This window comes from Puccinia triticina, chromosome 2A, assembly GCF_026914185.1.
Source record: "Puccinia triticina chromosome 2A, complete sequence".
Lineage (NCBI taxonomy): Eukaryota > Fungi > Basidiomycota > Pucciniomycetes > Pucciniales > Pucciniaceae > Puccinia > Puccinia triticina.
The window spans coordinates 2,688,396-2,759,842 of NC_070559.1; the positions used below are offsets into that span (position 1 = coordinate 2,688,396).

Genomic DNA, 71,447 nt, shown 5'->3' on the forward strand with positions numbered 1-71,447 from the left:
TGAAGGTGGGGATCTTTCAAGGTGCTATTTATGTGGTGTAGTTGGGAGAGCAAGGCTCCCCACGTGATCAGATGTGCCCCAGGTTGCATGTTTGACCCCCTCCGCGAGTAGTGGTGCATGCTGGCGAGCCGGGCCACTCATTTTTTGATGCCCAATGGAGTGTGGAGCCATCCAGCGGATGGTCCTTCAATCATCCACTGAACGCTCCCTGGTCCGTACATGGGATGGTTTGTCCGAACCATCCAATACGAGGGAAGTACAATGTCTGTCCAAGGGATGGACTCCCCCGTGCAAGAGCCGGACAGCCAAAGGTGCAACCATTGGTCCAACCAATGGATGTCCTGGATGGCCCGTGGTGTATGTATTTATATCATAACCAATATGTTATGTAAATAGGGACTGATTCATAACCGGGGATAAATGAGTGATACCTGTCTTGGGGTATTTCACGTGTACAGCAATATTACAATGTATTGTAATCTTACTGTTTGCCCGTAACTTAACTCTTATAACAACAGTACATTATGGTAACTATATTTAACTATGGTTATCTGTAATGTGATGTATAACAAGAGTACATTCTTAAGCTTGTATCTAATGATATACATATGTAATAAAGGTGTAAGAGGAATGTACTATATGTAATGTGAACAATTGCAGGTACTTGGTACGTGTAAGGTACTGTGACATGTACTCTGTGGCTGACACTTCCTCCCTCCAAAAAAGGCTGATCAAAGAATTAAAGATTTCTTTCATCAACTCTGTATTGTCTAAGGACTTTTTCAGAGTCTGGAATTTGGTCAGTAGTGAGCAATTCATCTTCTTTAGAACCACTGTATCTAACTAGATATTGTTTAATGTCCACATTGTTTTTTCTAATTTTTCTGTGTTGTAATACCTTCTTTATTTTCACAACTTCTTTCTCCAGTCTTGGAATTACAACCTTGATGTTGTCTTTCCTTAAAGGGAAACTTTCATTGTTACTAGGCATGTAAGGTTTGATTAAACTAACAGGAAAGGTAGGGTGTTTTCTTTCTAATTCACCTGTCAGTATGACTTCAACAGCATTCTTTCTGTGTAAAGCTTTAATAACAAATGGTCCTACAAATGAGTCTCTCAATTTCTTAGGGCCAGTGAGGTTGGTAAAGTTAAATGTAGAAATAAGAACTTCTTCTCCAACTTTAAACTGGTGAGGTTTATGAGTCTTGTCCCATCTAGTTTTATTGTATTCAAAGGACTTTTTAATACATTCTGTGGCGTAATTAGCTGTCTTAGTCATCATTTGATGGAAGTCTGCTGCATTAGGATGTATTGTTACAGATTTAGATAAAACCAAGTCTTTGGGGAACCATGGAATCCATCCTCTTTCCAATTCAAAAGGTGGAATATTTTTAGAGCTATGTTTGCTGGAATTGTAGGCAAACTCAAGGGCTGGTAAGAGTGAGCACCAATCATGAGTGTAGTTATCCTTGTCCTTAAATTCCAATCCATAGGCACAATATCTTCTGATCATGTCTTCAAGAGTTTGAATCATCCTTTCAGCTAATCCATCAGTCTGTGGGTGGTAAGCTGTTGAGAACTTTAATTGTGTACCACATAGATCATAAAGTCCTCTCCAGAATTTTGAGGTAAAATTTGGATCTCTGTCTGTAATAATGTATCTTGGGCATCCTACATCAGCAATTATCTTTTGCCAAAACAACATAGCTATATCAAAAGCTGTATTCTCTTTATGACATGGAAGAAATTTGGTTCTTTTGGAAAATCTGTCTACTACCACCACCAGGGAAGCTTTGGGGGCACTCCCCAAGGAGTGCCACAGCTGAATTTGGTGCTAGTTTTTGTCTGAAATGAGGTGGAATTCCTTACTATCTGATGTTTGAATTGTTTCATTACTTGGCAATAACAATAGGCTGATCTAATTTGGATTGATATGTAACTATTCAATGTGAACTATCATTCAACTACATTGAATTCATATTGAAGTCAAGTTCATTAAAATCCTAACCCATGTTTTACATTTCCAAATCAACTCTTGCATCCCCAAATTCTTTTTACTGTGGTGTGAAATCCCTTTGCAGATAGATATCACATCTTCAAAGGAACTGTGAATTAAAAACCTCTCTGTTATCAGCTAAAAGCATTTATGTACCAGCTATTTTCACCTTAGAGTATTACAATTCCGCTATAAATTGGTGTCAAGTAGCAGAATTGAACCATTTCTGTGCTGTAGCTACGCGCAAAGGGCACAAACAAGCGCCTTTTACGCTGCGCTACAGCACTATTTAGCATATTTTTAGACTTTTTTTCCGCTGCAAGGACTGTTTCAGAGCATAAAATAGCTTAGCAGGGGTGGCAGAATGGTAAAACTGCAAAGGAAAGGTTTTGGTTAGCACTGCCACCCTAATGCTAAATTACCCTGTATTTACCCACCATTTTTACAAGACAGCTACAGAGTGGTGCAGTAACTGCTAGCCTCATGAATGTGAAAAAAATTGGTTGTTTCAATACAGTAAAATAGCTGCCTTTATCTGTGTAGTGTAACACTTGCTGTTAACATGCTCAGGTGGTATTGGTATTAGTAACAACAACTTTTAAGCCTGGGACCGTATTTCAAAGGGGTAAATTTTTTCAGTCTGACTTTACTATCAACACATTAACCACTGAGTAACACAATACAGAGGGTTAAATGGCCTCCTCTTTCCAATAAATTTTCCAATATCTGCCCCTCTGCGCCGCCAGATATTGTAAATAATGTAAAAAAATAAAGCTACCTGAGGTGTGATATTGTAGCACACTTCTGTTATGTTAGTGGTAGTGGTAAAAAGCAAAACATTGTTACAATATTGGTATGTTACTGATATCCATACTGTATATATACAGTATGGATATGTACGTACCTACCCGCCATTGCATGTGACATGACAGCTTCTTTGGCCCCATTGTTATATTTTGAAATTTGAGATGTGACATCAATCCAAAACATGTGGGTGAAATGAATTCTTCACATACTTTATCAAAAGTAGTTTATATAAATGATTCCCTCAAAGTGATAGGAGTTTCCTAGAAATTCACCAAAAAATGGCTAGAATAGTATGTAAAAGGGGTGGAAGAACAGTTGAATTCAAGACTGGCTTTGCTGTTCCACAGTTCATCTGAGGTCACAACCCCTTCACGTAGATCAGCTGCTCAGTTGTTTTCTTGTTTTTGTTTTTGCAATTTCCATATGCATATGCACATGGAACTGTTTTACATTTCGCCAATTTCACCCTATTGTACGCGCGTACGCGCCGCGTACAATGGGATGACAACTGGAAGGAAATTATTCCTTTAATGTGATGGGAGTTTCCTTGAATTTACCTCAGAAAATGGCTAGAATATCATGTAAAAGGGGCAGAAAACTGGTTGAAGTCAAGACTGGCTTTTATTTGCCAGATTTTGTATAGAGGAACCAACAAAGTTACACAAATCAGCCACTCATTTGTGTTGTTGTTCATGTTTTTGAAAATTCCAGATGCATATGCATATGAATCTGTTTTGCATTTTGCCAATTTCACCCTATTGTTTGCGCGTACGATAGGGTGACAACTGGAGGGCTAGGACACCACAGCAACACACCAGGATTAATTGAGGTAAGAAAAGCAAAACCCAGCAGCAAAAATGGGTAGTTTAAGTTACAATACACTATGATAACCGCTGTTATCTGTGTGTTGTAACACTTGCTGTTACTACACTCAGGGGTTATTGGTATCAGTAAAAAATGGTTCAAATCCTGGGGCCGTATTGTAACAGGCCAGAATATCTAATGTGTTACCGGCATTGCTAGTAACGTAACACATTAACCGCTGGATAACAAGATAAAGAGGGGCAAATTGCCACCTCTTACTAAGGAACTTTACAACATCTTCCCCTCTTTACCAGCAGATATTGTAATGGACGTCAAATAACAAGTTTCTTCAAGTTGCAATATTTTAATGCACTTTTGTTACAGCTAACGGTAAAATTAAGAAACAAAAAAAATGTTACAATATTAGCATGTTACCAATAACCGTACTGTACCTACCCACCATGTCCAGAAGTCATCACCCATTTTTTCTCTGCAGCTCCAGAGGAAAAAAATCTTTGAACCACTTCTTTATTGCTCTGGGTAGCAGCAGGAAATCAAAATTTAGTCAGAATTACACTGGACTTGTATATGATATTGTGATGAGTGTCTACCATTAAAATGAAACTTGCTTAAACTTTCTACCAACAATGTTCTCTAAGCTACACTACACTAAAGGGCTACTTAGTGTTGGCAGATCTGCACCAACTGTTGCCCTTTTTTTCTGCAGTGTTAGCGGCCACTACCCCTGCTATGCTACAGCACTTTTAGCCGCAAAAAATGCCAAAATGACTCTAAAAAGTGCTGTAGTGCATGATTGCGGGAATTTTTTAGTAGCTTGCCTGCCTAGGGTTAGCAAAAAATTAGATCAATTCTTCTACACTACACTGATTTTTAGTGGAACTGCGCTACACCACCATAATGGATGCATTGTTCCACTTGAGTTATAAAGTGGTTACAGACTGTTTTGTTCCAGTTTATTTCCAATGGAGTTGCAGATGACTTCTAGCCAAGTTTTGGATACTTTATGTATAGTTACATATCATTTCATGTTTGATTATACATATGTTGTAATAGATATTGTGCCAAGTTATGAAAATAATTCATGGTGAGGCACTCTCTGGGGAGTGCCCCCAAAGCAAGGGTGGGCCGTTACGTTACCCGTAATTGGGAACGTAACTGTAACGTAACTTTTAAAGTTACGTTACCCAGTAGTTACAGATACCTTGATTTTAGTTACAATATCTGCCGCAGAAAAAGGGCGGTTTATTTTCTAGTTACTTTACCCAGAAGCTTTCAACAAAATGGGTTACGTTACAGTTTTGCCCAAATTTGGGTAACTTTGCCGTAACTTTCCAAGAGAAATGACTATTTGTGGGTTTTTTTGTTCAATATGAGTACGTATTGCGCTCAAGTTGATGTAAAACAGCCACTGATGCCAGTTTCTGCCCAGGGTGTCAGGTCAAAATAGGTGCACAGTGAGGATTGAACCCGCAACCTGCATGTTGCAAAACATACAAGTGGCAAGCACTAACCATTATCACCACCTGCAAATGGGTGTGGTTTTCTCCGCAGCCACACCCAGTGGTTTTCCAACTGAACTCGCGCGGCCCCCGGGAACCATCATTCGGGGTAAACATATGTAACTCGCCCGGGCCGGTCATCTGGCTGGTCACATGACGACCAGCCAAGTTGTACAGCTTGATGAACGGCGAGCCGCGGGTCATCAGGACGCACCGATGACCGGACAGCTGGGCGGTCATCAAGGTATACATGCCTCGATGACTGGTCAGACGGCTGGTCGTCAAGGCAGACAGCTCGATGACTGGAGCCGGCCGGTCATCAAGACGGTAGACACTCGATGACCGGCCATCTAATCGGTCATTAAGGCACAGATACAACTCGATCACCGGCCAGCTGGCTGGTCATCGAGGTGTCCTTGATGTCAAGGTACATGTACCTTGATGACCAGCCATCTGAGCAGTCATTGAGGTATACACCTCAATGACCGGCCAACTGGCTGGCCATCAACATATGTACCTCGATGACCAGCCAGCCGGCTGGTCTTCGAGGTATGAATGTACCTTGATGAACCGACCCGAGCTGGCCGGTCATCAAGGTGTATGCCTTAATGGCCGGTTGGCTCCGGTCATCAATGATCAAGGCCTTGATGACCGGCCGGCTCCGGTCATCAATGATCCAGCCTTGATGACAGGGATGATCAAGGTGTATGCCTTGACGACCGGCCTGCTCCGGTCATCAAGGTGCCTGTATACCTCGACGACCAGCCAGCTGACCGGTCATCGAGGTACAATTTTGATGGCCAGCCAGTTGGCCGGTCATTGAGGTGTATACCTTGATGACTGGTCAGACGGCTGGCCATCGAGGTATACATGTACCTCGATGACCGGAGCCAGCCGGTCATCAAGGACACTTCAATGACCAGCCAGCTGGCCGGTCTGAGGTGATCGAGGTGTATCCTTGATGACCGGTCATTGATCAGTGTCTGCCTTCTTGATGACCGGCCGGCTCCGGTCATCGAGCTGTCTGCCTTGATGACCAGCCGTCTGACCAGTCATTGAGGCATGTATAGCTCGATGACCGGCCAGCTGTCCGGTCATCGGTGTGTCCTGATGACCCGCGGCTGTCCGGTCATCGGTGTGTCCTGATGACCCGCGGCTCGCCGGTCATCAAGTTGCACAACTTGGCTGGTCGTCATTTGACCAGCCAGATGAACGGCCCGGGTGAGTTATGTGTATCATCACCCCGAATGATGGTTTCCGGGGGCCGCACGAGTTTTCCGGGGGCCGCGCGAGTTCCGAGGGAAAACCACTGGCTGTGGCTGCGGAGAAAACCACACCCATTTGCAGGTGGTGTATGCTAAATTCATTATTCAAATGAACCATTCTTTGAGAATATTGAACAAAAAATGTCCACCCCAAAAAAGTTACGTTATCCAAAACCACAAAACTCAAAAATAAAAAAAGTTACTTTACGTTACGTTACTCAAAAAAAATGTTACGTTACCCAAATGGCTAATTTGGATAACTAAAAAAAAGTTACGGTATCCAATTAGCCCTCCGTAACGTACTGTAACGTAACTGCCCACCCTTGCCCAAAGCTGCCCTGGTGCACTAGTACTGAATTATAGTTATCTTGTCCTGCAGGTGGTAATCCTGTAACAAAATCCATATTAATTACATCTTTCAGTAGGTTCTTCAATTTCCTGTAATAGTCTATATCTTTTTCCTTTAGCTTTGTTGGCTTTTTGGCACCTTTCACAAGATTCACAGTAATCCTTGGTTTCATTCTTAAAGTTTGGCCACAATGCAATGTGCTTCACTCTCTCTGTAGTGCAGTCTACAGAGAAATGCCCAGCAGTGATATTATCATGGCATTCTCTAAGGAATAAATTGATATGTTCTCTTTGCACCAGGACCACTACACTAGTATGTTTGGTTCTATGGTAAAGTAAGCCATCAAGAAGGGAAAATCTGTCTTCTTTAAATGCTGTAGCCCAGGGTTCTTCTAATTAGTTAATTAACTCCATATTGTTATACTTACTTTGTAGGATTTCCTTAATGGTAGAGGTATTCTTATTGGTATCATAGGATTTTCTGATTTCATCCCAGAATTCCTCTTCCATTTCACATACGTGTAATCCAAGGATATCATAATTTTCTGAAGGAGCATCATATTTAGGATTATCTTCATCATTCTCCTGAGAAAATAAGGCCATGATTTTTGCAGCAATTTCTCCATCTCACGCTGGGTTCTCTCTCTGGTAAATTTTCTCAAGACCATCTGCTAAGACCATCCACATTTTTATGGAGTTTTCCAGCTCTGTGGATGATAGTCATGCTTCCTCTCCAGATTTGAATAGCAATTTGCCATCTAAGCATATGTCTATTGGGAGTTTTCATACCTAAGAGACTTTTAAGGGCTATAGAATCAGTAATGACTTCAAAGTCACATCCTTCCAAGTAGTAATATAATTTCTCTAGTGCCCATATTAGACAAAAACATTCTAGCTGGCTAGCTCCATATCTTTTTTCACTGTCTTTCAAGGTGCGGGAAATGTAGCATATGAATCCTTCTCTGGGGACTTCAAAATCCTGTATCTGGTGTAATGCACCGCCTAATCCTTCCATGCTGGCATCTAAATATAATCTGTAAGGTTTATGAGGATCAGGCATGAACAGTATTGGTGCTGATGTACGTTTTTCTCTCATTACATCAAATGCTTCCACTCTAGTAGTTGTCATTTCAAAGGCAGTATTGGGACTACTAAGTTGATAAAGTGGGCCACTTATTTTTGCAAAATCCTTAATGTGTTGTCTATAGTAACTTGCAAAAACTAAGAATGACTGTACTTCCTTGAGGTTAGTTGGCATAGGTTTGAGCAAAACAGCTGCTACTTTATTCATGTCTATAGCCATACTGAGTCCTGATACTATATGTCCTAGAGCTTTAAGTTCTTGAAATCCAAACCGGCATTTACTCATTGAAATTTTCATATTCATTTACTCTTTCCAAGACTATGGTCAACTTCTTGAGGTGTTCTTCCCAGTCTTGGCTGAATATGATAATGTCATCAATGTAAATTATAAGCCATCCTTCACGTAATTCTCTGTGGAATTCAGTATCCATCATTCTCTGGAAGTGAGATGGTGCATTTTTAATTCCAAAAGGCATTCTGAGATATTCATAAATACCCATATGTAGTATAATGCATAACAAATGTCTACTGTCTTCATGAATTACATTTTGATGGAATCCTTTTAGTGCATCCATGCAGGTACTAAATTTTGCATTCTCGAGTTGCGTGATTGCTTCACTGATCTTGGGCATAGGATATCTGAGGAATAGTGTAGGTATTGAGGGCTCTAAAATCACCAACCATCCTGGACTTACCATTAAGAGTATGGGTGTGTAAATTGAGATCTGGGAGGCTCCCAGACTCGACGGGAAGTGCTCCAGTGACCTATGTGGTTTTGGGTCTACATTTCTTGGTTGAAGTGTTCCCGGAGCTGGTATGTGCATTGTGAAATAATTTGATGAAGGGGCAAGCACAAGCAGTGAGAAATGTTTGTGTGTGGCCTGAAAACGGGCAATGGCGGAGAGGCCACCGCGGACGCGCCGGCTCGCTGCTCGCAGAGCACGTCGGATAAAGTCTTGCAGGGTCAAGACCACATAAAAGCCCGCCCAGTCTGCAATTGGCAAAGAAGGATGCTGCTGACCATCTGAACCTCAGCACACACATACATAAATATCCTGGTGGCTCAGGCGCAATTCGCAACCCGACCGAGTCGAACATCAAACCAAACAATACAGAAAACCCACCCTCCAATTCGGTGCCCGACTTGCCTTTTTTCCACAGAGGCCTCATAGCAAGCCCTCACCATCCGTTCTCATCCGGAGCATCACTCTCATCCGTCGGACATGGCCCAAGCCGCTCATCGCGATCAGCAACCCAAGACCCCTGCAAAAGCATCAGCCCCGAAGCCGAAACCTGGAAAACTATCTCAGCAGCACAAATCGCCACCCCGGAAGATCCGCAAGCCGATCTTTGATGATGTCGAGGAACAGATACACTCGGAAGCGCTGTACGAGGACGACGATGGCAAGCACATTTATCTCACCAGGGGATGCTTGTTGGGCGAGGGCGGCTTTGCGCGAGTCTACGCGATGAAGGACGAGACAACCAACAAGATGGGCGCGCTCAAAGTCGTCAACAAGGACCAACTCAAGAGCAGCAAGAACAAGAGCAAACTGTATGCCGAAATCAAGCTCCATCGGTCCATGGACCACCCCCATATCGTCAAATTCCATTCTTGTTTCGAGGATAGTCAGAATGTATATCTGCAGATGGAACTATGTGAACACGGGGTACGTCAGTTGTGCATGACCTTGCAGAAAAACAAAAACGCCGCGATGTTCTTGTTATTTTGACCCTGACTGATTTATTTACCTATTCTTGGGTTCAATTTTTTTTTTTTTTTTTTTTTTTTCATCATAGTCACTGCTCGATCTGCTGAGGTTAAGGAAACGATACAGTGAGCCAGAGGCCAGGTTGTTATTGTACCAGCTGATCTCCGCATGTGCATACATGCATGAGTCCTCCGTGATCCATCGCGATTTAAAACCGGGGAACTTATTCTTTGCTACTGAAAGCTCCTCACTATACGGACAAGATGGGAAGGATGGCGCAGATGCCGAGCGTGGCTTGTGTGTCAAGGTTGGTGATTTCGGACTGGCTGCACTCGTCAAATTCAAGGGCGATCGACGCAAGACGATATGTGGAACTCCAAATTACATCGCCCCTGAGATTCTTTTCGATCAGACCAATGGCCATTCTTTCGAAGTTGATATTTGGAGTGTTGGGGTTATACTGTATGTCTAGTCTTCCCGCTCACTATTTCCTACCTGGCGTTAGAACACCAAACAAAAAGACTTAGTTTCAATGCAGCATCGCTTATACTAAACATAATTTCTTGCTTCTAGCTACGCTCTACTGATTGGTAAACCGCCATTTCAGACCAAGGATGTCAATCAAATTTATCGAAACATCAAAGCCAATGCATACTCATTTCCCAGTCCCTCCCTTATCTCCCCTTCTGCCACTGATCTGATTTCCCTCATCCTCAATCAAAAACCTGAGGAGCGACCTTCACTGGGCGCGATAGTTTTACACCCGTGGTTTTCGGACGGGCCGTTTCCATTTATGATTCCAATGAGCGCGCTCGATATCTGTCCTGATTTCTCGAAACTCAGCAAATTCCAATCGGATCGATTCCGCAGCGATTACATCCGTAAGCTTGGACTGGACGCCGCCCTACAAGAAGAATCGATCAGTATGGCCAATCTAAGCCGTAATCAACGCACCCTGGGGGGAGCTGGGGAGACTACTGATGACCGACATTTGAATGAAATTGTCGAGGAAGATGAAGATGAAGGAGTCCGGGCAGTCTCGAAGAAGATGTCGAAGATCGCATTGAAATCTGAGGCTCAAGAGGTTTTATCTAAGGGTAAGAGGGCGCTGGCAGCATCGGCTAATAGCGAAAGGCCACCCCAGAAGAGAGTGGTCTCTGCTGGCTCGGTTGGTGTGACGTTGAATGACCCGATCAAAGCATCCAAAGAACGCAGAAGAGTGGAGCGCGAAGCACAAAGCGCCGTTAATCCTGGCAGTCCGATCTCCGAATTGTTGAAGAGTGCCAGGAAACCTCTTTACGTCTCCCCTCATGCCAACATGCAGCAACCATTAATGTCGATGAAAGGACAAGGTGTCAACCAACTCTTCCAGAAGATGGTCGAGGAAAAAGAGAACAAGCGCGCTGGAAAAGAACCTGAAAGACCGATGTCGAACGCCGAGGCCGGTCAAGACACGGGAGGAGAGAACGAGATGGATGAACGGAATGGGCTTGGCCAGAGTACAAGGGCCGAGCGGAAGGCGAAGAGACAAGTAGTCCCCCAAAGAATTAAGGACGAGAACGACCCTGGGAAACAGAAGGCACGCATAGCTAGCGGAATGTTGGACTACGCGTCTGGCTGGTCGGGCGCCCAACGTAATCAATATCTGGACGACGGGGAGGATGCTGATGAGTTGGATCTGGAAGAGCAAGAAAAACCAACACAATCCCTCGCAAAACCTTCAACCCAACGCTCCAAATCAGGTACTAAGGCTTCATCTGAGAAACAGCCTGAATCCCTCAGATCTACTGCAGGCCAACCGGGTAAGGCCTTACTAACTTTCTATCTATGTCCATCGGAAGTAAGTCTTTCCTAAATAAATACTAACCGTCTTTTCGAAAAATGTAAATAGGACGACTTGCCCAGAAAGCGCCTGCAACGACCTCCTCAACCAGCGAGCAGAACTTAGGCCGGAGTGGCGTGACGAGGAAGCCGAAACTGACGGCCTCTCAAAACCCGACGTTAGCATTGTACGATGCGTGCCATCAAACACTGATGGCTGCGCTCGGAGCGACGACACCGGAGGCCTTGATGAGGCTGCCCTTCTACGACGGTCCGCCCGAAGATGATCCTCAAGACCAAGCACAGGCTCCCGGTGTCTTCATCCAATCTTGGGTCGATTATACCCACAAATATGGCACCGCTTATGCTATGACTGACGGCTCCTCCGGCCTCTACTTCAACGACGGCACCACGATGGTCATGTCCGCTGATCGAAAGTACGTCTCCTTCCTGAATATCAATCCAAATCAAAACAAGAACTGCCCAAAAGATCTGACCGACCAATCTCTCGATATTCCCCTGTGGCCCATTGAAAAATGCCCTAGTCACTTTGATTATATTTTCAATCGTACAGGGATGGTATATCAGCGAAAGAATTACACCTTGAAGCCAAAGAACTATCCGATCGAGTTAGAACGAAAGACGTATCTACTCGAATATTTTGAGGATTATATGTTTACGACGTTGAAGAGAAACGTTAAATGGGCCTATCGGGATTTGAATCGGACCAAACACTTGGACTTCGTCGTTAAGTATTATCGTATGAATAATGCAATTGTCTTTAAAATGAGTAACGATCTCATCCAAGTTGAGTTTTTGTTTCTTTTCTGGGTGCCCATATCGTTTCTGCATCAAGTGTGTATTTGATTAGATAGAAACCAAGACTGACGATGATGCTTTATTTGTCGTGACAGATCAATTTTTGGGATCATCAAAAGCTACTGCTGACAGACAATGCGCGGAAGATCACGTTGATTGAGCCCGACCTGAATCTGAAAACGTATTACATTGGCGAGTTGTTCAAAGAGGCCTACGAGCTAGGCTTGTTCAAGCCGAGCACTGGCAATCAGAAGAAGAATAAGTACAAACTGAACAGCAATCACGACGGGCAGCACGATGATGATGATGAGGAGCAGATGGACGAGCAGGATAATGAGGGCGAGGATGATGATGAGGATCAAGGCAAGGATCCAGAGTGGATCGCCCAGAAGAAAAAAGTCGCCTTCGTCTTGTCCAAGTTAGAGTGTCAGTCTTTCTTCCTCGTCCTTCCTATCTTATCTCCTTCGTTACTAACATCCTCTCTTCCTCGCCAACAGATGCTCGAAGCGTTTTGAAATCTCTAGTCGATAGGGGCTCGAAAGACAAAGACTCAAAGAAGTCTAGCAAGACATCCGCTTGAACCACCTTGTCTTTCTGAAGAAAAATCTACAAGTAGTTTTTACTCACTAGAATCCTAGACGAACAGTTTACGAGCATCAGATATATATAATACGTGTACATTACATGCACAGAGAACGCGGAAGACGAGGATGGAGAGGTTGTCAATCAAGTCCTCTTTATCCACGCATCCTGCTCCCGGTTTCTGTGTACGACCATCATCCCTCATCCGTGTATAAGTTTTTCTACTCTCCAGTTCCTCGCCCTTCTTCTTCTATCTCTTGGACCTACAACCACCATCATCCTCATAACCATCGCTGTCCCGCTTTGTCTCTTCGCGTCTTTAGTTCCACTTTCATGGAGTCGACACATCTCAAAAACTCAGATTAGTCTGGGTCCTACATATTCCTTACTCTGGATCGTCGATCTCCCTCTTTGAATACTCTTTTCCACCGCCCCTCCCTCTCTCTGCCTCCTCTTCCATCGTCGTCCGCTTTCTCCTCCGCCCTCGACGTTTTTTTTTTCTCTCCTTACCTGGTCAGCCTGGTCTTCGTATTTCCTTCTTCTCTTCTTCTCTTCTCTCTCTCTTCCGTCCACACATCTCTTCTGCTTTGTTGTTGGTTGTCTACCTTTTTTCTCACGTCGATTTTCCAAATATCAAGATCTATTTTCATCTTCGTAATTTAATGTTCAAGTATCCTTCTTTTGTTCCCCCCCCCCCCTCCCTTTTTTGAATGTCCATTACTCGACAAATTTTGAAAGCTGCATTCGATATTTTGTTTTGTTTTGGAGCCAGATAGATATGTAGATGGATGCTGGGCTGTAGAGGCTATGTTTGCTTCGGTAGTGGGGGACAAATGAGAGTTTCCGACAGGTTTGTGATGCCCTCCATTTCTCCACTTCCGTTTAAAAAAATACATTTTCAATTTCTGACTTGGAAGGCTAGAAAATAATGCCACAAGTTTGGCAGCACAGCACATCTGACACCAGTTGACTCTTTACGAGGGGAAAGCCTTTGTAAGCTTGTGTTGCTCGCGTAACTGTTCATCTTGCCAGCAGCAGTGTTATGTTGTGTTTATTTATGTGCACAGCAAGAGCTTGCCACCACTCCACCACTGAAGTTATAACGGCTTGAGAATGCTCGGTTGGAGATATTCTTTGTTGTTATGTATCTCTGGCCGGCCATTGGCTGCTGCGGTGCCATTTATTTATGTGAATAGCTGCCCAGACAAGATGTGGCACTCCCCAACCAGAAAAACCTTTAACTTCCACCCAGGGGGCCTCAATCAAACGCAAGCTTTTCCAGCATCAGGAGCATCGCCGGAACTCTATCGCAATCTTCCAAGGGCCCACTTCGACTACACACTTCTGTGCCATGGCAGTGTCCAAGAACCGGTTGCACTTCCCTTTCTTCCGAAGAAATCAGTGGAAAAACAAGATATTTATTTACCTGCCGTTGCCTGGGTTGTCTGCCCGAAAGGGGAAGGGTCTTCATATATGAGCTGTCCCTTTTCCTCCCTTTTCGTACTCTAGCCCGCCTCCCATACAATTGCCAAGGTATAGCCAGTCCAGGAGTGGCCTTGAGTAAACTTTGGGCTCATACTTTTTTTTTACCCACATCTCGAAAGCATCGAGGAGGGGTGTATAGATACATATATATTTTCTGTAATTATTCAGCTCCATAGCTCCACACGCAATCCATCAAATCTCTTTTGTAAATAAATGTATCCGATGGTGTCTGCTTCCTTGGGCGTTTCCAGCATCTGTAAGTAGGACCTCCAGAAACCTCTCCTCGGCTGCGTATCTCCACTCTCTGAGACGTGAAGCAGCAGAATTGACTGACATGAACAACCTCAACAGTGCTTTCTCTGCTCTGCTCGGCTACTCTGGCGCGTCCCGAGGCTACACAGAATTACATGGAGCGCATCGACCCTACGCCGCTGAAACTCGTCGTTGGTGGTCAGTCCGATTATCCCAACTCTTGTAGTGACAACGGAGATGACTGATGCGATATCGTGCCGACTGGGGGTGTTTTTGGATCAGGCTATTCGGGGAAAATCGTTTCGCTCGAATTCGATCCATCCAAGAAGACCTTCCAGAGCCTCTCGGCCACCCCAGCCGAGTCGAGTGGGAAAAGCCCGTCGTTTATCGGCTTCAGTCCCGACGGACGATGCATGTTTGCCACCAACGAAGTCTTAGATTTCCGGGGATTGGCCCAGACCGGAAGCGTCACCTCCTTCAAAATCGAACCAGACAACTCCTTCCGTCCTATCTCAACCGCTTTGACGGCTGCTGATCCTGCTGCCCTGGCCGTATCTCCCGACGGCAAGAACCTAGTCGCCGCTGAATAGTTAAGCTCGCTTTCTCTCTCTTTGCAGCCACTCAAAGGACAAGATATGTGATATGTACATCGGATTGAGAATTTCGTGCTGATCGAGCTCGGTTTGGTCTACATAGTACCGCCGGATCCTGGTCGAGACATGCATTGAACAATGACTGTGGCTTCGAATCAGAGAATCCTACTCAAGTCATGAAATATCACGGATCAGGTCCTAATCCACAGCGACAAGACCATTGTACGCCCCCCTCCTTCCCTTTTCTCCGTCTGTCAAATCAGCTGCACATTGATGCTTCTATTCCGCTGCTCCGTCAAAAAAAACACAACCCGTGTAGCTTACATCCACCAAGTTTCATACAATGTGAGTGCGTGTCTGGGCCAGCACTGACATGAATACACTGAAATTGACTGTCGATTTGGTTCTGAGCGATTACGTAGCGTGCGGGCGATTTGCTATTTGCCGTTGACCTCGGCGGCGATGCCGTCTATGTCCATCGAGTGGACCCAGGTACTGGCAGGATTGGAGAGGAGGTGGCGCATGAAATCAAGCTTCCTGCAGGTCCGTTGTCCATGCATAGATGCGACGCAGACATGATGTTCACAATACTCTGAGTGGATTCTGCGCTGTAGGGACCGGACCCAGACATCTTTCGATGGTCGAACAACGGGGAGAATATGACATATATTTGATCAGCGAACTGAGCAACAAGCTGTTCACGATCCGGCTCACGGACGAGCACAACGAGCTGAAGACGACGATCCGACAGACGCTGAGCACCGTCCCGGGCCCGGTGAGCGACGCGAGCACGTATGCGGCGGGCGAGGTGATGGTGAGCCGGGACGGCCGCTATGTGTACGGCTCGAACCGACAGACAGACTTCAGCAAGCCGGGCACGGACAACTCGATCGTCGTCTTCGCACGGAATGTCCACTCCGGCTTGCTCGAGAATCCGCCGAGATGCTTCCCGCTCCCCGCCCCCGCCGGCAAAACGCCCCGCCATTTCTCCTTCTCCAACGACCCCCGTCAGGCCTTCCTCGTCGTCGGCTCCCAACAGGCTAATACCCTCTCCATCTTCCGCCGTCATTCTCATTCAGGCGCCCTGGAGTTTCTCGCATCCACTCCTGTCGAATCGCCTGCTGTGCAACTCTTTCTTCCCAATCATCACAAGCCTTACAGTCATAAGGATTGACTCCATTGCTTTCTATCATCTCTGCCTTTCTCTCTTTCTCTCTCTATCTCTCTCTGTTGTTCTTGGAAAATATGGCATTAATTTCTTTGACACTCTGCTTCTCTATAGTCTTGGTGAAATCAGATCTATTTATTTATTACATTTTTGCTCTCGAAAATCCAGCAGAACCATGTGACAATTCAAGCGTGGACTTAGCCTCTTAATCAAACCAAGTCTGCTACTTATTTTACCAACCGATCATCAGCAAATATCACCAACAAAAAATGATTCTGATAGTCTTTTGAGCAATGGATAACACCAAGCTGGCAACACTTGCGGGGCCTACGTTGGCTGTCTCTCTCTTTTGACCCACTCTCCTTTTGCTGTACTTTTGACACCCTTCTCAGGCATCCAGCGTGATGTGTCTCAGGCATACTTATTCTTTGACGTCCTCTAAGACTACCATCCGATTTGTTACAATTTTCTACAAACAAGCACTGCTTTCATGGTTCCGATTTCGCTGTGCCGAGCACAGCTTTTGCCGGCCCCACCGGGGCGGCTGTTGGTCCATTTCCAACTTTGAAATGTGGGGTCCCCTCTGCGGCTGCCATGTTTGGTGAATAAATCAATACCGGGTCGCTGGGCAGGGTGCCTTCTTGGGCGAGCTGTGGTGTGCCATCTTGCCGAAGATTCCTGTCCGCCACAGCGAATCTGTACCGCATTTAGTCTCCGCCAAAAATCGCTTTGCATTCGAGCCCGCCCTCCCCGTTAAACCGCGCCTAATCACTGAATGTGGGTTGGTAGACTCAGCCACTTAAATTTTTGTTTATCTCATGTCACCAATCAGCGATTAGTCAGGCTTGGTCTCATCCCTGCATGATAGTTATCACCACCATGATGATCCACAGTGCATTGCCGCCAAACTTAGGCTTTATCTTCGTTTTTTAACCCTCGGTTATGAGAAAGTAGCAGTTCGAGTAAGTAAATTAACTCGTCCTTGTCTTCAAGAGAGACAAATCTTGCATTTTTTCGGTCCCCGGGTTTGGTATGTTGGTTTTGTTATACGAGTGCTGAATGTGAAATGAATTGTAAACAACAAGAATGTCATGAGCAGGTCGAAGCCCTTTTCTGGTTCCTGAGGGCCGAGAATCCGTGAAGCGGATCGATTGAGATGATCTGTGTCAGAAGAGATTGAATTGGATAGCTGAAGAGAAAAAGAGACATACATAGAGTAAGCAGGAGAAAAAAACAAAGTTTCAAAAGGAAGTGTGAGTGTGAAGATAAGGGGAGGGAGCTTGCCTTTCTTGGATCGTAGAGGTAGAATAGGCACGACGTTCGACCTTGTTTAGTTTGCGTGCAGTCTTAGCGTTTGTATGAGTACGTTGGCCATTAACGGGAAAGCCGAGTGCATGTCGTTTTCCTTTGTAAGAGCCGATAGCACGATGGTGGGCGATGTTCGCTCTGACCTCGCGACGGAGATCACTTTCGATGAGGAGGCGTTGGAGAGGATCGTCGGTGATCGAGAGCAAGCGAGGCTGGGGGCTCGGACCGGAATCAAAGTCGAGCGTCGAGGGCGCTGCGATCCCATCCAGCTCGGCCACTTTGTGGTTCGTCGGCGGTGTCGTGGGAGGCGAGGATAATAGGGCTGAGAGTCGTCCTATCTGGTGCTCGCTCAGCTCCCCGACGGTCAGTGATTTATGGATCTGCAGTCGCGCACATATCAGATTCGCAGTGTAATGTCCAATTCCTACAAACCGCGTCAATCCAATCTGGGCAAAATTTCATGTTGGTTAGTGTGCCCAGAGAATCTTTGCTACAGAGAAGAGGGCTTACTCTGACAAGCTTGTGCTCGGGCAGGTTGACGCCAAGAATGAACATCGTGAGATGGTTATCAGCCGCACACAGTCGGCTAGCGCATCCAAGTTCGGATGGAGTCTCAGCTGTCCTGGGGGGTTCACAGTCCTGTGAAACTGTGCCTGGGAACTGGGTATCACTCGCACTTCAACCTTCCGTCAGATAAAACCCTTCGATTACCTAGCTGCGAAGAATACGAGGTCCGGAAATGGCGCCGAGCTCGAAACTACGCGCGTGTATGGTCTGTTCATTCGTCCAATCAGCCGCTGGGTTCAAGAAGATTGGCTGTCCTAATTGCGAAGAATTTTTAGAAGTAAGCACCTCACTCTGAGCTTCGCACTCTTTTTTTCTCTGTTCTTGATCCGGGTGCTGCTTCTACCTTGTACATGTTTTTTCTCGCGCTCAATTAGTTGAAAGGTAACCCCGAGAAGATCGTCGAATGTACTTCTGGCACATTCGATGGCACGGTCGCCATGATGAACCCGAAAGAATCATGGGTAGTGAGTCTTTTCTTAGTCCTGATCGGTTTCTCTTCGGATGAATCTTTCGCGTCATTAGTTGGATCTGGCCGTCTTGTTTCTGACATCCTATAATATTCTTCGTCTCTTTCTAGGCGAAATGGCAGCGAATCAACAGCCATTGTCCAGGGCTCTATGCCATCCGGATTACCGGGACTTTGCCTGAACACGTTCTCATTGATCTAGAACATAAAGGTCTTGGTGCAATTGCTCGGCAACGTGAAGATGACTAATCAGCCACCATTGTAAAAACAGACCCACTTTTTTGAAAAGAATGACATATGTAATTTACCCCTGCCAAAGCACCTTCACGAGACTGAAGGTCTGTAACCTGCCTATGTCGCTTGGTCTTGTGCCTTCTAGCTGTTTATACCTTCCTGTCAAGACCACCTCTTGCCTTGAGCCTATCACATTCTAGTCTCGGAAGTTCATCTCTTTTGTCGCCAATCTCTCATACTAAACCCATTATTGCTCCTGGCTTTTAGTTTTCCCTTTTCCATACATAACATCAGCTCAACTCGGCTTCTCGAAGACTCAGAAGGGGATCAGAAAGGGAAGTGGTAAAAAGGATCTCAGTCTATGAGATGCCAAGTTTCGCAGATGTCATCTATGGAAAAGGAATACCAAATGTGGGCCAAAAATCAAATAAGGTCACCAATCTTCTAACACTAAGGATTTCTACATTCTACATGACTTGCACAATGAGTGGAGAACTCCACTAGTCAATTCTACAGCCATTTACAAACAGGATTTCCAGGCAGTAACAGGCTACAGGTCCCCTAGAAATCCTGTTTATCTCTCCTTGAACCAGTACCAGCCCTTGCCATAACAACGTTAGACAGCCCCCCTCTGTTATCCACTGGATTGTTGCCCATCATATCATGCAATTCCCTGTGATTATTTACAAGTGCTAAAGCTTGGGGAGGCCTTGAACAGTGCTGAGAAGAGTATGCTATCAAGCTCCCAATGGTGGAAGGCTTTTGCTGTGCAAAGCACAGCACTTTTTGGCCTGGCAATGCTGCACTACTTTACAGCTCAGCTTTGGGCTATGCTTGCACTTTTTTGGGCGAAGCGTGTAGCTTTTGAGTTTCGTAGTCACTGTTTGTATTCATAAAATAGCGCAAAAGCGCTGCACTGAGGCTAAAAAAAAGCGTGCTACACTATTTTATGTAGTTCAGAGAAATCTTGTTTTATTGCAAACGCTTGAAAGCCAGTAGTAGTAAAACTAACAAAAACAATGGTTAATAAACAACAAGAAACTATGTGAAGACTTTGAATGATTTTACCTATTGAGGTTTAGTTTTCTTGACTAGACACGTTGGCAATGAAGTATGAGAGAATGTATAAACTAAGAAAAAATTAAAAATACATTGAGTTGATCAAACCTAAGATTGAGAAATGGCGAGCAAACAAAGTACCTCTCCTCCCCCTGAGCAAGTATGCTCTGGTATCTTGAGAATTACACCTGCGCTTGACTGAGATGCACTGATTGATATCACGTTCAAATGAGTGCTTGATTTTCAAGGGCTTGATGATGTTGACTTTACCTTGACTCAACACAGGTGGGATTCAGTCAATGGTGTGGAGTGTGAACTTGATGGTACCGGGTTTGTTTGCTGAGAGAGCTTGAGGTGAAGCTTATTCAAGATCAAGATTGAGCATGTGACATGTAATGAACATCTCATCCAACATTTTACACATATGTAGGGGTATTATAGGGCTATTTTTACGTATATCTTTGGAGGGAAGGAGGAAAGTAGACCTAACCATAGAATGGCGCAAAAGTGCTGTGCTAAGGCCCAAAAGAGCGTGCTGTGCTTTACTACAGCACTATTTTTAGGCTTTTTGGAGGAGGGGCAAAATAATCCTTGCCATAGTATGTTTTCAAATTATCCTTCACTATGAAAAAAACTCAAGAAACTGCTGCCAGTTGACATCCAGCATACTCAAGTTAATCCTCAATTAGAACAAGGATAATACCCATGAATCCCAAATTCTTTCTACCCTGCAATCTTTGTGCATTGCCTAATTTATGCCAGACTGAGTTGAGACCTATGCAAATTTCCTTTTATGTTCACATACCCCTTTAATGGGCACCAACCCTTTCATGTACACATATCCCTTTCATGTGCATGAACCCCTTTCATCATGAATGCATCACCCTTTCATGTTTACATGCTCTTTTGATGTGTCAATAGCCCCAACAAAGGGTAGTTACGTTACATTGCATTATCCACGCAATTTTGGGAACGTAACTCCCCCCGTTATCCGGGCCCCCCCATTACTAAACTAGCAAAGGGGTCATTTCAGGCCCCGCGCGTAACGTAACAGGCCTCATTTTTGAGGCCCGTTATCGCGTTATCCCCTGGATAACGCAATAACAGACCATTTAAGGCTTTTTTAGCCTCATTTTTTGCCCGTTCTCAGGGGCTCCGCGCGCCTGAATAACGCAAAGAGCATAAAAAAAACAGCTTAATGTGGTGCGATAACCTAATTGCACCGCCATTACGCGTAACACGTAGATAACATCAAAAATTCCATTACGTTACCTTTATCTACGTGTTATGCGTAGCATAACAACCCTTTGTTGATACCCCTTTCATGTGTAAATAACCATTCCATGTGTAAATACCCCATTCATGTTTAAATAAACCTTTCATGTGTAAATACCCCTTTCATCATTTTTACATCACCCTTTCTTGTTTCCATACCCCTTTGATGTGTACATATCCCTTTCATGTGTAAATTCCCCTTTCATCCTGTGTACATAACCCTTGCATGTTTACATATTCCTTTGATGTCGACATATCCCTTTCATGTGTAAATACCACTTAAATATTCACCTACCCCTTTTGTGCATACATACCCCTTTCATCATGTGGACATTTCCCTTTTATATATGTAACAATACCTTTTCACATTCCCCTTTCATGTGCACATATGCCTTTCATGTGTGCATACTTTTTGATATTATTCCTTTCATGTGTAGATACCCCTTTCCTGTGAACGTACCCTGTTCATGTGAGCATGCACTACACTTGTAGATGAAGGAATGAACCTGGCAAAATACCAATAAGGGCCAAAGTATCAACCTGGATGAACTTGGGTAAAGATCAAAGTATGAACCTGGTTCTTGCATGTCAACTAGCAGCAATTTCTGGAGTTTTTTTTTCATAGTTCTTTGGGTTATTTTCTGGTGAAAAAAGAGTTTCCAGGACAAAATAGACCTGCACATGGCACTGGGAGGTGGATACCCAATGAAAGGATCAGGGACCCGCACGCGGGTACTGGTTACATACATTACTTCCAAATGTGTAACCATTGGCCATCTCAAGAGGAAAAGGTCAAACTTCTTGGAGGGACCACAGCATGATTGGATAGATGTATGAGCCAGCAAGTATACATACATTTTTTTTCTTTTTTTAAAGTGTAGCTTTGCCTGTGGCATTGCACACTATGAATATCATGATATCTACCTACAAGCATTTTATTTATTTATGTTTTTAGTTTGTTTTTTCCATTACTTTTTTCTATGGGGACAAGTTCTATAGAGGATGGGGTAATCTTAACAACTAGGGACAATGAGTTGTGATGTGGGTTTGTGGGGTAGATGGGGTGCAACCATTTTTCAGGTTGATTCAATTGGGTAACAGGTATTGAAATGGAAGAGTTTTATACATGTAAAGAGGACAACTAATAAGTGGGTTGAAGGTTGAATGGGTGGTGTGTAGTTGTCCAAGCGCAGAAGTGGTAGTGGCCAGGGGTTGGGTCCACCGGGATTCAAACACCGGTTTGTTCAAAGTGATTATATTACTATGTTGTTGCAGGGGAGACACTAAGCTTCCTTGGGTGTTGGTTATTGCTAGGCCATCCGAGATTGGACCCTCAATACATACCTATGAATTGGGGTGCCTGTATTACCCGGTGTTGTGGCTTTAAACTACAAAAGTGAATTTAGCAGACTGGTAGTGTGAATGAATCATATTTGTGCTACACTACACTATTTTTGTAGGAACAGAGCAGCTTTTTGCACAGTTTTCCAATAGAAAAAATGTCTGTTAGATGAATTTAGCCGTAGCGCAGAGGGTTATGACTGCGCTTCAGATTTTGGGAGGGGCAAGTAGTGAGAAGATTTGGCTAACAAGACAACTAGAGGCCAAAGCGGCTACGCCGCTGCAGGGTGCAAGCCCCTCAACCCTCTTTCCCACTGCTTGCCCCAGGCAAGCCCCTGCCTTCCCCCACGGCCACAGGCATCAAGCATCCCACTCAATTTGTGTGGGCCCTTTCAAGTCCTATGGAAACCCACTCCCGCCTCCCCTTCAAGGTGCACTGCTCCAACTTCTAGCCACTCCCACCATCTCAGCAGTGTAAAATGGTGCGGTGGGGTGTTGCTGGTGGGTATATAAAATATCTGCAGGTCTAGAATTCTGTGGATTTAAGAAAGTGGGATAAAGATAAAGTAAATACAATTAAGATAGTTTTTACCTAATAAAACAGGAACTAAGGTAAAAGATGAGAAAAATTGAAACCAGAACCAAAAATACACACTAGGACTTTGAAGCTAATAATGAAATAGAAGTGGTTAGGTCTTTGAGAAAACAATGGTCAATAAGAAGGATAAATAGAAAAATGAAAGAACCTGTGAACAGCTAGCCTAGACTGAGGACCTCAACAACCTGTGAAAAGCTAGCCTAGACTGAGGACCTCGACAAGCAATCCGGGGATACAACAATGGTTTAAGTTTATTGACCGCAGGTTGAAGAATTGTGGTTGAGATGAGGAAGAAAGGATTGGATGAATGGTCAACAGGGTCCGACTCCTGAAGAGGATGGTCAACTGCTCTACAAATAGAGCATGAGCACTTGTAACTCTCTTGACGTTATCGTAGTAGCCTTGCGCCGCATCGTCCTGTGCGCACAGTGACCGCAAACCATGAAGGACCGCACTTTGACTGCAAACCTTAAGATGGAGACCAAGAATTCCAACAAGTAGCAGGTACCCACTGTGCTGCACTGAAACTGCACTTTTGCCAGCGCAGAATGAGCAAGAGCCTTTCAAATATTGTGAGTCCATGTTATCTACCAAGAAAATACTTCCTGGAAAAGAGCTCCCCAACCCTATGATGATATGCTTTTTGTAAAAACAAAAACAGGAAAGAAAAAGTTTCACTACATAGATGACACATAATTTCAGCCCACTAATCATCATCTAACCTATTTGAATCAAGTACAACTATCTGCAGAGGAAAAAGGGGCTGTTTGATAGTCCAGCAGGAGCAGAATCACAGCTAAAAAAATTCAATGCAAATTGATTGCAGGAAATTTTCATCAAGAATAAATTAGATGGCATCTTGCTAGTATGCCAAGATTGGCCAGGTTTTTCACTTCAAGGTGGTTTGTCAAGTAGTCATCTCTATTAGTGGGCTATCTCTGATATCCTTGAGGCTTATGGTACTTCTGAAAGAAATCAAGTATCTTCCAAAAAGCTGTTCAAAATAAAGCATGTTGGTCATCAGAAATTTTTTGGTTTGACTGAAATGGAAGCCATGCAGTAGACAAACAAGGGTCAAGACCAGAGGGTTTGATATTCCAATGCTCAGTAAAGACAAGACAGCTGAATAAACTTGAGGACATAATTGCAAAGTTTGTGTAATCCTGTCACCAGGTACCCAATTAGGAGAAGAGGTTGTGAATTTTGATTGAAGGAGCCATTCCAAGTTTCAATCCAAGAGATCTAATGCAAAAACAAATTGATGTCAAAAAAACTAGCCACACTGTATCTTGGTTTGTCTTTCATTTTTTGATATCCATAAATCTTTAATCAGTTGATTAGTTCCTGACTTAACTGGGATTCTCTCAACCCACCCAATTCTTCTGGAAGTGAAATTGATGTATAAGCCAAAAAAAAACTCAGATTTTATGAACAAACATGAAGAATTGTGGTTGCTTCACCAGGAAAAATCAATGTCCACTAATTGATTGTTTTTAATTCAATCTTTCAACATTGATGAATACTGCAGTCATATTACACCAACCCTGAAGTCAAGCTTCTAATAATCCACTTCAGCTGCTTTCTTCAAAATCTACAGGCGGAGAGGATCTGTAGGAGAGAGATGAATTCCAAGAAATTTCAGAGGGCCCAAAGACTGCATATAACCCAAATACCCACAAGAAAAATAAAGATCCTAGGGTTTAAATAGCAGAGGAGAACCTCAGTGGATACCCCCTTGGTAGCCTAGTGGTTAAAATGTCAGTTTACTCTGCTCCCTTTCCTGTATTGTCACAAGTTCCATATAGCTAACCTGTGTTCAATTCTCATTGCTTGCTAGACATCTTTCTTTCATCAGGCATAATTAGATCCCACTTGTCTCATCAATAACAAAGATCCCCAGTATATTATACACTAAATCAAGTCATGTTCCAGCGTCCTGCCCTTCTGATTCTGATTGGTGCTGCGTTCCAATCACTTGTATTGGCTTCTCCTGTGCACACTTCTGGTTCTGCAACCCCAACCAGCCCCACCATACCTGATCTGGTGTACTTTGGCAACCCCCATCCTGGTGGAAAAAGCAAGCTTGATGTCCATTTCTGTATTGGAAAAGACCCAGATTCCAGCATCCTTGATATAATACATGCAACACCAGACTCTATACACATTATTTGATGATAATAAAAAAAATTGATAATAAAAAATTGAGGTAATCAAGAACAAAAAGAAAACAAAAAAGAAAAGGAAAGATAAAAAATAAAAAATACACACAAATTCAAAAGGAAGGGGCAAAAGCCCTGACCTTTTGATAAATTCAACTGATTCTCAGATTATTAGTTTTTTTGTTTTAGTAATTAGTGCAAAAAAAATTGAGCATGCACTAACTGTGAAGGAGATGGGTTGGGAAATTTGAGACAATTTTGTGGATGCTCAATGTGTTCCTAGGAGGTCTCAGATTCCAGCCCAACTGATAGAAACTGGTGATGATGATGAGGAGATTGGAGGGGACTCACAAAGTAACAGCATGAAAAAAGGGTGATGAGAAGGAAGAAAGAAGGGGGTTTGAGGGCAAAAAGCTTTGGCAAAATTAGGAAAAGAAGAAGATGGGGATGAGAAAAGGAAGAAGAAAAAAATGATTGGGTATGGGTTGCCTACAAAAAAAAAAACAGAAAGCATAGAAGATCAAGTAGAGAGTGAAGCAGAGTCAAGCTCAGTTAAAGAGATTATGGCTTTTGAATAATTGACAAGAGCACCAGGAAACTTTTTTTTACTTCATAGGTTGGACTTCCCAGATGAACTACCCTCAACAAGCCTAATTATGCTGGCATTGCTACAATATTACTTGGATTTTGAGAAAGAAAATGAACATTTGAGGTTGCTTCACCAGGAAAAGCCCATGCCCACTTGATTATTATAATGGAATATGTGAAGATTGGTTACTGCTACACTCATATCACACTGCCCCTGAAATCCAGCTTTTAATAATCCACCGGCTTCTTTTTTGAACTATAAAGGTGGAGATGAGTTTATTTTACTATAGGAGAGAGGTGCATTCCAGGATAGTTGGGAGGGCCCAAACAGCAAATATTTTAGCCCATATACCCACCAGCAAACAGCCGGATATCCTAGGGTTCAAATAGCATAAAAGAACCTCAGAGGATATGTCCTTGGTAGCATAGTGGTTAAGAAGTCAGTTCAATCTGATTGCCTTTCCTGCATCATCCAATGTATTTCTCAGCTGACCTGTGTTCAATTCACATTGATTGTTAGACCTTTTCCTCTCATCAAGCCCAGCTAGATCCCGCTTGTCTCAGTGACAACAAAGCTCCTCCGCAAGCATACACCATTGGAACCGTGACTGCAACACACAAACCAGGCTCAAATCTAGACCAAGACATGTGTCAGAAAGCTGCACTCCTAATCCTCATCAGTGCCACGTTCCAGTCACTTGTGATGGCTGCCCCTCTGCCCTTATCTGGAGATCCGGTCACCATAACCAGCCCCACCAAACCAGAGCTCCCCTTGGAAATTGACGAAGTTGGTGGGAGGTGCCAATGTGTAGTCCCATGCTGTGTCAGACCATGTCCAGATTGCAATGGCCTGGATCCCATACTGGGAATCCCTGGTTCCATACACATGATATGAAGATACCCAAACATAGTTGAATTACTTAATAAGCAAAAAAGGGAAAGAAAGAAAAAAAAACAAGACATAAAACTACATAAAATCACTTGCAAAAGGAATGGGCAAAAGCCCTGACCTTTTGATAAATTCAACTGATTCTCAGATTATTCATTTGCTCTTTTTTGGTAATTAGTGCAACAAAATCAAGCATGCACCAGCTGTGGAGACGTGTGGGGCAATTTTAGACAATTTGGGGGCACTCAAGGTGTTGCTAGGAGGTCTCAGATGCAAACCCAGCTGATGGAAGCTGGTGAAGATGAGGAAATCTTCCTTGGTGATCAACTTATCACTAGACTGAGCAAATGGGTTTAAATGAGTTTTCAGTTCAAATATACTAAAGGGGAGATTTTTACAGACAAGATGAAGCAGGAAAAGGGGGTAAGTGTGAGGCAGTTAAGAAAGTATCTGGCTAGAGGTGTGAGAGTGGGGGCGGGAAGCAGATGGGGGTACACATAGTAGCAGGGTGAAAACAGAGGAATAAACGGCGTTCGGACGGGACACACTAATAGCAACAGCAGCGGCAACAGGAGCAGGAGGAAAACAGGGGGGTCAGGAAAGGAAGACACGATGATGGAGCGGCGTACAAATAAATCGACGGGGAAGAAAGAGTGCAGACGAGACGCGGGGCACGCGGGGGACAAGGAGGGGCGTGGAGCAAGCGATGAAGGCTGGGCGGGAGGCTGGGATAAAAAACCCCATGGGTCAAAGGAGAGAGAGATCGAGACTCGTGGCGGATACGTCGATCGATGATATATGTGCGTGCTGTCGTCCTACATCCTGTTCGTGATATCGGGCCTCCCCCTCCTCCCATCTCCGTCACACAGCTATTGAGCACCAAAAAGAAAAAGAAAATGGAGGAAAAGGCGGCGAAGGAGGGCCACGCTTTCTTTCTTCGTCGGAGACTTGAGAAAACATGGTGTCTCGTGCGACACATGGAAGGAGGGAGGTCAGAAGTGTTCACAGTTTGAAGTTGGCTTTGTTGTGGGGAGGGGGCGAAAGAAAGATTAGCGGGCGACTCGGCCGGCAGGGTGGGGAAAAAGGGAAGACGCACTGTTCCAGAACACCCGACCGTCTTGGTAATCCCTCGCAGTCTCCTCGAGCATGATCTCGTTCCTCTTGTGCACATAGACCTGAAACCAAAGTCCTCACCAAATCAGCCTGATGTGAAGAGAAGGAGGGGGTTGGGGGGGGTGACAAAGCAGACGGACGGTTTTGTCGGTGACTTTCTGGCGGAGTTCGGCGATTGTGTCGGCCTCGATGGGCGACTCCAGGAGTCCGGAGAGGTCTTCGACGGCCTGTTCGAGATCACTGGAGAGAAACAGGGTTAGTGTTTTGGGAGGATGACGAGGGGGGAGGGTGGGGAGGGGAGTACCGTTGGTTGTCTTCGAAGAGCGCGGTGAAGTTGTTCCTCTCGAGATAGAAGGCCATCGCATAGGTCCACTTCAGCGTCGTCCGACACACGCTCAAGGTCTCTACTGCCTTGTTCAGGAACTGCACCTCGATCCAGCTCAGGTTCGAGGCGTGCTGGATCTCCTCCATCTTCTTCTCCGTCTTCGCGTGCAACTCCTTGTCTAGCCTCAACGATGTCTCGTGGTTTGCAAACCGGTTATAATACTTTGTGTTTCGTCATCCAAACAAATTTGTTAGTTAGACGGGCTCCAGAAAGAGAGTGTGTATGTTTGTGCGGGGACGCAGAGAGCTTACATGTAAGTATCTTTCGAGGGAGGCTCGAGACTTGGATTGTTGGTCTTTCCCAACCTCGTCCCGCTCTTCAAATCTGTTACAGCTGTACCAAGCGGTGCCATGGTCGGCCCAAAGGCCGGTACAGACCCAACAGAACTCATGCTTGCACTTCTTGCAAGTCATATGCTAGAAAAAGAGGAGTGAGTTTGATGAGCCATTCGGGCATGTAGGTTGACGGACGTACATTGCAGCCCCCGTTCTTCTCGATGGTCGAGTGACACTTCGTGCATTCCTTGGTGTTTGCCGAGATCCAGTTCGCCGTCTCACTATCATCCTCGCATTTCTGTAACCAGAGCTTGACGATGGGACATATGCAGGGCTGATGATCTGCCAACGAACAACCAAAGCAGAATCTGGAGTTATGATGGTTAGTAGTCTGGCCAGCGAGCTGGGTGAGTGATGTATGAGCATACCTTTGGCCACAGAGACAGGTGACGCTGGGAACGACGGTGTCGAGGCTCTTCTTGGAGACATGACACTCGATGGTGTAGATGCAGTTCGGGGCGGGGCAGAACTTGAGCGCGGGATTATCGTCGACAAAGGTGCGGTTGAGGAGGGTTTGGAAGCGGGCCATGAGTTTGTCGGCCTCGGGCAGACTAGCGTCCCTAGCGGTGAGCAGGTTGACAATCGTATTTTCGTCCACAATCTGCTTGCATTCGGACTCCATGCATTCGATCGTCCGCGACTCGCCCTCCTTGATCTTCGCCTCAACGTAGAACGTATAGCAGTCTCGACAGAACTCGTGTTTGACTGACTGCGAGCCGCCGCTGCTGGCCGGCGCCCCTTTGTCTTTCGGCAAGGGCGGACAGGAGGGCAGGTAGATCGTGTCCTGGCCGGGCTCGTTGTTGAAGCAGATCTGGCATTCAAATTGCGGCGTAGAGCGTGTCCGGCGCTTGGATGACGAAGGTTTGTTGAGCTCGAGGTCGGTCCTGATTCCGACGTCTCGGAAGACTTTCTCTGGTGAATCCTACGGAGGAAGAATGAATGAGGTATCAAAAAAAGTGCGAAACAGGAGGGCCCAGGGTGGAGGAGGCAAGTACCATGTATTTTTCCATGAGAAGGTCCTTGTTCCAGCCGAAGTATCGGAGGACGAGGGCGGCATCCTTCCCGGCGATTCCGATGATTCCGGCGACATGTTCGACTTCCCTGACCTGACGCTGGGTGAGTTCGGATTCGTCGAGGACGCTGAATTCGACCTGGTAGAGGGGTTTGGTGGGCTGGGTGGCCATGGGCACCATGTTGAAGCTGGATGATCCGTCGCCGTCATCTGAGGAGGGGTCGTTCGAGTCTAAGTCGATTGCTATCAAGAAGCCGTTCCCGATAGGATGTGTTTTGGTTAGCAGCGGCAGGAGTGGGGGGCGGATAAGGGTAGCTTACCGTCTTCGTCGTCTTCGTAGCCTTCGGTGCTGTCGTAATCCAGTTCGATGTCGCTGGTATCAGAGGACATGGTATGTTTGGAGAGTTGGTTGCTGTTGGCTTGGCGTGGAGATATATTCGGATGGATGGATGGATGGATGGATGGTGGTTGGTGGATGGTGGATGGTGGATCTGGTGGTGGATGGAAAGATGGAGGCTGATGGAGGGAGACCCGGGTGGGGGCTAAGTGCATACTCCTGCACTGCCTAAGTCCATACCACCCAACAGGCTCCGGTCATTCAAGGATCTTCTGCAGACTTCCTCATCACTTGATCATTCACTTCTTTCGACTTTGGCTGCTCCTCTGATGATCTGCCATCACAAACTATGTAGACAGAGCTGGATGAAATGCAAGAGATTTGACTCTGACTGCAATGAAAACGGGGGGCACAAGCAAACTTATAAGAATAACACATTTCAAAAAGAGAAGAGATGTGTGTTTCTTCTTTTATTAATGTAGGCTCCTCCATTGGACAACAAGTGTCACTGTGTGTGTACAATCATTAAAAGCTCCATTGGTCAAATAGCCGGCTGGCTTCTTGATATGCCCTCTTCAACCTGGTTTTCTGTGAGGTATGGGTCACAGTGATTTTTATCATGGATTGGCGGGCCCGCTCCGGCATCAGGAGCAAGATTGTAGTGCAGTACTGTTGCTAACACTACCAGGATTCTCTGGTAGGTGTTACTGAACGTCCAATAACGTATATGGAGCATCCTGCAATGTAAATGCATATGCATATATACATTTAACTTCTTAAAACGGCAGGTGAAAACCAGACATTGATTCAAAAGGAACCAAATCTAAAAGGACAAAATAGGACAGCTTTCTGTAGATGCATAGTACATCTCTTGTGCACCTTTGATGTTGGCTGAGATGCTACAATTTCCACTACAACCTGTTGACCATGTCCAGCATTTACCACAAGCCAAATAGTGCTGCTGCCAAAAAAGCTGTACAATGTACATACCTGCATTCATCAAACAGATTCAATCAGTTTTCCCACCTTGGGCAAGATTTGTGGACTGCAGGCGTGTTTTGCTTTGATTACCACACTCCACAGCTTGGTTATATCCCAACACCCTTCTCACCTTGTGAGAACAGTACCAGTCTCCTGGGTTGGTATTCTCACAAATCTATCTTGCTATTGAAGAGATGCTACTATATTAATTCAAGGAGAGCCTGTGTGACACTGAAAGAAAAAATAAAATAAGAGAGTAAGGGCTTGAAAAGAGAGTTATCATTTCAACAAGTTTTTTTTATATCAGCTGGTCTTGTAAGCTCTTGGAATATTGAAGGGTTCTTGACCTGAAATTCCTTCCAGCCAGTTGATGCATCTGAAGTCCACCTTAATTGATCATCCTTTCATTTAAAAAGTGGTCAGAATGTATTCCTTCCTCCCTCAAATTTCTGGAAATAACTCACATTTGATGAATAGTTTCTTATGCGACGTATTCTTTCAACTATGCCATACCTGATTTTCAATCTTGCCCCTTCAATTGATAAGTTCCAGTAGGTTGGAAGAGATTTATCTTTTACCCTGCAACAAGGACATACATAGGTGTATTCATGCCAAGTAGATATGCAACTTTTATGAAAAGTTTGTTGGCATTTTAGACATTCTGTGACTTCATCAGCTGAATTGGTGACTTGATCATCTGAAATTTTTGAATTTTCATGCAAAACCTCAAGGCAAATTGGACATATACTATCTTCTTTCAGCTGGACCTATCAATTAACAGGCAACCAAAAAGAATCAACTTGTCAATCCTTGTGATAAAATGAAAGCTTTGAATTAATTTTTGATCTCACCTTACATGTGTATCACATTTTGGTATTGACTAGCATGGAGTAAATTTAACCATAGTCACCATAGACAATTGATTATTTCCTGATCAATGAAAGAGTGGGAAGGTATCTCATCCATACTATTCATCTGAAAAACCAGTTACCCACATGTTTTAATAGATTAGATTCTTCTGCATTTTGAGCCAACCCAAAGCAATGAGATAGATAACTCACAGAAATTTCTGGCAGGGCAAGAAGTTGCTGTTCTATTGATTCTAAGGCTGTAAAAATGCAAGAAAACTGGTCAGTGCAGACTTGAGTTTTAAATATTACAGAAATTTACCCTCAATGAGTTGTCCATCAGATGGACAACTTTGAATTAACTCATCCACAGAAATCAAATCAGGCTTGGGCTGCTTAAAGCATTTGCTGAACATTGATGTACATGATTGGCCACAATCTTGAATATTACAGAAGCATGCTGGATGTGTGGCAACCAATATTGCTGCTTGTAAGACCTGTAAATAGATAAGTGACAATTGAGTTTGGTATGTTGATATTCCCATTAATTGAAATGTAATATCTCACCACAATAAGTCTCAAGCTGTGAACTAGTGAGTTGGTAGAGTATATCCTAATATGATTCAAATATTTGAAATGGATTGAAGACTTTCTCCCAATTAATATATTTAAATCAAGCTATTACATTTTTATTCCCATCATACCAAACTTGAAACCCCTTACATTCAAAAATTAATCTTCAGCATTGGACAACATTGCTGTGACTTGTGTGATCTTGGAAAAACATTCCTCAAACAGACCCTTAGAGCCCCACCAAGCCTTTGATTGATCAAACTCGCCCAAATACATCATTTTGGAATTTCCCAGTTTCAGAATTTTCCTTTCCCTTCCCTGTCACTCCTTTCAATCTCTCTCACTTCCTCCTCTCCCTCCAGATTAAATGTGAAACTGATCACCTTTTTTAACACCTGATCTTATCCTCTCAGAGATGCCTTTGAATACTTGATTCATTCCACATAGATAGCAACTAATCTTCATCTCTCTGTGCCTGTTCCCTTAGGTCACTCATAAAGCCTCTTCTAGTGTGCACTGTGAGAGATTTTCCGCCATAAAAGCTATCAGACTAGCGCTGTTTGAGAGAGAATTAATTTCTTTCAGCCCCCAGATTTTCTCTCAATACTTTGTTGTCACCTCATCCTCTCTGGCCTTGAAACCTATCTTTCTATTCAATCATCATTGGCTGGAAATTAGAAAAGAGCTTCTAACCTGGATTTGTTTCTGATTAATTATGAATCCATGGGTGAAGGATTCCATCCGCAGAAACATGTCTGATCCCCTAGGAATTTGACAGCAATCTAAGGGCAGGGAAAAAAATCAAAATGTGTTAGATTGAACTGGCCCTGAAGCAAGGAGATAAACAAAACCTCTCTAATTCTGAAAAAGGAGGGTGTTGCAAGGATACAAATGAACAGAGTTGGAGTCTCTTGCAAGGTTTGCCTTGGAGCACTCACTGTGGAAGAAAAAACTCAAGAAACTGCTGTCAGTTGACATACAATATTAAAGAGGTGCCTTTGTAATATTGCATGTCAACTGGCAGAAGTTTCTTGAGTTTTTTTTCACAGTGGTACTGCACGTATGTTGTTCAAAATTGCATAAGCAATTATTTACACAAGATCATATAGAAATTCTGCCTGGAAAAATGTCAACATGAATAAGCTTATGGTGAAATCGTTCAACCAACATCACATTTTATGATTTTATTTAAAGAAACTAGAGTCCAAGGCGGCTGTGCCTCTGCAGATTCCATGGCAATTATCCCACCTCACCACCTGTTTTTAATTGGGTTGCCTTCAGTGTGCAGAGAGATATCCCAGACTTTCAAAAGGTGAGGGTTCATCCAAATGACCAAGTCCGCCTCTCTTCATGAATTTATACCAGGCTGAGTGACTACCAATGATACCCAACTCTTACTGCTACATTCTGCTAATCTTCAGAACTCTGCAATGAGTCTGATCTTAAGCATAATAGTCTGCTGGTGATAATCAACACTGCAACTGTTCCAATACACAGATTTCATTGGCAACACTGTGGATCAGATTGCTCACCCAATACACTATTTCATCAAATTCTTGTATTGGATCAGAGGGGCAATCCAATAACAATTATTGAAACAGAGGTCAATACAGGCCAATACCAGGGGTATTTCCCAGTATCAGCTGTCAGATCCCCATTATTCTCAACAGGGGTATTGGAACCGTAGGCCAATCAAATCTGATCCAAAAATACTGGATTGGATTTTGGGCCAATACTGACCAATACCGCTCCATGAATTGGAACAGTTGCAATGTTGTTAATTGAGCTCTGCACTTGGTAAGAACAAGTTCACAATAGCAAGTATGAATGAAGGTAACACAAAAAACTCTCCTAATACTCCTATTTCTGTTCACTAAGTTTTGGGTAAAGTAAGCTGAGTAGTTTTTAAGATGATGATAAGAAAAGAAAAGAAAGAAAACTGTCCACCCCCTTCCTCTTCCCTCAGAACCCTCTTTAACTGCCACAGCAATTCTATCCAGTCCACTCCTTTTATCCACAACAGTCCAGCTCCAGCCCTCCTCTCTGGTCTGCTATCCGGTCCAGCTCCTGATCTGTCCCAGTGATGGGCCACTGTACTAAACTAACGCTATGAGACAATAACTGTTAATACTAAACTAACATTATTAGACAATAACTGTTAGTGTAGCCATTTTATTAACTCCCAAATTCATGTTATTTGTTATCTCAGATAAGAGTATCCATACTAACAATAACAGGAAATAACAGCAATAACAACAATAACAGACCTTTTATTGCTACTAATTACAGGATAAAATAACAGTTATTGCTTTTATCCATCACTATTTCCTGGGAAAGTTCCTGTATTGTTAACAACACAAAAAATAGATAACAGAAAACATTGTTATTGTTATCTGGTTTTGGATACACTACGCTACACTAACAGATAACATTAGTGTATTGGCCCACCATAGTCTGTACTTCCCAAAATCTGCAAATTCATGTCCCAGTTCTGCTTTCTCCCCAAATGTGCAGCTTTATGCATGCACATTTCAGCCAGGCTTTCTGACATCATCACATGTTGATTATGTCACCACATGCAGGGCAAGATCAGCCATGCATACATTCCTGCCGCATTACCTCCAAGTGGACATTATGTCAACCTGTACCCATACAAACCACCACAGCAGAAAGGGGGAATTGAACTTGTAGAGACTTTAAAATGAAGATGTGTCTGTCAAGATTTGAACTCACGACCTCAGCTATGCTGAGACATATACTAGAGTGCTGCCTTTACCAACTAGGCTACAGAAACTTGTGGCTGCCAGCTGGGCGGTTGGTTGGTAGTGTTCACGGGTCAATCCAACAGCCCTCCATACTTTGGTGATACAGCATGGTAGCAGACTAACAGACAACTCAACAGAACTCACATCTCCCCAATTCATGCTGTGTTGCTCTACCATTGAGCTATTCCCATGGTGCCAGGTGCATACAAATTTCCAGGCAGCTTGGTTCCACATCCTGGAAGTTCCTGTGGGTGCTCCACCGGAGGCCAAAAACACCTTGGACTGAGGCAGATGGAGTTTGTTCATGTCCCACAACAGCAAGACTAATGGGGATGCACTCAGCTTCTAGTAAAAATGGAAATGGGGACCCGGACCTGGACTGGTTTAGGTGGTTACTGGTGGTACTTGGGTGGTCTACCCAGGTGTACCCACGTGAAAATGTACTTCAATGTTGATTTAGATAATTCAATCAAGGTGTTTTTTTTTTCTTCTGGATTGACATAGTGACTTGCCCCCATCCTCCAGCTTAGTAATTGCTCATTTTGTCTGCCCCCAGATTTCAGAATTTAAACACAGCCCCATTACACCTTAAATCCCCTGTTAGGAAACATCCTGTTCAATTTATGTTTATGCATTTTCCTGGTTGAGGAATTTTAGGCCCCGTTTGGAGCCAATATAATCCGGGCAATATATGAGTTTTTTTGCCTGACATCCTATGTGACATCTGATCAGGTCCGCAAAAAGTTGATCAGATGTCACAAAATTCCAAATTATATTGTGCAATTATATTGGCTCCAAACAGGGCCTTAACCCTTGTGTCACCAGGTCCTATTTGTTAGTGTGATAAATATGGTGTAATATCAAAAACACACAACATTTAATATGACAAATAGTCTTTTTGGGCTAATCATCTAATTGCAACTCAACTTTCAAGGTTTATGAAATATTAGTAAAAAAATGCTTTACACTATGTGATTGTAGTGAATCTTACACTGCATGCATCATGCTAACAAATGTGGCTCAAAATTTTAATATTATGTTCATAAAGGCCTTAAATCTACCTCCAAAGTATAGTAAAATTTGATTGTGAACCCCGCTACTTCTTAATTACCCAGTGTTAGTGCTGCACACCTCAGCCCGGTTCCCTTGCTTGCCGCAACAGGACAAGGAATTTACAGACCAGTTGGAGCGTTCCAGCAGCTGGCCAAAAGCAGTTGAACCCTCATACATTATAAGCCCTTCCACCGTTGGGGCAATGTATGTGGTCAGCTCAATATCCTTTGTGACGGTCTCTGAGGACATATTCATATCTTTGCTTTAGGTCACATGAATTTGGCCCTGCATATGGATTGAGGTACGTATATATAGGTAGGCAAGGGTCTTGGTGCAGGCGCTTGTGGCAATCTCGTGATTCAATCTTAGTGATCGGTCCTTCCTAGACAAAATATCTCAAATGAGGTATGTACCCAGCCACCAGGAAGATTCAATATTGTGGTGTTTTGAGCACAAGAACAGTTTTTTTGTTTGGTGATCATGAGATCCCCGAGGGAATCGTGGGATCAGAGGGCTGTACTGGGCACAGCTGACAAAACAATGCTCCGAAGAGCATCTCTAGCAATTCCTGTCGTCGTAAGTGGAGAACAATGGAAAACAAGGCAACTGATTGCTCCATTTAAAGCTTATGAGTAGCCTCTTTGATTATGGCCAAGGCTAAAGCTGGGGGAGGCCGGGTCCCGTCAAGCTTGAGCTACATGTATGCTCGCTGAGACATCACTACTCTGGCCCATTGTTCTTTGCTCGACGCAATATTCGCATTTCCAGTTGGAACAAGGGGACGATGGCACGTGGTTCCCGGGCGATATCATCACCACCGAGCGGAGTGGGATGTGTTTACTGCTCGTTTCGATGTTGGATATTTGGCGTAAGTCTCCGGGGTAAGGCATGGTGTGCGCTGGCATTCATCTTGATGGGGGAGAGCACCTCAACGACAGGATCAAATTTCGACATGGCAATATGCTGCAAGGACACCGAAGGATGCGAAGGTTATTGCCCACATCGATGTTGTTAGGAACGACCAAATATACAAACACATCCTCGACTTTGTTCACAAGTTCAGTCAGTTTGGATCCATTTATACCTCCTCCCGTTGTGGTTTCCTTACCCTTTAACAATTAACGCTCTGTGCTTTTTTTTTCAATTGTAGCGCCAGAGGGAAAGTCAACATTGTTCCTCTTTCCCCTTCGAGCCTGGTCGACTTCCGCTACCTCGTTATAACTTGTTCTCCTCATCTCAAAGTCGTCACCAGCGGAAGGCTGGAAGCTTCTCTCCACATAATATCTTATTCTTTTTTGTTTCAAAAGCACAAAAAAAAGCCCTGAACAACAATCGCTTTCGCTGGTCTACTGTATGTCGATTTCGCGTCCTCTGATTCCGCAGACCCTTGCGGACAACAGCCTGCTTAACACAGCACTTGATTTATCCTGACCGAATTCTGAACCCGCAGATGATGAAATCGCTGGTTTTTTCGACTGTTCTTCTCGGAATCTTCTGGAGCTGCCTAGCCATGGACTCACATCTCAAGGGAGACGAGGCGAACGCGAGTACGACCCGTGAGTAATCCCGTTGGCAATCGCCAAAGAGGAACTCATGAGAGGCACGACCGCTGGCGGCACGGAAATTAATCCGAAGGCTCTTTTTTTTTTTTTGATAATATATATATAGACCACTTGGAGTTGTCCAAAAGGGCAATCGAATTAAGTGGCGGGATTTTTCCCGCCTTGGGGGGCGAGCCCCTGGCAGGCAAAGTATTCACGACGACGGGGAGCAGAGTGACTCTGAGTAACAATGTTGTTCCGAGTCGAAAGCGAAAAGCTTTGACGTTTATCGCGAATCCTCAGCAGATTTCTGGAAACACTCCTAATCTGAAAGTCGACCCAAGATTACAACAAACGCCGAGTAATGCCAATCGTGCCCTGTTAGCCCCTGCGAAGGTCCCCGAGGAATCAGATATTGTTGATCAGAGCCTCCAGGAAAAGGCCGACACAGTCGATTCACCATCAAGCGGAAAGGATTTGGTGGCCGCTGAGGAACACACCACGCTCGCTAGGAGATCACTCATCCGTCGGTCTTTGTTTGAGCAAAAATTCGTGGAAAAGAGGGGACTCCAAAGTGAAGCTGGTGAGTGTTTTTCGCATCTGAAGTTGATCAGAAATATGCTCACATATGCTTGCTTCTAATCTAGATGGCGACTCATCAAGGTATTTAAGCTTTCAAGCTTCCCAAGAGTCCCAACGGAACCTGGGCGAATTCCCGGCACTCGGCGGATTGAAAGGCACTGTCTCTTCGGCGGAGGCGCGCAAAACAGTGGAAGCAGCCAAATCTTCTCCAGCACCCAACCCCCCGCCGCCAGCTGATTCAGAGCCGGGTGCTCCACCGAAACTATCCGGTGCAGTAAGTCCTCTCGACATGATATATCTTATGTGCTCTTCATGCACTCTGGTCTTTCCATAACTAATACATTGTCGACAATCCTTCTTTGACCAGCAAGCTTCTGGAAAGTTTGTGCTTCAATTTGTGGAATGATTTAAAGGCAAAAGAAATGTCCTGAGGCTGGATCTTACCACAAAAAATCTTCACTTTATCAACACTCCCCTATTCTTTAAATGAAAAAACCCCTGTAAGATATCACATGACATTATGTATTAGTATCTTTGCTAGCCAACTCTTTCAGATCCTCAAGGAAGAATGGACCAAAACATCAGTTACATCTTGATCCTACACAAGAGCTTAAAATAACTTTCATCTGCACATCCTTTTGTCCTCTGCCAATGAAAAGTGTAAGCCCACTAGAAGTTTCCTAGCTTCCCACGTACAACTCAAAAGCAGATAATTGATCAGCTGTCCATCTGTAATTGCATCTTGATTACTACATATGTACTGTCAACAACTCAAATCAAGTTTATAACTCCCATCACAAAAAAATCACTCCCATAACAAAACCTTTAACTGTTCTCTTGTATTGTGCTATCTTTATCAAGTGAGATCTGATGATTACAAGATAAGACTGTATTTCTGTAAGCTAATGAAAACTAATGGAAATCAGCCAATCATGCAACTAGAATGAGATATATTCATAGACTCAAGAAAAAGCTGCTGAGCAGCAGCTACTATCAATGGTGCAACAAATGCAATACATGTATTGTATATTCATTTTTGAATACAAAATGTCTTGGCATATTTGTATTGAATTGGACAGCCAATACATTACAATATACTTCAAAAAAAATGTATTGACCATACCAATCCACAAGATATTACATTTTGCAAAAAAACACATTGTATTGTATTGGATAAAAAAATGCAATTACAAACACAATGTATATGCTATACAAAACAATACAATTCATGCCATATACAAATACATGTGTTGTATTTGTTGCAGCGTTGCTGCTATGCTGAGAGGAAGTGTGTGCCTTTCTTGTTGGAATTCTGTGTCCACTCATCCCTAAAAATCCCTTCCATTTCTCAATTCACCATCTCTGCCTACTTTATCCTCCTCTTTATACTAGTCTTCAGATCAAAGATATCCAACACTTATCTTGCCCCCCCCCCCTCTATGTGGTCTGCTGTTATCCATGGTCATGTTGCCTTCTTACCATCTTGTAGGAATTGTCCCCTGATTAGAATAGATTGTTAGCTTTCCAGTTTACTGCTTATCCTCTAGATTGTGTGCCTCTCTGATGGGGATATATATTGATGTACGTTTTGACTTGGCACAAAGAGTTCAAGAAGTTTCTTATTCACTATTCTTTTTTATTCAGTACATTCTCAACCACAGTTTTGCCACATGTATCTAGTCTATCTATTCTATAGCCTAGACCTTGTCATCAAACCCAACAGTGGGCCAATGTCAACATATGGGCCACTTTGTGTAACACATCAGCTGTTATTTTTAAGGAAAACCTGTTAATTTTAATGGAAAAATATTGAATTTTCAATACTTTGCAATAGATTGCAATATGTCTTTGGCTGTATCAACAAAAAGTGGCCTGCATTGGCTGTTATCAAGGGTATTTTAGGTTATTTTCCAAGCCCTCTGCAAGGTTATAGTCAACTTTTGTGGGCAAAACCAACAACCACATTTCCTGTATTGTGAGTTTGTAGCTTATTTTTCAATACTTTACGTTAACAGGAAGCTGGAACAGCCCACCATTGTCACAAACCTGATCAGTTCTCCTCTTTCTTTTTCTGCCTGCCCAGTGAGCCGATCCAGTGAGAAACCCTCTTCTTGCTCATGTCCTGCATATCCAGCTTGCTGATTCTCCGCCGCCCTTTTTGGGTTCCCCAGTTGCATATTTCTCCAGGGATGGTTCAGCGGAGCTTCAATGCCCAGCCACTCAGCAAGAAGCAACACCATTATGTGATTGGGTGGGGTTCTGAGCATCCTGCATGTGTCATGATGAGCATTGTTTTTTTTTTTTTTTTTTTTTTTGTGCAGTGCATGTTGGCTTGTGGATGAGTGATTGCGCACTGGAATGTGTGGATGAGATGATGGCCAGACTTGGAGATGGATGTTGAAGAATGAGCAGCGGCTTGCTGTGATTTGAAGAATCTCTGGGCATGAACGAACAGCTGTGCAGGAGATGGACAGTTGCTTCCCAGTGATGACTGGCGGAGATCCCCCTCGAGATCTGCAGCCCCCTGCAGACCCAGATCTGCAGCCTGCTGACACCCCTGATTTCTGCGGGGACATGCTGGGTCTGCAGGGGGCTGGAGATCTGGGACCCCCACCCTGTGGGGATTGGCTTGATCCTGATCTGATTCCCCCCAGATTTAGAGCCTGATGTGATACATAGAATATTCAGGGGGTCATATTTATGTAGTTTGGCCGGTTGTCGCCAGCCGAGGCACTCCCACCCGCAACCACCCCCAATGGCCGCCGACTGCCAGCCAGCGATCATCTGCCAGCCATCCCGGACAGCGACAGCGACAGCGCCAGCGCCAGCGACGAGGTAAGCAGGCAAACTACTCCCAGTACAGGAAAACAATGCTGACGAATCGAACGAACGAGCCACACAGGACACTCTCGAGCACCCTCCAGGCATTCAAGAACCACCCCCAGCCACCCCCAGGCCTCCGATTCGCAGCATGGGCACCCCCCACCCGCCTGCTGACCATCTCGAGCAGGGGGATCGCCGTCTGGGAAACCGCAGACCTCGAGGCGCTCGAACAGGCCATCGACATCCCCTGGCTCCAGCTCAACACCCCCAGCCTCGAGCCCATCGCAGCCGCCCTCCTGCCAGGCCACACCCCCACCCGCATCGCCGTCCTCTGCAACTCGCTCGTCCAGCGCACCTCCAGCCTCCTCATCCTCGCCGCCCCAAGCGCAGCCCCCGCACACATCCTGCATGCCCACGACCTGCCGGCCACCGCCTCCGAGCTCAAGACCAGCCAGAAGCTCATCGCCGTCGCCACCAGCGCGCCCCCCGCCCTCCACCTCTTCCAGCACGACCTCATCCCGCTCCCCTGCTCGCCCATCCTCGACCTCGCCCCCAGGCCCGGCTCCGGAACCCCCGTCTTTGCCCTCGGCCAGTCCCGGCTGCTCGTCTACGCCTCCTCCACGCCCCACCACTGGCCAGCCGGAGAGCCGCAGCCGTCGATTGCCGCCGGCCCCGGCCTCGCCTTCGCCGCCCCCCCGCCCGCCGACCGGCCCGGGCGTGAGAAGGAGCCCGTCTGCCGCTGCCCCGCCCGCCACGCCTCCCACTCCGCCATCATCCCCCCCGCCTCCTGGAAACACTCCGTCGCTCCCAACCTCGACGCTATCGACGAAACCGCACGCAGACTCGGCGGCGGCCTGCTCTCCGGCGCCAAGTATCTCAGCTCCTGGGGCCAGAACCTCTGGAGCCCCAGCGACGCCTTCCCCCTCGACCCGGCCTTCTCCCAGAGCGCACCGCTCCCTCGCATCATTCCAGGTAAACAACAACAAAAAAAAGCTACTCATCATTGACAGAGCTAGCTGACGCCTGCCACTTCTCACCCAAGCCGCCCGCCCGACGCCCTCGGCCCGCCCGGAAGAATCCGCGCACGGGAACGTCAAGGTGCTCGACCTGTTCTCGCCCTCCAGCGCCCAGCCGCTCTTCCACTTCAAGAGCTCGCCCCACCCGCTCACCTTCGTCTCCCTCAACCCCGCCTCGACCATGCTGCTCACCGCCTCCACCGACGGCCACGCCTTCCACGTCTTCGAGCTCCGTCCGCCCTCCCGCATCGGCCTCTCCCACCCCCACGCGCCCCGCGAGGCCGCCGTCTGGCACCGATACAAACTCGCTCGCGGCTTCACCGCCGCCGAGGTCGCCGACGTCGTGTGGCGCTGGGACTCGAAGATCGTCGCCGTCCTCACCGAACACGGCACCCACCGTACGTCTCTCCTTCCTCTCTCTCTCTCGCTGTGCTGACCACCTCCTCCCAGACCTGTTCGCCATCCACCCCGCCGGCGGGACTCCCACGACGGCCGACTCCGGAAGATCGTCCCGAGCCGCCGGCCCCGCCGACCCGCTGTCGGCGATCTTCAGTCCCCGCGTCCACAACCCCCGCGCCCCCCCTCCGCTCTCAATCACCGTCTCGGCCTTCGAGAAAATCAAGCACAAGGCCGTCAGACACCCGCATCCCGACCCCATGGGCTACCACCATCTCGACTACCCCCATCATCATCAGCAGCACGAACATCATCACCACACGCTGAGCTCCCACACCTGCCTCGCCTTCGTCCCCCCTGCTTCCTCCCTCTCTGCCCAGGATGACCACGCACAACACGACGCCATCCTGTCGGAGGTCCACAAACGTGCGCCCAGCGTGCTGGTCCACGACCCCTCGACGAACACCATCACGCTGTACGCCTTCGAGCGCAAGCGAACCGGCCCCGCCGCCTCCCCGCTGCCGGCCGCGGGCGAGGAGACCCACAAGAAGACGCCCTCGGGCCTCTCCCAGCTCATGATGCAGCAGCCCAAGCTGGGCCAAAGCGGGACGACGCCGGCGGCCGTGGCCAGCTTTTCCCCCGCGGTCTGGCACCTCGGCTCGGCCCGCCCCCGGCCCTCTGCCCCCCCGGCGACGGACGAGGCCCCCGGCCGTCCGTCCCCCGTCGTCGCCCCGGCCAACGGCTTCCGGATCCATCGCCCCCCCAGCGGCCTTCCCAGCTGGACCTCCTTCGTCGAGCTCGACACCTTCAGCCAGTCCCCCCGCATCCTGCCCCGCTCCATCTACCTCGCCCACCAGCTCGACTTCTTCCAGCTCCTCCGCCCCCCGTCGGCCCATGCCGGGCTGCTGGCGGCGGCCGACTGGGACCACCTCGAGATGCGCAAGCTCAGCGTGAAGGCCGAGGTGCGCATCCAGCCGGGCGACCTGGGCACGGACCCCCATCATGGCCGGGCCGACGAGGAAGAGCGCCTGGACCACCTGGAGGCCGAGCGGTTCGTGAACGACGATTACGCCCCAGGGAGTCCGGAGGAGGTGTACGTCGGGCCGCTGCGCTCGGCCGTCCAGGCCGGCCTCGCCCCGCACCGCGTCCCCGTCCCGCCGGGCTTCCCCAACGGCGTCCCCGCCAAACGCGGCCCCGCCGCACACCCCTTCGCCGGCCTGCTCAAGCTCGCCGCCGCCGACGTCCGCCCCGTCGTCGGCGTCGTCCACGGCCGCGTCCGCAAACAGCTCCGCCGGATCGCCCGGCGCTCCTCGTCCGCCGCTTGGCCTTGGGCCTCCCCTCCTGTCCCCGGCTCGCAGGAAGAGGCCGACCGGACGTCGGTGTCCTTCGAGGAACACTCCGCCGTCGCCGTCCCTCCGCCCTCCCCCGACCTCTCCCCCGACGACCCCTTCTCTAACCTCGAGCATCCCCCGGAGAACGAGGATGGCGGATGGACCGGCTGGGACGGCTGGACGTTCGACGACGCCGCCGACCTCGCCCCCGACCACCCGCGCCCCGTCCTGCTCCCCGCCGCCAAGATCCCCGCGCCCCTGGCCCCCGCTTCTCGCCCCCCTGACCTCACCCCCGCCGCTGGCCACCTCCCCGCCCGCTCCGACTCGTCCGCCACCTCCACCTCCTCCTCCCCCGCCTCCGGCTCCACTCCGTCGTCCACTGACCTCCTCCCGTCCTCCCGCCCCCGCCCGTCCGCGCTCTCGCCGCCTTACCCTCCCTCGGCATCCGCCCGGCCCCCGCCTCCGCGGTAGCCGCTCCGCCCGGGCCCTCGTCGCTGCTCCGTTTACCCCCCCCGCGGCCGCCCGCCCGCCCGCCGCCCATATCCCCCCTGCACATCCCCTCGTCCCCGCCACAACCCAACAAAACCATATCTTTCTCTTCGTGTCCCCTGTATGTGTCCTTGTGTCCTCCAGTGTATATGTACGTGTCTGCGCCCGCGACGCCCGGGCCCTGCTTTCTGCTGCTGTCTGTACTTGTACGCCGATTCCTGCTGCTTCTCCGCCCCTGCTTCGGCGCCGCCCGCCCGGCGCTCGCGTTGTCCTCATGCCCCTGTGCTGTCATACGTTTTTTTTGCGCTTGCGCTGGAGGCTTGTTTTGGGAGTGTGAGGGGTGGCTGGCACTGAACTTAACACAAGTCCCTCCCTGTGCTCGCGGGGCGCGAGCACCCTCCCGCTTGCGGGAGGGACTTGTGCCTAATGGCCAACATTTGGCCTGAGGCTGCCCAGCCAAATGTTGAAAAATGCCTTCTAACCCAAATATCACCGTATACCCCTCTGATTTATTCACAGCCTCTGGTACCATTAGAATCCTCTTTCATTTCTACATGATCTCAGCGGTCCAAAACAACACCTACCGCCTTCCCCTAATAAAAAAATCAATGTAAAAATTCCACCTGAGAGCCTATCCGGCCTGATGTAGACCGGATCACCCATCCGGCCTAAGCACATGAAGATAAGGTTAGACATCAGACGTCAATACCCTTTTATGGGTATAACTGCCGCAAGCCACCTAAGTTCTGTATTGACAAGAGACCTGTCATTCTGAAGTCAATACTGAAGAAACCCGTGAGAGTGTGTCTGACCTTGACCTTTGGATGATCTGATGGCTTCATTGCATAGCTCAAGACAACCCCTCATAGGAATGGCTGCTGAGCGGCGAGTTTGGGACAAATTTAATTGAAAAAAAATATGTACCAAAAACGCTGAGAAGCAGGGCTACAACATGGTATAGGAGGCTTTGAATTTTGTGCTGAGAGAAATGAGTGAAAGAGATGTAAACACAGAAATCATGATTTTCCGTGTAAATATCTCTCAGCCTCAGGCGAAGATTGGGGCATTAGTCCTAAGCCTCTCCTTCGGAGACGCTTCGCGCCTCCTCGGAGAGGCTTAGTTAAAAGCTCGGGCTGGCCCGTTGCTTTCGCGGCTGGCTGTGGGCCCCGGGAGACGCGGGCTGTGCGGCCGGCGCGCCTGCTGGCTGTCCTGAGGGGCCAGAACGCGCGGGCGGAGCGCCTCTGCGCGGCTTCGGGGCGCACAGAGGCCCGGTGGCGGACTGCCGTTTATCTCGGCTTTGCCCACGTCTCGAGCGTGCTTCGAGGCGCGCTGGATTCCTTTTTTGCGGTCGTTGTGGCCGCTTGCGCCGGGACCCGGGTGCCGTGGGGACCCGCGGGCTCGGGACGGAAGCTCTGTCCAAGCCGGCCATACACTATGTGAGAGGCCCGACGGTCGCGCCCAAACAAAGTCTCGCCCGAGGGAGGCCGAACGCCTTTTGGGTCGCGCCAAGCTTTCCCTTCCCAGTCAACCCGCCTGCTGAGGGCGCCAAGTCGCGGCTAGACTGGATAGGAGAATGGTTCACGCATTGGACACGGCCCGCATCAGAATGATCGATGGCCAGTGGGGCTGCTGTTCCTGGCACTCTCAACGCACTTTTAAACCTCTGCAACGGAACGCCAATTCCAGGCGGCTTCCGCCCAAACCTAGCTGCTCAATCCTGCGCCCTAAGATCTCTCTTGATTACTTAAAAGTGCCTTCTGCAAACTGAGAGGGGACGCGCCTGGACGCGCTGGCCCGCAGGCCGCCTTAGAGCTGGTTGGCGCAATGCGACCAGTCTCTTCCCACTCCATGGGTCAGGCAGGGTCGCCTTGGTGTCCTGGTCAAGCAGAAATGCATCTATACGTGAAACTCTGATATAATGGGGTGTGATGTATACTGATCAATATATGTACGGTGGAAAAACAGTGGGTTGTCGACTGTTTGGAAGCGGCGAAATGGGTGTGGAAAGAGAGGGAAAGTATTCTAATTGACGTATATGTGCTATCTTTCTGTAGGTAAACGGCCTGGCTATTAGGTTTTGACTACTAAAAATAGGGTTGATTGATCTTGACACAACATGAACCAGGTTATTGTGATGCAGATGAGCTGCCGGGAAAGAAATCATGTGTCACTAGGTCTCTTTTTTTAGGAGTGAATGTTTGCCAAGGTTTAGTTGGGTCGTCAGGGTCTGGCCTGCCCAGGCCCACCGGGTATTTTATCTTGGGCGGGGGCTTGTGACTGTTAGTGTGATCCTTTGAGCAGACCGCAATCGTGTACTTCTGGCCGCCCTCTTTGCAATCGGCTTTCCCACAACGATATATTTGGTACATGACGTTGGTTTGGCAAGCATCACGCTCCATGGTTTTCTTGTTCTTAGTCGTTCCTGCGCACCGGCCCCACCATGCGGGAATGAGCGACTCCAAGGCTGTCCCATCTCCGTTACACCAGCCACATCTTATGCTGCCTCTAGTGACCACGTCAATGGCAGCCACCGATAAGATGGCAGCCACCGCAAGGAACAAGACATTGCAGCGCAGGTTCATGGTGGAAGTGACTTCAACGCGATTTCGACGGTGTGCTTGAATGGGGTACGGGGATAAGGGAGGGCGTGGCTCTTGATCAGCTCAGCTGGAAACACCTTATCTCCGGTCTCCAATGATCCCGATAATTTGCTACGCACTCACCTGATGTTGGGAAGCGCGTTGCTGATCAGTTGAGGGATGCCTTTGCTCCGTCTCCGGTCTTTCGGTGTCGATGAGGAAAAAGAAGACAGGACCGGCCACAGCGGAGGCGACTTAAATACCCAACAATCTTCCACGGAAGCATGACTCCCGCTCTGCCACAGGTTTGATAAATGAGACTTATGTTTGCAAAACTTGACTAATTCTGTACCCTTATCCACTAGTCTCTAACAACAGGGGACCTCCCAAGGCGTATGATATATAAACCAGACCATTGTTGTACCAGGGCCAGAGGGGTGAATATACGGACCCCATGAAGAGTTGGATCAAGTTTCACTTCAGGACCGTTCTGTCATGGTCTTGGGAACTTCTCTCTCGTGTCTGGCGGTCGAGGAGGCCAAGTGGTCGAACCTCCCAGACTCTTGAGATCTCTCCCCGGTGACAACGGGCCGGCGGCGGCGCCAGGCGGGGTAGGGGACGCAAGTCCAGCTCCTTGAATCAAGGCTCGCTTCGCGCCGCCGCCAGCCAGGCTCTACCAGGCCCTCCCTCCGAATAAGAAGGGGCTTGTGCTACGTTAGAGAGAACGCGAAAAGGAACGTGGACGGTTACTTGGCGTAAAAGTTTTGCCATACATAAATAGACTGAAAGAAACGTGTTCCTGAAACTATCTTCTATGTACATACAAATCATGTGATCTGTAAAGCAACTTAAGCAGCAAAGATGACGGCAGAATGATGACGCGTTCGGGAAAAAGATCAAGCAATGATATGCCAATGAAACTCACGACAAGCCGTTCTCAATGACGCAGCTGGAAGGAATCGCTCATGGTCGAAGATACAGCGCTGCCTTGTTGCCCGGGAGTACGTATTGTGTCCCACTCCCAGGTGGTGAAATCCAACGGCGGCGGGGACCTTGCCGGCTGTAAAACCCGCCCGTTCAACCGGAGCTGTGCAGTCCTGTTGACTGGGAGGAATCCATCTTGGTCAACACCAGCTGGCCAGTATGGTTGACCGGGGGGAATGCCACCCGGTCAACTAGAGTGTGCTATAACCCAACAGTCAATCAAGAGGAATTTCCCCCGGTTGCTGCAACTTGCAAGACTTGTGTTGTGTTAACCATAGCATTCTTGTTCAAGCACTAAAGAAAAAATCTAGAACCTGCTAGCAGTTGAGATGCAGAAGCTCAAAGGAAGCTCGAGGTGATGCTCAAGCCTTTCTTGAAGGTTATTTCAGCCAAGGTTGAATGCACAGTCACTGTGCATGAAAGGGCATGATGTAATTATGTGGAGTTACAATGGCAGTTACACTGAAGTGTGCCACATGTCATGTGAGACTGTGTCTCTTATGCAACAGAAAGACACAAGGAAAAGAGGGGGGGACTGTTTGAATTTCTTAAGAAATAACAAACAGAGATAGAGAAAGAAAGATAGAGAGAAAGAGAAAGAGAATGATCAGGCCTAGACTTTAAGTCTTTGATTATGATCTGGGCTATTCTCAACATGGAAAAGTTGGATTCCAGCTGTGCAAGGCCAAGAAAGTGCAACAGCCTCCACTCACAACAAGGAAACATTGGTGGGAATCAGAAGTAGGGTTACTACTTTGCTCTGGTTTTTAGACTATAGGGGGTTTCAAGATTGATGCTGGATTGAAATGTCACATGCATAAATTTCCATGACATTCTAGAAAGAATCCTTTCCGGATCAGTAAGCTTGGACTGCTCACAGGTGAAATCAAAGATTGTCTCAACCTCAACCAACACTCAAGACCAAAAGATCAACATATTGACTTGGCTCAAATTACTCAACAAACACTCAGCCACACTTCACATTGACACCACGCAAGGTACTCAGGGGGAGAACTAGAGGTACCTTGATTGAATTTGTCACTCGGCTAAGTCGGTTACTTATGATCTTCTTTGTTTTAGTTTCTGTCTCAAATCTATTGTCTTCATTATTGTCTGTCTGTTCTAGATTACATTTCTACATCATTAGGTAAAACTTATTTCATCATATTTACCATTATTATGTTTATATTGATCCTTGTTGTGTTGGTTGTTCAAGTTATTACTACTACTGGTTTTCTAAAGTTTTTGCAATAAAAAAGATCAGAATTCTCATTCCTACAATTGATTCAGGTTGGAGTTTCCAGGAAAAATGACCAACCTGGAATGTTTCCTGCAGACATGATCTCCTTATCCCTATGCCCTTCCATGACCTCCAGGACCACAGGAAATCAGGAAATATTCAACCAAAGAAAAGACCAATCAGACCTTTTTCTGAGGGGAGGACCAAGGTGGAATCCAAGGCAAAAAAACTGGTGTTTGATAGGTGTTGAGAAAAAAAGCCGGGGGGGCGGGGGTTTGAGAAAAGGGGCCGGCTTTATGCACTCCAAATATTTACTACATGCACTCCAAAAAAGGAGTGAACTTGTTTCTACTCCAATCAATGTTGTAGTGAACAAATGTTCACTCCAAAAGTGGGCTAAATTGGAGTGTTCAGAATTTCACTCCAATATTTATTGGAGTGGAAACTTGTGCGCTCCAATCTTGAAACTTGGTATGTTTCAAGATTGAAGTGTACTACTGTACACTCCAATAAATACTGGAGTGTACTCCTGTACACTCCAATAAATACTGGAGTGTACTGCTGTACAGTGTACACACCAACAAAGACTGGAGTTTACACCTATTTCAAATACATCCGTGCACTCCAAGCAGCTCCTCCAGATCAACAAAGTCATGCTTTGACCCTTGGAGACCCTGCCTCCCCCCTACAGACAAACTTCCACCACACTCACATTCCTCTCCTTAATAATAGGCACCAAAGATTCCAGTGATTATGAGCCTATTTATATGCTCTTTCTCAATGGGAATCACTGGCCCCACTTTTTTGGAGTGCCCAGTGGTCCACACTCCAAAAGAAAACATGGAGTGGGTTGAACTCCACTCCACAGTTTGAGTGCCTAATCTTATACTCCATTTTTTTGGAGTGCACAAGTTTTCACTCCAATAAATGTTGGAGTGAACTTCTGAACACTCCAATTTAGCCTACTTTTGTAGTGAACAAAGGTTCACTCCAAGTATATATTAGAGTGAAATTCCAAACACTCCAATTCAGCCCACTTTTGGAGTGAACCTTTGCTCACTCCAAAATTTATTGGAGTAGACACAAGTTCACTCCTTTTTTGGAGTGCATTTAGTAAATATTTGGAGTGCATAAAGCCAGCCCCTTTTCTCAAACCCCCGCCCCCCCCGGCTTTTTTTCTCAACATCTATCAAACACCAGTTTTTTTGCCTTGGATTCCACCTTGGTCCTCCCCTCCCCCTCCCCTACACCATTGATTTTTCAATGCAATCATCACACCTACACATAACAGGAGGGACCGGCCACCAATGGCTGGTCAGTAGGCCCTACACTCTCAATGGCAGACTGGTCATTGATAGGGGTACACACCTCCCTCAATTCCAGGTCTGTCAACAACATTTTGCCCCATTCTTGATGACCAGTTTTTTCTGCTCACATTTTCCTCTCAATTACCCAATTAAACTGGTCCAAGCTGTCTCCACTCATTTACTTCCTGCACAATTTTCCGGACAGGACTCCACTGCATGGGGGAAATGGAGTCCCAACTGTAGATCCGGTGGTTCCTACTTGTGTGTAGGTTTTCACCGGGATCGGTGTTTGGGTCTTGGGTGAGAGATCCCTTGAAATCTTGCAGGCTTCATCAATCACTAGGTGTGACCTGGCTATGAGTCAGTTTCCTGAGCCAGGGATTAGTGATCTAAAGGAGTCTCTCCTCCTGGGGAAGAGAGGAAAACAAGGGGCCACTGTAATAACAGCGGCAAGATGGGGGGATAGTGCTACACCACTAAGTCAGGGAGATGCCTGAGCCTACGCAAGCCCCCCAATTTTGACCCTCAGATTCCTTGAGACCACAAATTTACTGGAAGCAAGAAAGAAAAACAAAGTTTATATTGAGTACATGTCTACAACAACGTACGGCACGAAGGGTAGCGTGCATCTGTGCCGCCTCACCCATCATATTACAAACAAAACCTGAGCTAGAATCCCTTACAAATCATTTGGGAGGGCAATCACTATCTGGTTTAACACCTCTTGGCTGGGCCTTATCCCTCTCAACAACACGTCTGCAATGTTGTTCTTGGAAGATACCCGTTTTGCAACAAGATTTATATTCTCCTTAAAGGATGGCCCAAATCTTAAAACGTTTCACAATACTAAGAGTTTTATTGCTCAGAATATACTGGTCTATCTGTCAAACACAGAGACATGAGAAATGAGAAAAGCAATATTTTACCTAAGAGTGGATCAGTGGCCAACTCCGGTAGAGCAATGAGAGTAGATGATAAAGATGAAATGGCTGTGAAGCAGCTGAAGTAGCGCAGTGGCGATGGTGACAATTACATCTAATAGATCAAGAGGCAACTGCGCTTGGCGTTAAAGATGGCACAAAGTACCCGTTTGCGGGTACCCAGCACCTGTTTGCGGGTACTTGTCAAGGTTTGGGGGGTACTCGCCGGCGGGTGCGGGTGTCCAGATTCTGGGGTAAAAAAATGGCGGGTACCCGCGCCAAGTACCCGCCAAACACTCGCCCTGCCCACGCAGCCAGATTCTTGTATTGCACATATTTATATTAGGGGGTTTCAAAGTAGACCCGCGCGTGCATGCAGGTCACTTTGCATAACCCAGCTTTGCGGGGAGACTGCAAGTTGACGTTCAACATTTGAGTTGAACGCCGGCTTGCCTTGCCTTGCAAGTGGCACGCCCGGGTCTACTTTGAATCCCGCTATTATGTATATACATATGGCATACCTATGTATATTATGTATATACATAGGGATGAAAACCATCCTGTCCGTTTGCGTGCAAACGGACAGGAAGGTGACGTTCAGGCCTGTCCGTTTGCATGCAAGCGGACAGGACAAGGTGTAGTCGTCCTTTCTGTTCGCATGCAAACGGACAGGCCCGAGGTGTAGTCGTCCTGTCGGACAGGCGCGAACATCACCGTCCTGTCTGTTTGCACGCAAACGGACAGGCCCGACAAACGTACAGGACGACTACACCTCGTCCTGTCCGTTTGCGCGCAAACGGACAGGACACACACAACATCACTGTCCTGTGTAATCTGTTTTGTCCAATTACGCGTAATCACACAAAATCTGGACACCCGCGCCCGCAGCCTGCACCCGCCGGCGGGCCCTATATATACATATGGCATACCATATGCCATGTTGCCCCCAGCCCGATCCGACCGGCCCTCCCTCAGCCTCAACCATCAATCTAAGTATATTAAATCCACACTTTCGTGGAAATTGGGATCAAGGGTTTCCCCTGCAATTTTCTGAAAAGGGGCTTAAAATTTAGCCCCCTGTGCCCAAATGGCAAGCACTTGCGTCCAACCTTCAATTTTCTCAGGTATCAGCATATTACGCTTAATACCACAAGAAAATTGATTTAAAGTCCCCGAACATAAATGCCTCGGACTTGCCCCCCAATTCCTGAACCAGGAATGAAAAGGGGCAGGATTCAACCCCCTCGTGCCTGTTGCAATTGCAAGGGCAGGAGGGGGGCAAAAAAAAAGCTCAGCGCGCAATTGCAGAGAATGTCCGCCTCAGGTCAAAAACAATTGTAATTGACGGAGGGGGGGTTAAAAACCTGTGCAAATGCAACAGGGCAGTAAAAAAAATTTGTTCCCCTTGGGCCTATTGCAAGTGCAAAGGTGGAGGGGGAAAGGACGGGGTCTGCTCAAACTGCGCAAATGCAACAGTGGAGCTGGAGCCACCGCCGGGGAAAAAGATAGTCAGGGAGCCTGATATTTAAGCTCTTCCCCAGGCGCCTGAACCAAGGGATTGGTTTCAGGCACGAAGTCATTTTGGAATACAAGTAAACTCAAACTGGTTCCTGTACGCGGCGTCGAGCGCCTCGCGTTTCGGACCTTCAACCAAATACAGGGTATGCCACCGCGCCCCATCTGATTTGGCAGGAGGATCGATAGGGATTGATGTCATCACTTGCTGTATCAAGCAAGTCGTCTACGAAACGCTTCGGAGGTGTGTTTGAGGCTGGACCCTCATTGGGAGCGGTGCCTTCCAAACCGTTGCCCCGCCAGCTCGCCGAGAGGAAAGTTCCTCCCGGCGAGCTGGTATATGTTTGCCGGGAGGAACTTCCCTCTTGGCGAGCTGGTATACACCATACCAGCTCGCCGGGAGGAGAGTCCCTCTCGGCGAGCTGGTATAAATGTATACCAGCTCGCCCACCAGCTCGCCGAGAGGGTTCCCTCTTGGCGAGCTGGTATCCACATACCAGCTCGCCGGGAGTAGAGTCCCTCTCGGCGAGCTGGTATCCACATACCAGCTCGCCGGGAGTAGAGTCCCTCTCGGCGAGCTGGTATCCACATACCAGCTCGCCGGGAGTAGAGTCCCTCTCGGCGAGCTGGTATCCACATACCAGCTCGCCGGGAGTAGAGTCCCTCTCGGCGAGCTGGTATAAATATATACCAGCTCGCCCAGAGGAGAGTCCCTCTCGGCGAGCTGGTATACCCATACCAGCTCGCCGGGAGGAACTTCCCTCTCGCCGAGCTGGTATACACATACCAGCTCGCCGGGAGGAGTTTCCCTCTCTCCGAGCTGGTATACACATACCAGCTCGCCGGGAGGAGAGTCCCTCTCGGCGAGCTGGTATACGTATACCAGCTTGCCGAGAGGAGAGTCCCTCTTGGCGATACCAGCTCGCCGGGAGGAACTTCCCCTCGGCGAGCTGGTATACACATACCAGCTTGCTGGGAGGAGTTTCCCTCTCGGCGAGCTGGTATACACATACCGGCTTGCTGGGAGGAGTTTCCCTCTCGGCGAGCTGGTATACACACATACCAGCTCGCCGGGAGGGAGTAGAGTCCCTCTCGGCGAGCTGGTATAAATATATACCAGCTCGCCCACCAGCTCGCCGAGAGGGTTCCCTCTCGGCGAGCTGGTATCCACATACCAGCTCGCCGGGAGTAGAGTCCCTCTCGGCGAGCTGGTATAGATATATACCAGCTCGCCCAGAGGAGAGTCCCTCTCGCCGAGCTGGTATACCCATACCAGCTCGCCGGGAGGAACTTCCCTCTCCCCGAGCTGGTATACACATACCAGCTCGCCGGGAGGAGTTTCCCTCTCGCCGAGCTGGTATACACATACCAGCTCGCCGGGAGGAGAGTCCTTCTCGGCGAGCTGGTATACGTATACCAGCTTGCCGAGAGGAGAGTCCCTCTTGGCGAGCTGGTATACACATACCAGCTTGCTGGGAGGAGTTTCCCTCTTGGCGAGCTGGTATACACACATACCAGCTCGCCATACATATACCCCCTCGCACGCCCCTACACGCCCCTGCAGGGGCGTGCACACCCCCGCACACCCACACCCACACCTGTGCAAAGCACACGCCCGACAATAGGCATGTGTGGGCGGGCATAGGAAAAAAAGGGTGTGCCCTTTGTATCAAGCGAGTCCAAGGTGATGTGCTTTGAAGTTGAACTGTGTCCGCTGCAGGTAACCCATGTGACGGTTTTGTCTGATAATGTGCTGGACAATGATTCCAATGGGACCTCAAGCTCACTTGATGGCGGCTCTTTTCTCAGCACTCCTAGGAATAAACAGGTGGTGGTTTTATGTGTATGATTTCCGTGATCAATTCTTCTGGTGTAGGGACCGCAATTGGATGTGTATAGGGGTTACTTATAAAAACATCTACTTGAGACAAGTTTCCATTGAAAATTTTCTTCAGAAAACATCTTTCCCTCTCTGCATTCTTGACTTGGGAAAAGGTTGTATGGCCAGTATGAGTAGGATTTAGATTGGCAAGCCTCCTTTGTGTTACGAGTTGGCAGCACTTGATTTTGAAAAAGTGTTGTGCTCTCAAGTTGAGGGCAGGCTGGGAGCTACAAGGTTATTTGCTTTGGTGATTTTCTGGAGCTGCCCTGGGAGTACTGCGGCGTAGTGGCCTTGTACTCTGGTATTTAAATTCAGACAGTTTAGTTATTCTTTCCACATTTACTTAAACAGTACAGTAGCTCTTTTGTTACAAATTGAGGATTGTTAGAGTAGTTCCTTTTTTGTTACAAACTCAGTTGTGAGGATTTGTCAAGAAATGTTTGAGTAACAACTGTTGTATCATTTGTTATAAAGACTCCAGTCTTTAGTCTTGGTTGGTTTGGTCTTCATGGGGTTTATCATGTTTTCTTTTTTTATTTACTCTTGTTTGACAAATTTCATACTTTTACTTTTGGACTCTATGAAAAAATTAAGAGTTTAATATCCTCAATTTCTGAGGAAAGTCCAGGTACTCTTTGCATCTTTACATTGGGCAGGCAGGGGCACATGGCAGGGTGGTGGGCTGGAGTGGGCGACTTGTATTTTGGTCCCTGCGAGTGCAGCGGTGTAGCCGCCTTGGACTCTAGTGGCACTTAAACAGAAAAGCAAGAAGCGCTGCAAAGCAGCTCAATCACCCACCTCCTCAGTCGCCAGTTGTACCCCGGCAAATAACATACTGGCGAGTACCCGCTGCAAGTACCCCGGTACTCTCCCCTTCTTCCCTGGCGGGTGCCGGGTGCGGGTGCGGGTGCCCAAGATCTGGGGATTTTAACGCGGGTACTCGGACTTGTTGGCGGGTACCCGGGTGCAAGGGGCCATCTTTACTCGGCGTCAGTGCTATGACTTCCAGGGAAGAAGCTATTATGTCAGCCTTGGTAATGCCAAGAGTGAAGCTCTTCTAGCTAAACCGGGTGAGAATGTATGATTTTTTAGGTTTTTTTGGAATATTTTTGTTTATTTATTTCAAAGAAATAAATATAAAGAATAGGGGCCTGATGTATCGGGGGTGGTTTGATCTCTCTGAGATAGGTGGCTGGGGCCTGATAACAGGTTTGGTTTGGATCCCAGACTTACAGAAAGAAGAAAGGAGGCGATAATGTGAAGGGTATTTACTTACTATTAGTAACCTATCACTTATCGCGACGATCTTCAAAGACGAGGACAATGACAAAGGCGTTTAGATGAAGGTTTCTACTGAAAACTGTATTGATTGATTTCGGATTCGAGTCGATAGAGTTGTCAGTTGATTGTTCGGTGTGTCTAAGCTGAGGAGAAAAGAGAAGAGGGAGAACTGACCTATTTATATATCCTAGATGTCTCCAAGTTTGATGGGGAAGTCTCTTCAATGACTACGGATTGGGGCGGTTACTATCACTCAATGATCATTTGACTTGCAATGGGGCGGTCGATATCCGTCAGTTTATCTTTCTCTTGCTCGATTGGGGCGCTGTTATTTATCAATGTCAATCTGTTTATCTCAAAATTTGGATGGGGAAGTTGTTGTCCATAAGATCATACTTGTGGATGATCTCTCTAAAGTTACCAAACATTGGACACCTGTCACTTGAATGTCTTTGAAAGGTGTAACTCGCGCACCCGAGTGTACTTTATACTTCACCCGGAGTATATTACCAATATTCTCTAGTTTTAAAGATAAATATCAATATTAAACTATATGTACAATATATTTTCGGACTTACTTCGCGCACTGCGAGAAACTCTTCGCGCACTGTGGCGGTCGTCGTCTCGACGTCCTGCCCCCAGTGCGCACTTTCGCCACGGCCCTTTGCGCACTGTGCATTCCCCCCAAAAAACGGCTTGCATTTCTTGAGATATTTTTTGATGAATCAATAGAATGACTTTTTATGATCCCCCTAAAAAATAATCAAGTCATTTAGGGGTCTCCTTGAGCCTAGAGAAAATTGACATGAAAAAATCATATTTTAACGCGGCAGGGACCTGTAATACCGCTTCCTGTGCCCCAGTAGCCCCAAAAATTTCACAGTATCAGGGGACATGTGCAAATTCATGCCCTGATAATTTTCAGAATTTTTACCAGCTTTTCTTTAGCCCAAATAGGTATTGTGTTGATTATTTTGCGTATATGTATAACTTTTTTGTTACACACAAAAAAGGTACAAAATTTTGATAGCACAGAGAAATATGCTTCAAATTAATTCCCTGAAATTCCTAGCAATAGTGTGTCATTATAAATTGAGATATAAGGGGTGCGCAGCAGGCTTAGTAGGAAAATTACTGCTAACTGTATAGCTTTTTTGTTACACACCCAAACAGTCCCAAAATTTCAGAAATGTTTTCATTGTGGATATTCTCCGCGCCATAAATTTTTTGGCAATAGTGTGTCATGATAACATGAGATATAAGGGGTGCGCGACGGGCTTAGTAGGAAAATGGCGGCTACATGTATAGATTTTTTGTTACACGCTGAAACAGTCTGAAATTTTCAGGAATGTTTCAATTTTTCATATTCTCCGCGCCATAAAGCTCTTAGCAATAGTGCGTCATTAAAACATGAGATAAGTTAGCAGTCATTTTCCAACTAAGCCCGCCGCACTACATCTCATGTTATCATGACACAATATTTCCAAGAAATTTATGGCGCGGGGAATATCCACAATGAAAACATTTCTGAAATTCTGGGACTGTTTGGGTGTGTAACAAAAAAGCTATACAGTTAGCAGTAATTTTCCTACTAAGCCTGCCGCGCACCCCTTATATCTCTGGGAAAAATTCTGAAAATTATCATGTCATGAATTTGCACATGTACCATGATACTGTGAAATTTTTGGGGCTACTGGGGCACAGGAAGCGGTATTACAGGTCCCTGCCGCGTTAAAATATGATTTTTTCATGTCAATTTTCTCTAGGCTCAAGGAGACCCCTAAATGACTTGATTATTTTTTAGGGGGGATCATAAAAAGCCATTCTATTGATTCATCAAAAAATATCTCAAGAAATGCAAGCCGTTTTTTTGGCGGAAAATGCAGTGCGCAAAGAGCCGTGGCAGAAGCGCGCACTGGGGGCTGGACGTCGAGACGACGACCCCCACAGTGCGCGAAGAGTTTTCCGCAGTGCGCGAAGTAAGTCCGTATATTCTTGTGTATTTATTATATTTTTATATTATACATGACAGATTACATATATATCTGTCACACAAAAAAACGTGAAATATTATTTATAATCATTTGTATAATTGTTACGCTGGCTTGCGCTGCGTAGCCGGCTGACATATTAGGAGAAAAGTTCCCTTCTCCCTGGTTGTCCACTAAGACCTGAAAGTTCAGGAGATTTCGACAAACTTTGACTTCAGAGATGAGATTGGAGAGCCAAGCAAGCTCCCGGCCCAAGTATGACAAGGCCTTGTATTCAGCTTTTGTAGTTGACAAGGACACTGTCACTTGCTTTGAGGACTTCCAGGCTAGCAAGTGAGTCCTGTCCATAATGGCGAAGCCAGTTGAGGATTGTCTGGTGTTGGGACAGTTCCCCCAGTCCGCATCAACGTAGGCTTCTCTTGTCAGCTGTGTTTATGAAACTTATGGTAAAAACCTGTCAGAAATAAGGATTTTTGCCCTAGTACTATAACTGTGCTGAAATAAAACACTGGCAATAATGTGCCAAACTTGTTGCGTGGTATTTAGCCACTACAAGGGTTTAAAAACTCTTATGTAAGAGGAAGATATTTGTAATTAATAAGGTTTACTTATTAAAAACAGGAATATATAAGGTTTTTGACGTAGAAATAGTTGGTAAGTGCTTAAACTGATTGACTGCACGTCAGAGGCAGAGGTCTTACAGCAACTATTTATAAAGATATAACTGTAATAAATGCTTATAAGGGATATTGGCAATTTTAGAGTTAAGATCTAGTGGTTTTCATGCCAGGAGGGCAGAAATAAAGGAATTGGTGGCTTTGATAAGCCAGAGGAGAATTTTTGCAAGTTAACTTACAGGTTAATGGGTGGTGAAATGTCTGGGGGGAAAATTCCAGTGGCCCCATAACCTCCTTAAATAATGGAGAGGTCACTGAGAGCGCTGAAAAGTTCCCATTAGTTTTGGCTATGGGTAAATGCCAAGAGTAGACGTGTAATCTGCCTTGTCTATGGGTATTTTAATTGTACAATATTACACAACTTCCCTTACTCCCACACGTGACATTTGTATAACCAATTGTCACGTGAAATAGCTTAATAATCAATTTGTACTAAGTGTACCTCTCACCCGTGGCTCTTGTTTCACGGGGGAAAGGAATTTTACTAATTAATATAATTTTATGTATTTTAATTTATGCAATAATTTTTTATGTAGTTTTCCTGCTCTTTGGAGCGCTTTTGTGGCTATATGTACATATGTGAAAAAATGTATGAAGGAGTAGGAATGTGGGGTTACTTTGAGTGGGTGACCCCCCTTAATTTAACACAAGGATTCTGAATATTCAATAATATTTCAGTATTTGTAAATGGTTTAAAATCTTTTGCAGACTTTAGGATACTTGTTGTATCTCTAAGGCTGAAATCTATGGAGTTATCCGAGTTCTTGCAATACGTGAGACCAAAGGACTTGGTACCGGAAAAGTATCTGTAGACTTGGATTGCCGCATGGTAGTTTAGAATACCAGGGTTTTTGAGGTATTGAGATAGCAAACTAACTTCATAGGATATGTCGGGGCTTGTCAAGACGCTCAGATAGTTGAGGGAGCTGATTAGCGCACGGAAGTTGATGCCAGTTCTTTTGAATTCAGTGGTCTCCTGTTGGGTTGCTTTCTTCAAGTATGCCTTTGGGTTTAAAGTACACAATGCAGGATGTAGCTTCTTAGACTGAACTCTTCCAGCTTGCGTTTGATGAAGTGAACTCCCTTCTCTGATCGTTTGATATTCATTCCCAAAAGGAATTTGGCCTCTCCCAGGTATTTTATTTCAAATTCCGCTTCCATCTCTTCCTTAAAAGAAAGGGGCTGCTTGCTGATAAACTCTAGGTTGTCCCCATGAGCATAGAAAAATGTGTCTTCCCTCCCTGAGATGTTGACGCAATAAAATACGCACGGATCTGCGACCAATATCAAGAAGCCAATTTTCTTCAGGTAAGTCAACAGTCAATTGTACCATACAAGAGGAGACTTTAAAATACCATAGATATAAAAGGGAGAAAGGACTGCTTGAATGGTCAAAATTAACCCTCAGTACAAGACTCTGGGCTTTGACGGCTCCAATGTGTAGTGCTTTTTATCCAAGTTCCAATTTTCAGCGAAGCTGGACGGTGCGTCAGAGGCTGATATGGCGCAACAAGTGCACTTTTTCATTTGAAGCGCGGACGTTAAGGAAATTGTAAAAACATTGGATGGATTTGACCCGCTGTGGTAGACGGAAAAGTGAAAAATCAAAAGTTTTTTCTCATACATATATTTACTCACCCTAGGCCTCAAGATACCACCTAAGAGACCTCAGAAATGGATTCTACGGCCAATTTCACCCGTATTCACCACTGGAAGCGTCACTGGAACCCCGCTGGATTGGAAGTTACACCCTCTTGGACCCTCATGAACACGGCCAACCCCAGTCATCAATCTGTCACACCCCTCAAGTCAACTTTCCCAGGTATACACATACTCAGACCCAGCCAAACACATACTCTTTTCTATCTCTCTTATCTCCACTGCTTATGCAGGGGACTAACCCCATTTCTTCTGTATTTGACATGTCCCCGCTTCATTTATGCACCTCTTGCAGCTGCATGCAGTCTTCTGACCCCATTCCTGCACTCCTTGCATTAGTATGACACCACTCATGCACCCCTTGCATGAGGTACCCCTGTGTTTGACATTTCCCCGCTTTGTTTATGCACTCCTTGCATTAGTATGACATCATCTTTCATTTCTCACCCCACCTTTTGCCTGTATTTAGTATGTTCTGACACCAATTGTACGCAGCCTTGCAGCTAAAATCCCTCATCCAGGGTCCCCCTTGTAGCTAAAATCCCTCACATTTGTCTATATAAGGAGCTCTCTCCCCCCAGTTGTTTTTCCCTCAGTTCAGTACCCACCAGTTATACAGATATCACCCATTAGCCATTATCATCACCCTTACACTTTTATAACATACCATATCATCCCTCTTATCTGCAATAACCACTGAGCCTACTCTCATATTCTCATGATCTCATATCACTGGTTGCATATCACACACCTGTCACAAGTTACCCTGTTCCTGGTTCAACTCCCGACTAAGACATATACCCTTCTCAGTCCAGACACTCTTCTCAACTTTCTATACCACCCTCTTGAAGACCTGTGTTCAACCCCCATTGGAAACATCGAGTCAACTTTCACCCTTTCCATCATCATTAACCCTCTCAACTCTCACATACCTGTCATCAAACAACTTCATCTGGAACTAGACCAGACCTATCACTTGATTAAAACTTGCCAAGCTTAGCTTGGTGGGTCTTGTTATCTGATAGTATAGAAGGGCAGAGTTTGCACCTCCATCATCCCCTTCTCCATTCAGCAAAAGGGTTTCACAACCACTTTTGAGTCTTACACCGCCAAATTGGACGGCGTTGAAGGCGGCAATGCTGGCGCACTGGGGCAGGATATACACGGCGCGGTGTGGAACTACTCTGAGGGAAGAATAGAGCTTGAGAGGGATTTGGTGCTTGAAGGGCTGCCTCTCAGGGGAACAAGAAAAAGAATATAAGAGTATGGACTCTTAAGGAAAGGTGTGGCTATGGAGATTCTTGAGGTATGTCTAAGGGTTTACTTTCTACTAATCTAATAGCAAGGTAAAGGTAATGTAAAGTCTGTCCAACCTGATATATTTGGCATAGACTTATCAAGCTTGTCCACTCTGATTTAATGGCATAAGCTAGGCTAGTGAATGGTGACCAGTGATCTGGATTGCTGGGACAGGATCTGATGGGGGACAAAAGGTAGGGCCAAAGAGGGCAGACTATATACAAAATATTATGGGGCTGAGTTGTGGTTGGAAGAAAAGATGAAACAGTGAAAATTCTCAATCAAGGGGCTGAGGCTGAAACTACTATGGAGATGGGAAGTTCTGAGAAGAGGCTGAAATGTGGAGAGACAATGAAACATCACAACAAGGGTTTACATATCACATGAGAGTCTGAAAAGGGAAGGGCTGAAACCAAAGGGGACAAGGGGTAACCAAGATGGGATCTCTATGGTTATTACATGTGTGGCTAATCCTAATTGGGGTTGTTATGCTGGTTTGGGAAGGGAAGAAAAGATGGTCAATGTCCAGGGTCTTTCCTAATAGTATGGCTCTGTCTGATGGGTGACTTTCTCCCACTTGTGCCTAGCTGGGAGCCTGAGAAATACTGAGTTGGTGTAGGTGGGTATCCAGAAGGTGGGGAAAAAGGGTGAAGAGAGAAAGGGGGGCCTGTTGATGGGTATGAGTTGTCCTGGCCTTGATCCTTAAGGGAGGTGGGTGCTTGAGTATTCCAGAGAGGGTTATATTGAGGGGAAAAGACTTTGATTTTGGTGCCATATTCAGGATTGGCTTACCACAGCGGTTTACAAATCAGGATATCAAGGACCTGGTTCAGAGATGGAAGGAGAAGGGCCGTGTGTTTTTGGTTGTGGACTTTCAGGACTTTAGGAAAACTTGGCAGCCTATTCAATCTTATCTGCTGCGGAAGGACCACATCAATTCCGTGGAGGAGATCAAGCAGCTGTATTACCAGTCGTTCTCACTTGGTGTTCAGGAGCGCATTTGAGACCAGTTAATCAAGGACAAGACGATTATCACAACTCAGGATAACCGGTTCAAGCTTCCGGCATTTTAGACCTTGAATAAGGCAGTTGAGGAGGTTATGAAGAACCAGACAGCCCTCAACTTCAAAGTGTCTTGTGCCAAGGTCCCCGTCCTGGCCAGTCCGTTCAGGCATTCAAACAATATTATCCAGAAAATGGAGGCGGATATTCAACCAAAGGAAGCGCCTTCACAAGCTAGGGCTCCGGCAACGGTGGACAAGATAGAGCGCATGCTTCAGTCATTCAATCAGTGTATTGACCAGAAGTTGGCGGCTCAGGAAAAGTCAGCGCCAGCGCGAGGCCCAATGTTTTGTTACTATTTTCACAGGGAGGGCCACGGATTTGGACACTGTGCTGAGTTACAGAAGGATAAGGATGCAAAGCTTGTAGAGCAGAGGGGTGGTAGTTTGTTTTTCCCAAACAGTGCTCTCATCCCCATCAATAATTCTCAACCTATTTGACATGTAGTGGCGTCCTATCAGCCAAAGTCGGCTGTGGCTAACATGGAGGAGCCCAAGCTTTGTGCTGTGTGTGGATCCTTGGACCCCTGGCAGCCACCATCCATCTAGTCTCAATCTTTTTCGGGAATGTACCAATTGGATCCAGCCTGAAAGAGGCATGAACCTTCAAAACCCTTCAAGGCTCATGCAGTGCCTCTGTTGGCAGCAAGGAAGCCGGTGCAAAAGGCTGCAACACCCAAGCTGGGATCTGACACCAAGGACATGGGCGTGGAACCCAAACCTTTTGAGCGCATTCCAGCGGTGTCTCCTACTCCTAGTTCGGAAGAAGACCCTTCAAAGGACAGTCCAGCAGCATCAGTAGCGCCTAATTCATTGTCTCAGTCTCCCAGGGTGAGTTTTGATTGCGGTGTCGCTAAGGACCACCCCAAAGCGGTGTGGAACTACTCAAAGGTGAGAATAGAGCTTGGAAGGGAAATGGATAGCAACACTAGTACTAATGTAAGCTATGCAAGGGTGCTGATGAGGCTGCCTTCCTGAATAATACTGCGGGGATGAGAGTAACACTAAGACAAAGAAGAAAAGGTGTGGCTGATTTCTACTTGATCTTAGGAGCTAGTACTATGAGCTGACTACTGACTACTGAGGGTGAGAGGGTTGGAGCAGTGATGGAAGAGGGGAAAGCAATGGCAATGGTTTAATAGCAATGGGTTCAGGAGCAACAGCAATTATATCAATGATTAATGTGTGATGAGTAATTTCTACTATAATTTCTGTATCTAAATTTCTGCATAAATCTTCCATGAGGTACAAGTGAGGGGGGAAGGATAGTTCTTATATGAAGGAAGGATGAGAACAGAAAATGAGGAATTTTGGCTATGGGAATAAAGGTTGTACAAATAGGGAAAGGTTCTGGTTATGGGAAGAAAAGATTGTACAAATGGGGAAGGTGATGTGAACATAGTACCAACAATGCTGCAACCGATGCGATGCAATGCATGTATTGGCTGATACAGTGCATCACATTGCCTTGCCAATACATGAAATCTGCAAAATCGTGCATCGCATTGGCAGTCCCGATGCATGCTTTTCAAAAAGCTTGCATTGCATCGGCAGGTCAATGCACTACCGATGCACTGTATCGTCGATGCAATAAAGCCTATATCAAGGCCGATACCACTAAAAATGCATCGCATCGGCGGACCGATGCATGCAATGTGATAAAGTGTGCATTGCATTGGCCGTCCCGATGCATGCTTTTCAAAAAGCCTGCATCGCATTGGCAGGATGATGCAATACTGATGCAGTGTATACCAGATGCAATTTGATGCAATACAGGCCAATGCGCGATACTTGCATTGCATTGGTTGCAGCGTTGGTACCAACTTGTAATGATGAGCACTACTGAAAGGGGTAAGCACAGATCCAATGATGTAATGTGTACAATAGGCATAGTACATAATGAACAATGTATGTAAAGGGTTTAGAGCATTTCCACTGCGGGCCCTAAATCGGGGCCCTAGTTGGAAACTTCAGGAGTTTACTGCCTCAACCCAATCCACCGTGGGTGCTATTTGCGTCAAAAATTTACGACCGTCCCTAAATATCAACCTCGAGTCCCTACATGTAGGGACTCACTAGGGACTCATTCATCCCCCTCAACTCCCTTTCACACACCAAACTCCTCGTGAAACTACAGCTCACCCCATCACTCACACCCCAAATGTACAATCCCTTCACATGATGGCCAAGGCAGGCCGGCTATCAAGAGGTACTCCCCTTGATGGCCCGTTTGTTCCGGTCATTGAGAGGAGTACATTCTCCCCTTGATGGCCGGTTCTTTCCGGTCATCAAACATACTCCCCTTGATGGCCGGTTCCTTCCGGTCATCAAGAGGATACTCCCCATGATGACCGGAACAAACTGGTTTGTTCTGATCATTGGTTTGTTCCAATTATCCAGGGGAGTATATACTCCCCACAATGACCAGAACAACCTGGATTGTTCCGACCTCATCAAGGGAGGTACATATTTACTCCCCTAGATGGCCGGTTTGTTCCAGTTATCAAGAGGGGTATATACTCCCCACAATGACCAGAACGGCCCGCTTTGTTCCGATCATCAACAAGAGAACTCCCTTTGATAACCGGGTGGATTTGACAGGGGAGTGGACCGGGGGCAATGTATGCCTTTCATGAATTTTTAGAGACTCTTGCGGTGTATGCCGCAGCAGTTTGGGGCGCTAAAACTGGCTGCGCACTGCCAGAGATCAAATTTTAGCGCCCCAAAAATACCGCCCGCGGTGGAAATGCTCTTAGTATGTGAGAAATTATCTGTAAAAGGAATGTAATGTAATGATTCAAGTAAGTTACTAATGAAATGAGTGGTGTAACTCATGAAGACTGTAGGTTTTCTGTAAGTCTTATATCCTCTATAGCTATTGAACCATTGAAGATAAAGGGGTACTATCCAAGTATATTAAAGCTTCAGATTCATGAAAAAAAAATTCAAGGGTTTCCCCTGCAAACATCAATATCCAAAAAAAAAAAATTCAGGGTTTCCCCTAACAACAACATTTACACAAAAAATTACAATGGTTTCTCCACAATTAAAATAACAAACAACCCGCCACAGGTCTCCCTCTACAAAATTTGGAGACATTAATTAACACTACCAAGAAAAAAAAACCACAACCGGCCGCCCAATCCCAGCAAGCTGAGATACCACGGCCAACCGTCCATCCCTGTCTAGCAGGGTCAAAAAACGGTTGAGATGATGACCCCCAGCGGTTAAGCAAAGGGGGGGCCACCGAATAACCCCCGACAAACTGCGCAACTGCAACAGCGGCCGGGGCGAGACGACCTCCCAGCCGGAAGCACAGCCGGGGGGTCGCCTGGCTTCAACAAGAAGAAAACGCCCTCCTTTTACAAACACTTTCCACCTCCATATCCCAAACCATCGAACAACCGCACATGCCCCTGTCACTTTCAAGCTTGACGCCACTTGACGCATGATTGGACCCCGGCTATACAGTCCGCCGACTACAACCGCACACGCCTTGAACCCTAACTCGGCTTCGAACCCTGACAACGCAAATATTAGCCTTGCCAAACCTCCATGCTTCGTCGTACGTCCACTTTGGTTATTTACCCCATGTTTCAACCCCCCATTCTCACCATACCAGCGCCGCTCCAACCCTGACATCGGTTACATTGCCCCCGCAACGTTCATATACTTATACGTCGTCGTCAGAGAGTTTCGATCAATCGAGGCGCTCTTATCTTCGCCCCGTCAAGTACGCCCGTTCAAATTACCCTGCGCCTCGGCGCGCTCGAGCAATCCATCAAAGGGGCTGGCACTCAGCAACAATCAAAGGCAACCCTGACAACTCAATTGACGCACAACGCCTCGCCACACATGTTAACTCAATCGGGTCGATCTTTAACTACACTCGCACGACCCGCTCACCAACTCCATTCCATCAGACGCCGTCAAGACGAACCCTTGCTTGGCATATCGCCAGCTAATCGTAACGGCCCGGGGATCATATACACGAGACCGTTTAAAAGGCCCTGTGACGGAACCCTGACAACACCACTGTCACCTGACGCCTCGCCTGGCAAATCAAACAAATCCGGTCAAATGTTGTGGGTACCCTCGCGACGGCTCACCAACTCCTTTTCCTCAGACGCCGCGGCAACGAACAACTGTTTAGCATTTTGCGAGCCAATCCTAGCGGCACGCGTACCATACACACAAAATGAATTCAATTTCGCGAGTCGGTGGCCGAATATTACCCAGCAATATAAAACCAGCGAGTTCTTGATCGATTATTTCACATTCCTCACCCATACCACATTTTCCATCCAAACGGTTTACCTCAACTCCAGCCCCTTTTGAACACAAGCGCTCTCTACCCGCAACGTCATCCTCATATTCCACTGGTAATAATTCAAGCATTCTAATACACACGCTAATGCATCCGCTGACTGTTTGGCTCACCTTGTCGAACTTGATAACTGATGCAGAACACGATGTCATCGTTGAGGGCTCCCAACCATCCAGTCTCATTCTCCAGTCATTTTCAACCTCTCGAAGCGGTGAGCCCCAGACCTTGCCTGATATAAGATTCGGCGTTACTGATTTATCGTGAATCCAGTCGACAACCGACAGTGTGCGAGCCAACCAGTACGGCTTCGTCAAAACAATAAGTTTCTTCCAATGCGCCGGAACAGCGAACAACAAACGCGAAAACTTCCAAGTGGATCTTGTCGCAAATACCGCCCTCAACAATCTTCTTGAGCCAGGCACAATTTATTCGATATCCGGTAAAATGATCGCGATGAACAACGGCTCGCCACCGTTGTTGACTTATAGCCAAGACGTAGTTACTCCCGTGGCTGCCACTGGTGGGGAGCAACCGGACTTTGCAAATAAGACTTACATTACCAGTCTCGGCATGGTTACTCATTGTCAGGAAGTAGTCTCAGATTCGCCAGATGCGGCGGTCTGCCTTGAGGTCACAGTCGCCCACTCCGATTGGGATGCAGAAGTAAGTCGCCGTTAACAATACACATGCCTAATACTAACTTGTTTTTGAAGGCCCGCTGTATTAAGAAATTCGACGTCAAGTATGTTGTCCCCGGGTCTAAGAATCTTATTAAGACCCACACCCTATACGTCGTGGGCCGCGAGGTAAACATATTCGGACGTTTGGTCGACTTCAACATGGAGTCTCAAATGGCTGTTGTACAGGTATGAGAATACCCAAGCTAATTTTAAAGATATAACTAACGCAATCGATCTATCAGGTCGCCCACGTCAGTGTCACGAACGGACATCAGATTGGTAAATTGAGCGGTTTTGGCCAAAATTTACCAGCTACCAGCTCTCAAATTCAATTGTCCGTGGAATTTCCTTATCCCACTAAATGTTGTGTTATCTTGCAATCATGACTGACACCGGCAACTAGAACTAAGTTCTCCCCAAAAAAAGTGTGTGGAAACGTTTCACAATCGTCATCCAAAACCGCGTCACAGCCCCGTACTCCTGAAGCGCCTGCAACAAAAGCCCGCGCTGCAAAAAAGGTAAAATGTAGTCAAAAGGAACCACCGACATCGTCGGGTGGCAAAGGGAAGCAAAAGGCACTCGAAGAATCTGAAGACGAAGAAGAAGATGAGGAGGATGATGACGACGACGAAAATGAAAGCAAAGAAGAAATCCACACTCCTGTTCCCACGAAGTCAAAGCGCGGCCGCCCACGAAAGGATATCCTCAAAGAGGCGGCAAAGAATATGAAGAAGTTTTGAGTTATATGGCATGCAATTTTCTTTCCAGCAGAGTTATGTCGTCTATATGGCGACCTTCTTACAAATTACACGCTATCCGAGGAAGCGCCGATCTTATGCTGTCTTTCTGAGCGCGTCCCTTTGGGCCTGAACTTTTCCTCCTGTTGTGTTTTTTCCTTCATACTAAGGTCATTTGTGACTCATTCTGCTGCTATATTTTCAATTCACTTTTCTCCTCATGTGTATACTCCTGTAAGCCGTAAATTAGCGGCCAATCGTACTTGAGCTTGACCATTATTCTCAAGAAAGTAGCTACTGCTCGTGTATGTGGAATTTATGTAGTTCCCACGACAGTCATAACCGGACATTTGAAAGATCAATTGGATTGCCAGTTTACAGCAGTTTACCTGATACTTTGAAGCTGATAGTCAATTGAATGGCAAGCCTTACGGCAGAAGGCGATAATTTGTCATGCAAAGTCGCAAAGTCGACTTGTCAATTGGCTAGGGGTTGGTTTTCAAAAGACGACGCTAACAATTTCATCAGAACTGGTGTTTAATCAACACACCGTATGAGCTTGGCCCTGGTTGAAACCTTCTCCTTCGTGGTCGTCAGCCACTACGGCTGAATGACTCTGATCCATTCGGCGAGATTATTAGCGTAAGTCGAGGTGAGACTTGGACTGAGACGAAACATTTTTGCTTGATAAAATCTACTATACTTGCGACGCGTAATTAAGCTGTAAGTTGATGTTACTTTGTCCATCGCCTTGGGGTAGTTACATGTCAATTAGCCCAAGTCTGCTCACAACAACAGATAAGCAGTTACAAGACACAATAAGCTTCCGGTCATCACTTTCGGCGTAGGTTCTGCTCGAGCTTCATCTTGCCCGCGAAATACTGGTCGATAACCAAAGCGTCAACGTGACCTTAGTGTATGTTGACGGCAAGCTTTATATAACCAGAGTTGAATTCAAATAATCTATCTGATCTGACTCGCTTCCCATTATTACTCCGCAGGACGCAAAGGTCATAACCTGCACTACTTTCACATTTGGCAACCGTTCAGCCTAATCATCACTGGGACGGATTGAGTTGGCCTGTTGATCACACCGTCAGACTACGCAGAAGTGAAAACATCAAACTTACGCTGCATCGAATCAGCCTGTCGTACGTATATCAAATCATTTGTCTATGATAACTTAGGCTTCAATAATATTAACGTCCTTCGTCATGATCCATTTACTGTCGGCGAGTATAGGGTGTCGACTAACCTTCAACACTCAAGTAATACTAATATCTACCACCGTATGATCATGTCGTTGTCTCGTGTCACTATTCAAAATGTTTATATCCTGACCACAAGTTAACACCTTGTTGTGCGCAGAGTTCAACCTTGTCGTGCAGATCAATTTTCAAGCCGAACACCTAAGCCTATAGCGTCGGGAGCGGATTCATTTATACAACAAGGCAATCGCCGCATCAATGTGAGTGAAGTCGTCATGGTGATTTTATCGGTGATCGACTCATGGGTTGTTCAAATGAAAGCAGATGATCGAGTCGAAGGGGAAAGTCTCGAATAGTACGAAGCCGACGTGGGAAGCATCATTGCGCCATTGTTCGGCGTACAGCGTACCTCATCGCCTCGGGCCATGTAATAAGACGTGCGCCGGCTGTGCTGCGCTCCATTGGAAAGACGAAGCCATCATCATTGACCGGCCAAAAAAGAACGTAATGTACACAATGTGCTGTCAAAAAAATAAGGTGACAATACCATTTGCCGACAATTCTGCGCGCAAGTATCCTGAATTCTTGAGACAGCTACTCATCAGGAAGGACGAAGGTTAGATTTTCGCCTGACCCTCAACAAGCAAAGTATTGATCGAGTTAAATTTGTAGATTCGATTCATTTTCAACAGTTGGCGCGCATGTACAACAATGCTGTTTCTTTCACGTCTCTCGGGGCAACTATTGACCCATCTGTCCAAGGACCGTATGGCTTAAATGTTTTCAAAGTCTCCGGGGCTCTTACGCACTTGATTTCTAGCTTGGAGCCCACAGCCGGTGGTGACCCCGGGTTCGCGCAAATTTATGTTGTTGGGGACAAAGGACTTCGCGAGGCCGAATTCCGAGTTGACAAAGCACGGGGCATCAATGGCGACATCGGGAGGGCATCACATATGGATCCTAATCTCGTACTCAAGCTTATGCAGTTTTTGTCGGCAAATAATCCTTACACTAAAACGTTCTGTTCAGCGAAAGAGATACTTGAAAGGTCGAACGCGAAAACAATCAAATTGCAAGGCGTCCCAACAGCAGGAGCGGACCCGAAACGTTACAACTGCCCAACAGTCGACGAAGTGGCAGCAATTGTGCATGGAGCTGGGGAGATTATAAGACCGCGCCAAATCGTGCTACACCGCAAAGATAACACTCTAGAATCCATATCGACTGATCACTCCTCTTACTTTCCTCTTTGTTACCCAATTTTCTTTCTGTACGGTGAACAACAGTGGGACGATTTATTCGCATCCTCAACTTCACGCGGTAAGCCTATTGAACATCACCTTATTACTTTTTCTTGAACTGAATTTAAATGAATATAGTCGTGAACAGGAAAGTCGGCGCACTTGAGTGGTTTTCATTTATGCTCTTCAGACGGAAAAAGAAATTCAACCCTATACTTGCAGGCCGGTCACTTCAACAAGAGATAATTGTCGACATGTATATTTCAGTTGAGGGCGGTAGATTAAGTTTCATCGTTAACAATCAAAAAAAACTGAAAGTCAGCCAGTATAACCGCCTGCTCAAGTTGCTTTAAAACCAGTCTACAATCACGGGTCGATGTGTTATCTTACCTGCAACTTTTATCGGAAGTCCCCGCGGGATGGCTCAACTTTACCATGATGCAATGGCGATAACCCGGAAGTTCGGACCACCGTCTTTATTTATAACGATGACTGCAAACCCTAATTGGCCTGAAATACGGGCGGAGATACCCAGCAACA

The 71,447-nt window shown here is 46.3% G+C and overlaps 7 protein-coding genes across 7 annotated transcripts; 5 read left to right on the forward strand and 2 right to left on the reverse strand.

The window, feature by feature from the left end:
* Positions 1-9,046: 9,046 nt before the first annotated feature.
* PtA15_2A273 (uncharacterized protein) lies at positions 9,047-12,755 on the forward strand (the record flags this gene model as incomplete). The annotated part of the gene is made up of 7 exons (XM_053166277.1): positions 9,047-9,493; positions 9,624-9,997; positions 10,109-11,337; positions 11,427-11,793; positions 11,902-12,163; positions 12,271-12,601; positions 12,673-12,755. The coding sequence occupies 7 exons, from the start codon at positions 9,047-9,049 to the stop codon at positions 12,753-12,755; spliced, it is 3,093 nt and encodes a 1,030-aa protein (XP_053017515.1).
* A 1,700-nt stretch (positions 12,756-14,455) lies between these two features.
* Positions 14,456-16,261, forward strand: PtA15_2A274 (uncharacterized protein; the record flags this gene model as incomplete). Its single annotated transcript, XM_053166278.1, has 7 exons — positions 14,456-14,498; positions 14,594-14,692; positions 14,777-15,083; positions 15,191-15,309; positions 15,407-15,432; positions 15,510-15,630; positions 15,702-16,261. The coding sequence occupies 7 exons, from the start codon at positions 14,456-14,458 to the stop codon at positions 16,259-16,261; spliced, it is 1,275 nt and encodes a 424-aa protein (XP_053017516.1).
* Positions 16,262-17,344: 1,083 nt separating this feature from the next.
* PtA15_2A275 (uncharacterized protein) lies at positions 17,345-18,118 on the reverse strand (the record flags this gene model as incomplete). Its single annotated transcript, XM_053166279.1, has 3 exons — positions 17,345-17,444; positions 17,540-18,009; positions 18,074-18,118. The coding sequence occupies 3 exons, from the start codon at positions 18,116-18,118 to the stop codon at positions 17,345-17,347; spliced, it is 615 nt and encodes a 204-aa protein (XP_053017517.1).
* Positions 18,119-18,302: 184 nt separating this feature from the next.
* Positions 18,303-18,845, forward strand: PtA15_2A276 (uncharacterized protein; the record flags this gene model as incomplete). Its single annotated transcript, XM_053166280.1, has 3 exons — positions 18,303-18,407; positions 18,505-18,594; positions 18,708-18,845. The coding sequence occupies 3 exons, from the start codon at positions 18,303-18,305 to the stop codon at positions 18,843-18,845; spliced, it is 333 nt and encodes a 110-aa protein (XP_053017518.1).
* Positions 18,846-27,741: 8,896 nt separating this feature from the next.
* Positions 27,742-29,974, reverse strand: PtA15_2A277 (uncharacterized protein; the record flags this gene model as incomplete). The annotated part of the gene is made up of 9 exons (XM_053166281.1): positions 27,742-27,758; positions 27,836-27,914; positions 27,993-28,092; positions 28,157-28,398; positions 28,489-28,653; positions 28,712-28,880; positions 28,941-29,494; positions 29,568-29,827; positions 29,905-29,974. The coding sequence occupies 9 exons, from the start codon at positions 29,972-29,974 to the stop codon at positions 27,742-27,744; spliced, it is 1,656 nt and encodes a 551-aa protein (XP_053017519.1).
* A 6,707-nt stretch (positions 29,975-36,681) lies between these two features.
* PtA15_2A278 (uncharacterized protein) lies at positions 36,682-44,301 on the forward strand (the record flags this gene model as incomplete). Its single annotated transcript, XM_053166282.1, has 14 exons — positions 36,682-36,717; positions 36,910-37,009; positions 37,112-37,203; positions 37,292-37,492; positions 37,592-37,697; positions 37,810-38,265; positions 38,330-38,538; positions 38,632-38,645; positions 41,167-42,059; positions 42,130-42,501; positions 42,554-42,735; positions 42,880-43,143; positions 43,297-43,878; positions 43,963-44,301. 14 exons carry the CDS (start codon positions 36,682-36,684, stop codon positions 44,299-44,301), a joined length of 3,846 nt encoding a protein of 1,281 aa, XP_053017520.1.
* A 19,930-nt stretch (positions 44,302-64,231) lies between these two features.
* Positions 64,232-66,537, forward strand: PtA15_2A279 (uncharacterized protein; the record flags this gene model as incomplete). Its single annotated transcript, XM_053166283.1, has 3 exons — positions 64,232-64,377; positions 66,186-66,279; positions 66,337-66,537. The coding sequence occupies 3 exons, from the start codon at positions 64,232-64,234 to the stop codon at positions 66,535-66,537; spliced, it is 441 nt and encodes a 146-aa protein (XP_053017521.1).
* Between the last annotated feature and the right edge of the window lie 4,910 nt (positions 66,538-71,447).